We start from the raw sequence: 69,634 nt of genomic DNA, 5'->3' as shown, positions 1-69,634 counted from the left end.
TTAGTTCCTCCTGCTTGGGGAGGGGCTGCTCGATGGAGAGCCTTGTCACTTAGCATCATGTCTGCTCAGACATGATACCCCTGAATCGTGTAATTTACATTTCATGCACAATTGAAGCAGCTAATGGTGTCATTCTCCAAGGGGGGAACAAGTTGTCATAATGTTAATTACATTGCAGGCGTGCTCCCTCTCCTTTGTCCCCAAATGCTCCATGGCAAGTTCCCAGGTAGCAGTCGAGTGGGTGTCCAAGAGAGTGGCTTTGGCTCTCTGCAAGGTGTCAGGGCTGAGGAGTGGTTACAAGGCCAAGAATACTTTCTCTGACTTCGTTGTGGGTGTGTGCACAGTGCGAGTAGAGGTGGCAGCTAAAACAGCCCAGTGATCTCCCCATCCTTTTCTCCCCTGCGCGTGTGAAATCAGGCAGGGCTGGAGGGTGCCTGTTCAATACTCAAGCTAATTTTGCTTGATAGGGGACAGTGGAGATGATGTGTAGGGCAAAGGAGGCAAAATCCAACCACTCTTAGTCCAGATATCAGCAGACGGTAGAGCTAAGCCTGTAGTCTCTGAGGCTGGTCTGCTGGGATTTAAATTCCAGCTCTCCCTTGAATAACCTGGTTACCCCTGGGCCAGATGGCTTCACCTCTCTGTGCATTCGTGTTCTCACCTATAGACAGAAGCTGATGCACTACCAATGGGTCAGTCGATTCCAACTCATAGTGAGCCTGGAGGACAGAGTGGAACCATTCTATAGGCGTTCCCATAGGCTGTGACTGATACTGGAGCAAATTGACGCATCATTCTCATGGGAAGCTGCTGAGGGTTTCGCTATGCTAGTGGTAAATAGTCAAGGGCTTCTCTATTGCCCCGCCAGCGCTCCTCTTAAAGGGGTTGCAAAAGTCACCAAAACCCCACTTCTCTAGAGTTCATTCAGATTCATAGCAACTCAGCAGGATAAAGTAATAACTGTCCCTGCAGACGTCCGACCCTGAAAATCTTTATGAGCTCAGACAGCCCCATCTTGATTCCGAAGAACAGCTGGTGGGTTTGAACCACCAACCTTCTGGTTAGCAGTTCTAATGCTTCACCCACACCACCACCCGTGGGATGAAATGAGTGAATGTACATGCAATGCTTAGAACACTAGTACATAACATGCACTTAGTAATTGTGAGCTATTGTGGTAGGAGGGGAGTCCAAAAACCAAACCAAACTCACTGCCATCGAATCCACTCTGACTCCCCATGACCTGAGTTCTACCCTATAGGACAGGGTCCAACTGCTCCTGTGGGTATTTGAGATTGTAACTTTATAGGATTGGAAAGTTTCATGTTTTTCCCTGAGAGTGGCTGGTGGTATTGAACTGTTGGCTTTGGGCTTAGCAGCCCAATATGTAATCACCCACGCCATTATTAAATGAGAGCTATGAATTTCTGACATTTTCTGTGAGGTGGTAGAAGTATATGTCATTCCTATATTTAAAGAAGGTAAATCTACTGAAAGAGATCAATTGCCATGGCTTTCCAAAGAGAGGAGAGATGTTAGTTTTAAGGATATATAGAGCTGTGAGTCATCCCTGGAGAGTACAAATGGTTAAAACACTTGGCCATTAACAGAAACTGAGGAGGTTCAAGCGCACCCAGAAATACCTTGGAAGAAAAGCCTGGCCATCTGTTTCTGAAAGGTTATGCCCATTGAAAGTCCTATGACTCACCATGAATCGCAATCAACTCAGTGCCAAATGGTCATTTTAAATTTCAGGATGGTTCCTGGGCACAAAGCAAACATTCTAAGTTGTCTATTGAAGAGGAGGTTTGTGAGAGCACCTGGCCCATTCAAACACAACTGATGAGGAACCTCGGTGGGGCCACTGTACACAGACCAGGCCTTGCTTTCTCCACATCTGGTTTTGTTCGATGCTGTCAAGTTGGTTTCAACTCGTGGCGACTCTACATACAACCGAAAGAATTACTTCCTGCTCCTGTGCCAGCCTCACAATTGTTAAGTTTTAGTGTGTTGTTGTAGAAACTTTGTCCATCCATCTTGGTGAGGGTCCTCCCCTTTTGGGCGCCCCTTTACCAAGCATGATGCCCTTTTGCGTGATGTTGCTCCTCATAGCTCCTGATGCCCAAGGATGTGAGATGAAGTCTAGCCATCCTTGCCTCTATGGAGCAATCTGGATACACTTCTTTCAAGACAGATGTTGCTCCTCAACTGAAATTCTTGCAGAGAGAGTGAAAACACACCTGATTTTCCTAGAGTCTCGTTTCCCAAAGTTGGCAACACCACCCACCTACTGGGCACAGAAAAATCCAGAGATCTACAAATCAGATATCTACATTTTATCCTGGATGGTGGGCTATAGTACAAAATTCTTTCATTGCTGGGGGGTCCTGAGTAATTTCTTTTTCTGAAAAGAGGGCAGTAGGCAGAATACGTTTGGGAACCTTTGGTCTGGAGCAGGAGCTGGAAACCTGTTTTTCTGCCAAGGACCATGTGGTGATTTATAACATCATTCATGGGGCCATAGAGGTCAAATATTTAATGAACTCACCCCTAAGGTGATGGCTACAAATGCTTCTCGTTGGTGAGATGTGTGATGCTGGCAGCAATTGATTATTTGGGGGCCCTATACAGCCCTCGGGCCATACGTTGGTCTAAGGTAGTGGATCTCAACCAGTGGGTCACAACACCTTTGGGGGTCCAATGACACTTTCACAGGGGTTGCCTGGTTCATCGCAGTAGCAAAATTACAGTGATGAATGAGCAATGAAATAATTTTTATGATCGGGGTAAACACAACCTGAGGAACTGTATGAAAGAATCATGGCATTCGGACGTTTGAGAAACACTTGTCTAGGGAATGGTTGGGATCTCCATGTAGGCTACACATGAACTTCCTAGGCAGTCAGGCAGCGTATCACTTGGGTTTCATTGGAGAGGAAAGAACTACTGATCATGTTTCAAGGACAAACAAATCTGGAAGGAAATGCTATTGTGGATGAAAACAAAACATAAAAGAAACTCTTGAAATATTTCTGTATGCTAGAGATGAATTGCAATCCAGAAAATTAAATATCTCTGAGGGTTCCAGCAGAAAACAAACCATGCAGAAGGTTTAATTAAAGAGAGTTTTTTTAAAAAAAAGAGAGTTTAATGAAGACTATTCACAGTGGTGGGGATGGGCTTAAGAAAGCCAACAAAAGATAAGGAGGCCTCGAGGGTCTAACAAGAGCATAAAGCTGTTGCCACGTGTCCTATGGAATTTTCTCTTCAGCTCTTTGACTTTGTCATTTCTTCTCATTGTCTTAGCTACTCTATGATATAGAGCAATTCTGACTCATAGGAATTTGATACTACTGTCCTCTCCCAATTTCCTTTATTTTCCAACTTCATGTGTGTTAAAATATGCAGTATTGCATCAGATTTCCTATCCTCTAAAACAGTGGTTCTCAACCTTCCTAATGCCTTGGCACTGTAATGAAGTTCCTGATGTTGTGGTGAACATCCATTCGTAAAAATATTTTCGTTGCTACTTCATAACTGTAATTTTGCTACTATGAAGAAGAGACAGACCCCTGTGAATGGGTATCTCAACCCCCAAAGAGGGCCCGATCCACAGGTTGAGAACCGCTGCTCTAAACTAAGAGGTGTTTCTTTAAGATGTAGTTCAGTATATTGTTAGACGCCCAAGTCCTGTTGTTGTTGTTGTTGTTGTTAGGTGCCGTCGAGTGGATTTTGGCTCACAGCAACTCTATGTACAATGTACTGAAACGCTGCCCCGTCCTGTGCATTCCTCACAGTGGTTCTTTGCTTGCGCTCATTGTTGCAACCACTGAGCTATTCCAAATTGTAGGGGCTGCCTCTCCTTTGCTGCCCTTCTACTCTACCAATATCTGTGTCTTCCTCTAGGACAGTGCTTCTCAACCTTCCTAAATCCACGGCACTTTCATACAGTTTCCTTTGTAGTGGTAGACCCCCAATCATAAAATTATATTCTTTGCTACTTCGTAACTCTCGGTTTGTTACAAGTTATGAATAGTGCAACCCTGTAAAGGGTTCGTCTAAGCCCCAAAGGGGTCACGACACACATGGTGAGAACCGCTGCTCTAAATTGAGAGGAGTTTCTCTTCAGGTCTATTTCACCATACTGTTAGAAGCTCAAGTCCATTGGTTGTTGTTGTTAGGTGCCGTCGAGTGGGTATGTCTCATAGCAACTCTACGCACAATATAATGAAACGCCGCCCTGTCCTGTGACATCCTCACAGTGGTTCTCTGCTTGCGCTCATTGTTGCAGCCACTGTGCTAATGCATCTTGTTGGGGACCGCCTCTCTTTTCCTGCCCTTTCATACCAAGATTTGGGACTTCCTCTAGAGCAGTGGTTCTCAACTTTCCGAATGCCATGATATTTTCATACCGATTCTCATTTAGTGGTGACCCCCCCCCAACCATAAAATGATTTCATTGCAGCTTCATAACTGTAATTTTGTTACTGTTATGAGTCACGACACCCCTGTGAAATTTTCATTCCATATCCACAAAGGGGTTGTGACACACAGGTGAAGATCCCCTGCTCTAAACTAAGAGGAGATTCTCTTAAGATAGAATTCAGCATACTGGTAGATGCACAAGTTCTGTTGTTATTGGTGTTAGGCACCATCGAGTGGGTTTTGGCTCATAGTAACTCTATGTACAATATAAGGAAACGCTTTCCCATCCTATGCCATCCTCACAGTGGTTCTTTTGCTTGTGCGCATTGTTGCAGCCACTGTGCTAATCCAACTTTTGGGTAGCTGCCTCTTTTTTGTGGCCTTTCTACTGTACCAAGACTTGTGTCTTCCTCTAGGGCACTGGTTGTCAAATTTCCTAATGCCATGACCCTTTCATACAGTTCCTCATGTAGTGGTGACCCCCATCATAACATTATTGTTACTTCGTAACTGTAATTTTCCTACATTTATGAATCATTTCATACCTGTGAAAGGGTCATTCGATCGCGAAAAGTGGTCGCGAACCACCGGTTAAAAACCGCTGGTCTAAAGTAAGAGGAGTTTCTCTTAATATCTACTTCATCCTATTGTCAGAAGCACAAATCCTATAGTTATTGTTAGATTCTGTTGTGTAGATTTCGACGCCTAGCAACTCTAAGCACAATATGATGGAAAGGTGTCCTGTCCTGCGCCATCCTCCCAGTGGTTCTTTTGCTTGCGCGGATTGTTGCAGTCACTGTTGTATTCCATCGTGCTGTGGGCTGCCTCTTTTTGCTGCCCTTCTACTGTACCCAGATCTATGTCTCCCTCTAGGGCAGTGGTTCTCAACCTTCCTAATGTCATGACTCTTTCACACCATTCCTCATGTACTAGTGACCCCCCCAGTCATAAAATTATTATCCTTGTTACTCCATAACTATAAATTTGCTATTGTTATGAATCAGGTCACCCATGTGAAATGCTCATTGTTCCCTCCTAAGACGTCGTGACCCACAGTTAGAGAACTGTTACTCTACACTAAGAGTTTCTTTTAAAGTCTTCTTCAGCATATTGTTAGAGGCACAAATCCTGTTGTTTGGTGCCTTCGAATGGGTTTAGGCTCATACCAACTCTATGCACCATGTAATGAAATGCTTTCCCATCCTGTGCCTTCCATACAGTGGTTCTTTTGCTCACACTCATTTTTGCAGCCACTGTGCTAATCCTTCTTGTTGGGCACTGCCTCTCGTTTCCTGCCCTTCTGTACCAAGATATGTGTCTTCCTCTAGAGCAGTGGTTCTCAACTTTCCAAATGCCACAACCACTTCACACCATTCCTCGTTTAGTGGTGACATCCAACCATAAAATATTTGCATTGCTACATCATAATTGTAATTTTGCCTCTGTTATGGATCATAAAATTATATTCATTGATATTTCATAACTGTACTTTTGCTACTGTTATGAATCAGGCCATCACTGTGAAGGGGTGATTCGAAACACCCCCCACCTGAAAGTGTTCACGACCCAATGTTGAGAACCCTGCTGTAAACAAAGAAGAGTTGCTCTTAAGATTTACTTCAGCATATTGTTAAACACACAAGCCCTGTTGTTATTGTTGTTAAGTTCCGCGGAGGGGGTTTTGGCTCATTGCATCTCTATGCACAATATCATGAAATGCTTCCCAGACCTGTGCCATCCTGCCAGTGGTTGTTTGCTAGTGCTCATTGTTGGAGCCATATTTGGGGGGGCTGGCTATTTTTTGTTGCCCTTCTACTCTACCAAGATTTGTGTCTTCCTTTAGGGCAGTGGTTCTCAACCTTCCTAATGCCACAACATTTTCATACCGTTCCTCATATAGTGCTGACTGCCAAATCATAAAATTATTTTCATTGCAACTTTGTAACTCTAATTTTTCTACGGTTATGACTGGGCACCACTATGAAAGGTTCATTCATCCCCCAACAGGGCTCGTGACCCAAAAGTTGAGAACCGCTGCACTAAACTAATAGGAGTTTCTCTTAAGGTCTACTTCAGCACATTATAAGAAACACAAGTCCTGTTGTTTTGTTGTCAGGTGCAGTCGAGTGGGTTTTGACTCATAGCTACTCTATGCTCCATATAATGTAACGCTGCCCCATCTTGTGCCATCCTCACAGTGTTCCCTTAGCTTGAGCTCATTGCTGCAGCCACTATGCTATTCCATCTATTTGGGGGCTGACTCTATATTGCGGCCCTTTAACTGTATCAAGACTTGTGTCTTCCTGTAGGACTGTGGTTATCAGCAATCCTAATGCCACGACCCTTTCATACAGTGCCTCGTCTAGTAATGACCCCCCAACCAAAAAATTATACTGTTGCTACATCATAACTGTAATTTTGCTATTGTTACGTATCTGGCCACGCCTATGGGACGGTCATTCGAACACCCCCAAAGGATTTACCACTCACAAGTTGAGAACGGCTGCTCTAAACTAAGAGCAGTTTCTCTCAAGGTTTAGTTGAGCATACTCTTAGATGTATGATATCTCCTGTTATTGTTGTTCGGGCCGTGGAGAGGGTTTGGGCACATAGCAACCCTGTGCACAATATAATAAAGGCCTGCCCAGTCTTGCATCATCCTCACGGTGGTTCTTTGCTTGCGCTCATTGTTGCAGCCACCGTGCAAATCTGTCTTGTAGGGACTTCCTCTCTTCTGCTGCCCTTCTACTGTATTTGCGTCTTCCTCTAGGACAGTGTTTCTCACCCTTCCTATTTCTACGACCTTTCCATACACTTCCCAATGTGTAGTGGTGGTCCCCAAAGCATAAAGGTTTTTTTCTACTGTTATTCCATAACTGTAATTTTGCAAGTCTTATGAATCTAGTCACCCTGTGAAAGGGTTCTTCAACCAACCAAAGTGGTCACAAATCACAGGTTGAGAACCGCTGTTCTAAATTAAGAGGAGTTTCTCCTGTGGTATAGCTCAGTATATTATTACACGCCGAGTCCTGTTCTTATTGTTGTTAGGGGCTGTCGAGTGGGTTTGGCTCAAAGTTGGCTCATAACAACTCTATGCACAGTATCATGAAACACTGTTCCATCCTCTAACACCCTCACACTTTTCTTTTGTTTTCACTCATTGTTGCAGTCTCTGTGCTAATCCATCTTTTGGGGGACTGACTCTCATTTGCTGACACTCTACTGAACCCAGATTTGTGTCTTCCTCTAGGGCAGTGGTTCTCAAACTTCCTAATGCACGACTCTTTCACACCATTCCTCATGTATTGGTGACCTCCCCCCCCCCAATCATAAAATTACTTTCCTTGTTACTTTATAACTAAAATTATGCTACTGTTATGAATCAGGCCACCATATGATATAGTCCTTCTCCACCCCACCCCCCAAAAGGCATCACGACCCACAGTTTGAGAACTGCTATTCTACACTAAGAGGAGTTTCTTTTTAAGGGATGTTTCAGCATATTGTTAGAAGCACAAAGACTGTTCTTGTTTTTGGCTGCCTTCAAATGGGTTTTGGCTCATACCAACCCTATGCACAATGTAATGAAACGTTGTCCTGCCCTGTGCATCCTCACGGTGGTTCTTCTGTTTGCGCTCATTGTTGCGGCCACTGTGGTAATCCATCTTGTTAGGGACTACCTCTCTTTTCCTGCCCTTCCGTACCAAGATTTGTGTCTTCCTCAAGAATAGTGGTTCTCAACTTTCTGAATGCCACTACTATTTCATACCAGTCCTCATGTAGTGGTGACTCCCCAACCATAAAATATTTTCATTGCTACAGCATAACTGTAATTCCGCTTCTGTTATGGATCAGGACACCCATGTGAAAGGTTCATTAGTCTTCTAAAGGCACTGTGACTCAGTTTGAGAACCACTGGTCTAAACTAAGGGGAGTTTCTCTTAAGGTTTACTTTAGCATATTCATAGACACACAGTCCTGTTGTTATTGTTTGGTGCCTTTGAGTGTGCGCTGGCTCATAGCAACTCTATACACAATATAATGAAACGTGACCCCATCTCGTGCCACCTTCACAGTGGTTATTTTGCTTGTTGTCATTGTTGCAACCATGGGCTAATCCAACTTTTGGGGGGCTGCCTCTCTTTTGCTGCCCCTCTACTGCCCTTTCATTCATTTCCTCATGTAGTGATGAACCCCCAATCATAAAATTATTTTCATTGCTACTTCGTAACTTTAATTTTGCTACAGTCATGAATCAGGCCTCCACTGTGAAAGGGTCATTTGACCCTCCCAAAGGGCTCGCGACCCACAGGTTGAGAACCACTGCTCTAAACTAAGAGGATTTTCTCTTAGGATCTACAGCACCGTATTGTGAAAAGCATGAGTCCTACAGTGATTGTTGTTAGGTGTTGTCCTTTGGGTTTCGATTCTCAGCAACTCCACACACAAGATAATGAAACGCTGCCCCGTCCTGTGCCATCCTCACAGTGGTTTCTTGTCTGCACTCATTGTTGCAGCCACTGCGCTAATCTATCATCTGGGGGTCTGCCTCTCATTTGCTGCCTTTCTGCTCTGCCAAGATTTCTGTCTTGCTCAAAGACAGTGGCTCTCAACCTTCCTCTAATGCCACAGGCCTTTTATACCACTCCTCATGTAGTGGGTACAATCCCAGTCATAAATTTATCGTCATTGCTACTTCATAACTGTAATGTAGCTACTGCTATGAATTGGGCCACCCCTGTGCAAGGGTAGTTCATCACCCTAATGGAGTCATGACCCACAGGTTGAGAATCTCTGCTCCAAACTATGAAGAATGTCTCTTAAGATATATTTCAGCACATTGTTAGAAGCAAAAGTCCTGTTGTTATTGTATTTAGGTGCCTTCAAGTGGGTTTTGGCTCATAGCAACTCCATGCAAAATATAACGAAACGCTCCCCCATCTGTGCATTCCTCACAGTGGTTCTTTGCTTGCGCTGGTTGTTGCAGCCACTGAGCTATTCCAACTTGGAGGGGCTGCCTCTCCTTTGCTGCCCTTCTACTCTACCAACATGTGTGTCTTCCTCTCAGACAGTGGTTCTCAATCTTCCTAAATCCACGACCCTTTCATGCAGTTCCCAAAATAGTGGTGGACCCCCAGTCATACAAAATTTTCGCTGATATTTCATAACTGTAATTTTGCTAATCTTATGAATCAGGCAACCCTTGTGAAAGGGTCATTCAACCCACTCACTCCCCAAAAGGGTTCGTGATTCATAGGCTGAGAAGCCTACACTAAACTAAGAGGCGTTTCTCTTAAGATCTACGTCAGCATATTGTTAGAAGCTCAAGTTCTTTTTGTGTTGCTGTTAGTTGCCGTCGAGTGGGTTTTGACTCTCAGCAACTCTACGCACAATATAATGAAACGCTACCCCGTCCTGTGCCGTCGTCACAGTGGTTCGTTGATGGCATTCATTGTTGCAGCCACTGAGCTATTCCATCTTGTATGGTCTGCCTCTCACTTGCTGCCCTTCTGCAGTACCACGTTTTGTGTATTCCTCTCAGGCAGTGTTTCTGAACCTTCTTAATGGCATGGCTCCTTTATACAATTCTTAATGTTGTGGTGATCCTGCAACAGTAAATTTTTTTCATTGTTACTCCATTACTGTGATTTCACTACTGTTATGAATTGGGCAACACCTGTGAGAGGCTCGTCTGAAACCCCATAGGGGTCACGACCCACAAGTTAAGGACCACTGCTCTAAATTTAGAGGAGTTTCTCTTAAGATCTAGTTCAGCATATTGTTAGAAGTACACGTCCTGTAGTTATTGTCGTTAAGTTCCGTCGAGTGGGTTTTGACTCTTAGCAACTCTATGCACAATATAATGAAACGCTGCCCTGCCCTGTGCCACCCTCACCGTGCTTGTGTGCTTGGCCTCAGTGTTGCAGCCACTGTGCTAATCCAACTTGTTGGAGACTGCCGCTCTCTTCCTTCCCTTCTGTACCAAATTTGTGTCTTTCCCTAGAGAAGTGGTTCTTAACCTTCCTAATGCCACTACCCTTTCATATCGATTCTCATTTAGTGGAGACCAGCAACCATAAAATTATTTTCATTGGTACTTTGTCACCCTAATTGAACTACCGTTATGAATCCGACCACCCCCGTGAAAGGGTCATTCTACCCTCCCAAGGGGCGCGACCCACAGGTTGAGAACTGCTGCTCTAAAGTTAAAGGACTTTCTCTGAAGTCCTACTTCACCATATTTTAGAAGCACAAGTCCTGTAGTTATTTTTGTTGAGTGCTGTCGAGTGGGTTTCTGGTCACAGCAACTCTATGCACAATATAATGAAATGCTGCCCAGTCCAATGCCATGCTCAGAGTTGTTCATTTGCCTGTGCTCATTGTTGCAGCCACTGGGCTAATCAATCTTGTAGGGGCTGCCTCTCCTTTGCTGCCCTTCTACTCTACCAAGAATTCTGTCTTCCTCTAGGGAAGTGGTTCTCAACCTTCCTAATGCCACGACTCTTTCATACCATTACTCATGTAGTGGTGACTGCCAAATCATGAAATTATTTTCATTGCTACATCATAACTTTAATTTTTCCACTTTAATGAACGGTCCACTGCCGTGAAAGGGTCATTCATCCCCCAAAAGGGGTCACGACCCTCAGTTTGAGGCCCGCTGCGCTAAACTAATAGGAGATTCACTTAAGGTCTACTTAGGTACAGTGTTAGAAAAACAAGTCCTGTTTTTTTTTCTTGTGGGTTTTGACTCATAGCAACTCTATGTCAATATAATGAAACACTGTCCCGTCTTGTGCCATCCTTGCAGTGTTTCTTTGGCTTGTGTTTATTGTTGCAGCCACTGTGCTATCCCATCTATATTGGGGCTGAGTCTATTTTGTTGCCCTTCAACTGTATCAAGAATTGAGTCTTCCTCTTGGACAGTGGTTTTCAACATTCTTACTCACGACCCTTTCATACAGTTCCTCATGTAGTCGTGACCAACCAACCATAAAATTATTTTTGTTGCTACATCATAGCTATAATTTTGCTTCTGCTATAATTCAGGCCACCCCATGAAAGGGCTGTTTGACCCCCTAAATAGACACGAACCACAGGTCGAGAGCCGCTGCTCTAAACGAAGGGGAGATTCTCTTAAGGTCTTCTTCAGCATATTGTTAGAAGCACAAGTCCTGCTGTTATTGTTGTTGGGTGCAGTCGAGTGAGTTTGGCTTATAGCCACTCTCTGCACAATATAATGAAACTCTGGGGGTCTTAAAGGCTTGAAGGCAAACAGGCTGAAATCTAGCTCGGAAGCAACAAAGCCCACAGAGAAGAAGCACACAAGCCTAAGTGAACACGAGGTGTTGAAGGGATCAGGTAGCAGACACCAAAGAACAAAAACCATCATTGTGTGATCACCTTCCCCACATAAACGCTGAAGATGAATGTGTGCATAAGTAAGTGTGGTGAAGAAGGCTGATGGTGGCTGGCTATCAAGCGATATAGCATCCTGGGTCTTAGAGGCTTGAAAGTAAAAAATCTGGCCCAGAAGCAACAAAGCCCACATGGAAGCATCACACCAACATGTGTGATCATGAAGGGCTGAGGGGACCAGTTTTCAAGCAACAAAGGCGGGAGGGGGATTATATCATCGTGAATGAGGGGAGTGCATGACGGGGGACCAATGCCCACCTGTAGACAACTGGACATCCCTTACGGAGGGGTAGTGGGAAGGAGATGAGTCACTCAGGGTTCAGTGTAGCAATAATGAAACTCACAACCTTCCTCTAGATATTAAACGCTTCCTCCCCCCACCTCTCATGATCCCAATTCTGCCTTGCAAACCTGATTAGACCAGAAGATACACAGCGGTACAGACGGGAACTGGAAACATAGGGAATCCAGGACAGATGAACCCCCCAGGACTAGCGGTGAGAGTGGCGATACTGGGAGGGAAGTGGGTGTAGAAATGGGAAACCGATCACAAGGATCTACATATAACTTCCCCCCTGGGAGATGGGCAACAGAAAATTGGGTGAAGGGAGACGCCGCACAGTGTAAGATAAGAGAAAATAATAATGTATAAATTATTAAGGGTTCATGAGGGAAGAGGAGCAGGGTGAGAGGGGGAGAGGGGAAAGGGCAAATGAGCTGATTCCAGGAACCCAAGCAGAAAGCAAATTTTGAGAATGATGAAGGCAACGAATGTATAAGTGTGCTTTACACAATTGGTGTATGTATGGATTGTGATGAGTTGTATGAGCCCCAATAAAATGATTTTTAAAAAGAAAAGGAAAGAAATGTGTATAAATGAATGAAGGCAACATATGTACAAAAAGCCTGATGCAATCAATATGGATTGAAACAAAAGTTGTAAGAGTCTCCAAGAAAAGATTTTTAATAAAAATGTATATATAATAAATATTTTCCTAACTTATATAAATGATTAATAAGAATAAAATTAAGCAGCCTGGGTTTTTATAGGAAAAATGATAAAAGAACAAATGAGAGATACAGCAGGAAGCAATGGATAGGAAAATATTATAAGGAAAGTTTTCTCTTAATGGAATGTACATTCTCTTACATGACAACAATCAGAATATGCGGTAAGAACCTCAGACCAAATACTAGAATAAAATAGAGGAAAAAATTCCCAACCCTTCAATAAAATGCTATATGCTTTCTATGATTTTCACAAAAGTTCAAATTCTTTAACAAAATATTTTGTTCATTCAAATTTTTAATTATGCGTAAATTTACGTCTACACTCATTACATCTCATAAAAAGGCATAAAAATTGTTTTTGCACTATCTAACACTAAATAGAAGATAGTAAAGGTGAAAAAATAGCTTTTGTGAATGTTGCTTTGAAATACAAATGGCATTGTCCTAAGAAATTTAAATGATTTAATTTTTTAAAATCATTTTATTAGGGGCACATACAACTCTTATCACAATCCATACATACATCAGTTGTGCAAAGCACATCCGTACATTCATTGCCCTCATCATTCTCAAAACATTTGCTCTCCATTTAAGGCCCTGGCATCATGTCCTCATTTTTCTCTTCGCCCTCCCTGTTTCCCCCTCACTCATGAACAATTGATAATTTGTCAGATCTTACATATTTTGTCTCCCTTCACCCACTTTTCTGTTGTCCATCCCCCAGGGAGGAAGTTATATGTAGATCCTTGTAACTGAGGTCTCAGAGCAGCTGGGTGTGATGCAGGGGAGGCTCTGGAAGCAGCTGCAGACACTGCGGGAGTTGGCAGCCCAACAGTGAGGGTCACTGCATCTGTGGGTACCAGAAAACTGGCTGGGGTTGCTTATTCCCCTAGATGCTACCCCTGCCTTGAAGAGAACCGTGACGGAGGCCTGTAGACATGTGTCAGGAATAGATGAGTCCTTCACTGTTTCCTCTTCCCACAAACCTTTGAGGAGAGCCTGCAGGGCAGGGGCTCGGCTCCCTGGATCCAGTCACCTGCCCTTCCCCACAGCCACACCCTCGCCAGCCCCAACTCCCCCTGGCCTGGGTTTGCTTCTTGAATCCAGAGGAGCAGCCTGGGCAAAGACCATGAAGAACCTTGTCTTTCAGGCAGCCCCTTTGATTGGGTCCCTTGTCCTGCAGAGTGTGGACACATGCACACTAACTGTTGGGGGACTCAGGCTGTCACCACAGGGGCCAGGATCTGAAGAGGATGCTGGCAATGCAGGGCTTCCTGAGGGAAGCTGAGGACTTGCAGAGCTGGCTGAGCAGCCAGCAGCAGGTGGCCAGAGGAGAGAGGACTATGAGCACACCCTAGTGAGGAAGGGGCTAGGGGCAAGGAAGGTGCCCTGGAGCCGAATGAAGACGGGTGGTGGAGGGGGGGCTGCATGCACAATGGGCTGATGGGGAACATCAGTCTGGACTGAGGACACCTGTGACTTCCTATTCCCCTCTCTGCGTAGAGGGGCAAGTTCTATGGCTATCCAGTCCTGCCCTGCCCAGTCACTCACTGACGTGTCTCACAGCCCACCAGCCAGGGCCCCCTGTGACCCCTCTCCTCCCTTCTCAGCTCCTCTTAACCAAGTTTGCAATGTTTCTGCACCAAGTGAAGATGGGTGGCCACCAGGGGGCAGCCTGCCCCACTAGCGGAGAGCCTGCTGGAGTGGTGGCCCAGCACTGCCCCCAGGGCCCAGCAGTGGTGACAGGACCTACAGTGAGTACCAGCTGCCTGGAGCAGGGATGAGTTTGGGGGAGGTGCTGGGCATGGGGTGGAGGGGCTTCCAGGGAGACCCTTGCTGTGCTGCGGCTTTGCCAAACCCCTGAGAGGTGAACTGGCTTTCCGTGTGCCCACATTGGGGGCCCGGGCCACGTGTTCCAGGGAGCAACTTGTGCAGCCTGGAGCTTGGGACCCCTTACTTAAGCTGAGAGGCCATGTCGGACGACCTTCAGCAAAGCTCAGCCTTTGAGTTCTGGGCTTCTGGCTTCAGGGCACGGTGAGGGCAGCTGCTGGTTCTGGCCCAGCTGCAAGCAACCTGGCTGTACCTGGCCCTTCTGGGGACTCCAGATAGCACTGGGGAAACTGGGTGCACCGAGAAGCTGGGTTACTTGCTAGAGACCACAGTTAATTAGCAGTGGAGTTGAGACCCGATATGTTCCTCACCATAAAAAGGAAGTGTTTTCTGCCCTGGTGACCCTTGGCCTTCCCTGAGGTCAAGGGTGACCATAGCAGCCACATGAAGAGTGTCAGAAGCAGGGCACAGTGACTGCCTCAACCTCCCCACTCTCCCCCCGCCGGGGCTCTTCCAGTCTTGGCCTAGTGCCTCTATTGCTGGGGAGCAGGCTGGAGAGTCCCCCACCCCTGCAGGGCCCACAACCTTCCTAGCAGTGCCAGCGGATCTGAGGAGGCACAGCCTGGCAGTGTGTGGCCAGGCTCCCTGGAAATGGTCCCATTGAAGATCTGGAGAGCAGACCGATTGTTTTCCTTTGATTGTGTTACAGACACCTTACAGGAGAGAAGGATGTTTATAGATCACTGTCTACAGTTTCTGACCTTCAAAGCACTCAAAACATTGCCATCGAGTCGATTTCTATCATCGAGGCCCTGTAGGACAGCACACGACGGCCCCTGCGGCTCTCTGAGGCTGTCACTACGGGAGCAGACAGCTAAGCCGCGTTTTTCTGATGGGTTTCAGATCACTGACCTTGCCACGAGGAGCAGCCCGGGGCATGCCTTTTTCTGACCTTGGGTTTGACTAATATATATATATACACATATAATGCACATATATATATGAATTTTAATATAGAGGGTTTTTGTTTTAAGTGGAAACATGCAGAGCAGTTTAAAAATAATATAACACAGCACTCTTCTTGCCTCCTCCCTGACCCCTCCTCCCTCCTGATTTTTGAGGGCAAATGTTCCCGTTTGCTCTGGGAAGCACTTGCCTCACAGGTGCCATGCGTTCACTTTATCAGCTCGACTGTTGCTTGGGCAGGGGTGATTCCCGGAGCTGGGCTCTGTTTTGGATTTGAAGGGCCCTGGTCTCGGGGTTCCAGCAGTCCCTGTCAAACTTGCAATGCCCTCTCTTCATGAAGTCAACTTCCATTGGCTTTCAAGCTGTGCACAAGTTGCCAGTTTGAGCTCAACCAGAGCAGTTTGAGGCGGTGGCTAGGCACCATCTAACTCTCCTGCTCTCCAGGACAAGGATGGAGGGCTGTGGTGTTGGTGGTCCGTTAGTCCTGTGGACTGCTTTGCTTCAGTTTTTGATTTTCTTTACTCGTCAACTCCAGATGGGGAGAGAGGGGATCCTAGTTGCTAGAGGTGGCTTTGCAATGGAGACAAACATTTTATACTAAAGTGAGATTCTTACGTGACATTTGCGTGACTGCAGCAGCCCCTGCTCATCTTCCTCCGTGCTCACCCTAGCTGACCACCTTCCTACCTCAGAGGATGGGGCACTCCCTCTGCCCGTCCACCCTCAGGTCCTCACTTTCAGTCCCACAGGATCCTGTGGTATCAATCCCCCTCACCCCGCTATCAGCCCCATCCCCAGCCTACACAAGGATTACAAACCCTCGCTCCACTCAGATTCTCTGTAGCTAGTGTCACCTCCCCTGTGTTCCTCAGAGTGTGCTCTGCACCCATGAGATTATTGATTGGTTTCCACCCATAGTGACCCTCTGTGTCCCACAGGGCTTGCTCTGCGGGCAGCTCTCAGAGGGGGAAACCAGGAGGAGGAGGGGAGGGAGCAGTTGGGCAGAAGAAGCTGTGATGGACCTCACAGAGCCAGACTGCCCATGGAGGACAGGACCCTGCGGCTGTTTCCCCGAATGGGTGCCCCTCAGGGCAGGTCAATGCTCTGGAGACCCCACCGCAGGTGGAGGCCCCTCGACCCATCCTCAGTCCCGCCCTCCACACCCTCACCTACATTTGGAGCTGGGTTTGCTTCACCTCCTGGGCTGCCAGCTGCCTTTCCAAGTCCTGGTGCCAGGCATGTGGCCCTCTAAGGGGCGGATCCCTGCTCACCCCAAAGTCAGGATCTAGCAGGAGGTCCTCTCAGGAGGCCAGCCAGACCTCAGCCTGACCCAGCATGCCCCGCAGCTCCTCCTGGTCCTGGCTCACCTGGCAGTGCTCCTGGTGAAGGGCCCAGGCCGTCCAGAGCTCCTGCAGCTGCCTGTCCAGCTCCCGGAGACACTGTGACCTGGGGGGCAGAGGGCTGTTGGGTGGGGCTCAGGGTGTCGCCTGGGTGGGGCAGGGCTGGATTACCATGGAGCAGGGAGAAGCAGGAAAGGGAGCTCTGGCCACGCACCACCCTGGCCCTAGCCCTCAGCGCGCACATCTCTGGGACCATGACGTGGCTGGTGTCCAGCAGCTGCTACCCCGCCGGCCGCACTGCCTGGGCTCTCAGGCAGAGCTCCTGCCCCAGTGTCTCCTTGGCCCCAGCTGGCCTTTCTGAGGATATAGACTAGCGCCTGCTTCTCTTGAGCCCGAGTGCTGGGTGGGGGACAGGGCATGGGAACAGGTCTCAGGGCCAGAGGGCAGAACATGGAGTAGGCAGGGAAGAGCTGGGTGCCCCCACCCGCATGGAACAGAGCGAGCCCCCATCCAGGTGGGGTGGCACATACAGCAGTTCCTGGCAGTGCCTGAGTAAGGCGTGGCCATGGGCTACCCACTCCAGTTGCTGGCCCTGCTCCCAGGCCTTCATGTTCAGGTGGCCCAGGCCTCCTGCACCTCAGCCAGCTGCCCGGCCAGGCCCTCCTGGACCGCAGGGTGTACCTGGAAGGACTCCATCCCCATCTGAACCACCACCTTGTCCACAGCCAACAACTCCCTCTGCAGCTGGCAGAGAGCAGGCTGAATGCTCCTCCACCTAGGACTCTGCAGGCCATCCTGGCTGTACCCCAGCCAAGTCAAGCCCAGGCCCGTCACCCCCCATCCCAGAGGGGGCAGGGGCAGGCTGCAGTCCTGCCTGGGGTCAGCTGGGGGTGAGGGCTCCTCATCCATCCATTGCCTACAAAGAGGGGTTCTTGCGGTGGGGAGGGACTGGGGCCCTCCCCTGCAGGAGGCGGTGCTGGCGCTGCAGGACCTCCACAGACGCCAGGTCTTGGCCAAGGACAGCACCCTCCACCAGGACCACCTTCTGCATGTGGCCCCACAGCTCTAGCGCCGCCTGGTGGAAATCGAGGGCACAGCGGGAAGGAAGGCCAGCAACTTTCTCCCTGAGAACAGGGCCACCTCCTTTTGAGCAAAGACTGTGGCTTGGGGATTTGTGGGGCGTTAACACGGAGGGAAATAGGACGAAGACTCTATTCCCTAACTTATAACAGGGAGAATCTGGAAAGCTAGTATTCCACGGTAGGAAAGCCTCTACTTTGGTAAGTTAGAGGTAAAGTCCAAGTACATTATCCTGCTTTAAAAATCATTCCCACGGATTCTCCGTTAACAGCTAGGCTGCCTTAATGTGAGCACATGACTGATTGTATCTCTGTGTAGAAGCAGATATGATCCTTTTGCCCTCTCTTCCCACCGTGACACCCAGCCCCCCTTGTAGCTTCCCCCAATGCAGGTATTAGCTTTCCTCACCTTGGTGAGCTCAAGTACAGGGGCCTTATGATAGATACCGCCCACCTTGTGACCCATGTCACTACTGAAGAAGTGTGTCTCCATGCTCCCTATACACGTCCCAAGATAGCAAAGGTTCCACTTCTCCCAGTTCCACGTGGTCCATCAAGAGGAGCTGAAGTGAGCATGCCTAATAAAACATGTCTGACTCTTTATTGTATTCTCTCGACCCTGTCTTTCCTGTCCTCTATGACTTTACCATGACCTTTACCTATTATAATCGCTGTACATTCGCGCCTTCTTGCCCTTCGGTGGTTAGAAGATGGATGGTTTCCTCTGATCACAGCAGGTTCCTGATGAGGCCTGGGGCCCACAGGCAGGGCCCGAGGGAGGAAAGGGTCTTGACACGCATGTTGGGAGGAAGGCAAAAAGATGGGGAGTCCTGAGCACATGAGGATTGAGGCTCAGGGAGTGAGTGGGCTGCCTGTCAGGGGGTCTGCCTGTAGCAACTCCAACAGTCAGTGAGGAAAGGGCTGGCCCCGGAGCCACCCAGCTCCAGGATTTCGGTTGCAGGACCTGTCAGGTGCTCAGTGCACTGAGACACCAGATCCCGAGAAAGGAGGGTGTGGGGAGGGGAGGCAGGGAGCTCTAAGAGTGGCGGTCAGCAAGAAGACCAGCAGGGCCTGTGCCCCAAACGAAACTGTGGACCGTGCTCAGGGAGCATTGGGAGAGCACACTTCGTGCTCCTGCCACAAGGAGTGACCTGCGCTGAAGGACTCCAAACTGGGGGCAGGAAGGAGCATGTTTGGACGGGGAAGGCTGATTGATGCTGGGAGCTGGAGTCAGCCATGCCCCATCATACACACATGCGCACACGAGAATACACACAGAAGTACGCATGCACACACCCACATGCCCACCCCTACACATGAGCACACACACACACGCACACACACGCACACACATCTGGGGTAGGCCCCTGTGTCCCGAGCCCTTTGGCTGTCGCTGGCCTGTCCCTCTGGGCACCCACCTCTGTGCGGGCTTTCATTGCCTTGTCCAGCCTCACCCATGCGTCCTCTACGCAGCTCCTGTGGACTTGACTCTGGGCCATGGAGCTGGGGGAGGCGAGTTCCAGGGCACCTGCCAGCTCCCTCAGGGCCTGAACCCTGGCAGCCCCACACTCTGCCCTTTCTCCTGGAAGACCTTGAACTTCTCTGCCAGCATCTGCCAAAGGTGGGGCTGGAGAGGGTCAATGTGGATGGGGTTCAGGCAGCTCCTAAAACTCACGAAAGGGCCAGCTGGCCCCAACAGCTCCCACATCCCTCAGCCCTGGTTCTAGAACTCTGCAGGGCATCTCCTGCCCCCTCAGCCCACCCAGCATCTACCCTACCCTCCGTTCCTCCATCCACTTTCCCAGCACGACTCACTTCCACACCCTCCAGGTCCTGCCCACACTGTCTCTGGAGAGGGCCCGAGTTCAGGGAACCCAGGGCAGCCCCTGCTGTCTGCGGCCTGTGGAGGAGGCAAAGCTGGGTCGGTGGATCAGGGAGCCTGGTCACAAAGCCCACTTAGCAGGATCACTTTCCCAAGCCAGGGGCTCCCTGCGTCTGCAGGGGCGTTCTGGGAAGAGTTGAGCTGGGCTGAGGATGCCCTGCACAGCCCCAGACTGACCCAGGTCACAGTACAAGCTACTGCGTTTCCAGCCCAGATGGAGCTTAGGCGAGATAACGATTTGCCCATGATCCTAGCCCAGAGGCGGGCCCGGAGTCTCAGGGGCCCTGCATTTGCTGCATGCAAGAACCATGGAGGGGTGCAGCTTCTACCTTTGAAGGGTGTGCAGTCTCCTCCAAACACACAGCATGCCTGGGTGGCACACAACGTGGCTACCTGTGGAGTGCCGGGCTTTAGAATGACCCCACTTGCTGACTCATGGGGATCCTCCAGAGGGTTTGAAAGCCAGTAAATCTTTCCAGGAGCAGGGAACCTCTTCTATCTCCTGAGGAGCAGTTAGTGGGACTGAACCAGGCAACAGCCCAACACTTCCCAAGCAGGCCTCCTGGAGCATCGTTAGAGCAAGGGGTAAACTGCTAGTAATACTGGGCTCCTGGGAGGAGAGTTTGCAGAAAGGCCTGAAGCGCTGAGCAAGATCTCAGGACGGTGGCCCTCAGGGAGCTTAGAACAAGTTCTAAACCCAGCCAGGAAGCTGAAGGGCTGACCAGAGAGAAGCTGAGGGGGAGGAAAGAGCATGCTGGGATAACTGCTGACCCCCGCCTGGGGCAGGGCTTCCAGGTTGGAGCTGTGGGAGCTGACTCAGGCCAGACCCCACCTGCTCTGAGACGCTGAGGCCACCATCAAAGTTCACAGCCAACTGTCTCAAGTGCTCGTCCATAACCAGGTGGGTGCCTGGGGGAGGGGGTGGCTTCTGCAAGTGCTGCCACCCCAGGCCCAGAGTCCCACCCTCAATGCCCGGTCCCTTGGCCACCATGCTGTCTCAGGAGAAAGCCACAAGTATCCCAGATGCTGTGTCCCACTGGGTGGAGGCCCCCCTGAGGAGACATGGATCACACCAATGAATCACACAATCTGCCTCTGACCCCTTGAGGCCTCCTCACCCCCCAATATCATCACCCCAGTGCCGCTACCCACTCTGGACTAGACTGCATAGGTATTAACAAGAGATAAAACTCACAACACATGGAACCCAGGAACAGGAATGGGAATAGAGATACCAAAAGGGTAGGGGGAAGGAGGGTAGAGGATGGAAGGAAGGGGAACCGATAGCAATGAATGACATATAACCACACACCCCTCGCAGGGAGAGGAGCAACAGAAAGCTGAGGATAAAAGAGACAATGGTCGATGTGAGATATGAAAATAATAACAATCTATAATCTCTCAAGGAACCACGAGTGGGGGAGGAGGAACGAAAGGGGAGCTGATCCCAAGGGCTCAATAGAAAGTAAATGTCTAGAAAAGAATGATGGCAATATACGTATGACTATGTCAGATACAATTGGTGTATGGATTGTAACAAGAGTTGTAAGAGCCCCCAATAAGGACACACTGAGGATGACGAAATACACCACTGAAAACCTTATGCTAATCATTGATACACTGTCAGGTAGTGGAGGACTAGTAAAACTAGGCAGAACCTTCTCAGGAAGAGGACCAAAATACGAACACTTTTGGTCAGATTAAAGGGGAGGATCAGTGACAAAGAGCCAGGCCGTTTGAAGAATGCATGGTCAAGGGAGCTGCAACGATGGGTTCAAACATCAGAAAGAAATGAGGGTGGCCCAGGACTGGCAAGCCTTTCCTTGTCCTGTACATTGAGGTTGCTTTGAAGCAGACCAACTGGACAGCACCTACCAACAAGACCAACCGAGGAAGAGGAAGCCACTATGATCCCAGAAACAGACATCACTAGGAAGTGTCAGGAGACTTCTATAAAGGTAACCAATGGCCTGGCCCTTCATCCCAGAAAGCTGGGGAAGCACCATTGTCATGGTTTACCAGACGTTCCCCAGATAAATTACTGTCCAGCTGCCCATAGGAAGGAGAAATACCTATAGACATAACGGAAGGGAGGTTCACTCCGCTATGGGAATATGCTAATCTGTGCACTTAAATGTTAAAATCCACAGACACACGTATATAAAAGAGAGTTGTAAATAAATATTAAATGCACATCAAGAAAACTTCGCTACAAGATTTTTTTAACCTCATAAGCCCACCATTATGCCATAGCCCCCCCAGAATCCACACCCATCTACAAAAGAGATGGAATGAGGCTGAATGCTAGTAAGAGCCAAGTCAGAGAAAGCAAAATAATCTCATGTTTGGTGGGCATCTGCATATAGCTGGGGAGCACCCAAAGCTGTTTCACGTAGATAATGTGGCTTCTGCTCAGATATGTCTGAGTGTACGTGAGGTTTGGAAGGAGTAGCATTTAACTGGCTAAGGCATCATCTCCCTTTACTGAATTTCAAAATCAAGATGCTCATGAACTTGCAATGCTAAAGTGACCAATGCATGAATCATTCCGCTCTTCAATTAACACCACCTGTGCATCTTGGACATTTGGCGTGATAAGCTAACAATATGAGTGAGCATAACCTGTTGTGAAAAACAGGAAGATACAGAAAGCTCCATTGTTTAATGTAATTATTGTATACAGGAACCTGCAGGATGTAAAATTTCCCATCAACAACTGATGATGGAAAATGATAATGCTCCTTAACCAACCCCCCCAAAAAAAACTCATGTTGAGGCACTCTAGAAATGAAAAACGTAAATCTGGGTGAGGCAACACTGAAGACAGCCTATGAAATGCGGCATGTTAAGATTTCCTTCACATTCAAATAGTTGAAAATCTAAGGCATGAACTGAGAATAGTAAAACTCTTTGAGACTCCATAATCGTTGCAGGGGAAACACCAGAATAATTGCATCTTCCTTAATATACTTGAATTTGCTGGAGTTACATTTGGAGGTGAGATATGGGAAACTGTTTGAATTACAATAGTATGAAAGTAAAAGCAATTTTACACTGTGAGAAGCTCAAGTGTACTCATTGGAATCGGTTGTCTGAATGACCCCCACCTGGAGCTTTTTTTTTTTTTTTCAGTTGTAGCTTTTGATTCTGTGTCTTCTCTTCTGCAGGCTAGGTTTTCAAGGTATGACTGCTCTTTCTAGACTTATGACAAACCTTTAGTCTGCAGGTTTAATGTCTGGTGCTGGCTGCAGTTTTGTCTATGGGAAGGAGAAGGACACAGAATCAAAGGGTTTACTCAGATGGTCTATGTGTCCTAAAGTGGAAGTCAGGAAGAACAGGCTCAGGCTAGGGCATCTGTAGGCTTAGGCTAGGGCACCCCTAGGCTTAGGCTAAGGCTACGGCTCGCCTAGCCTAAGGCTAGGGCACCCCTAGGCTTAGGCTAGGGCACCCCTAGGCTTATGCTAGGGAACCCCTACGCTTAGGCTAGGGCACCCCTAGGCTTTGGCTAGGGCACCCCTAGGCTTAGGCTAGGGGACCCCTAGGCGTGAGATAAGGCTAGGGCTCCCCTAGCCTAAGGCTAGGGCACCCCTAGGCTTAGGCTAGGGCACCCCTTGGCTTAGGCTAGGGCACCCCTAGGCTTAGGCTAAGGCTAGGGCTCCCCTAGCCTAAGGCTAGGGCACCCCTAGGCTTAGGCTCGGCCACCCCTAGGCTTAGGCTAGGGCACACCTAGGCTTAGGCTAAGGCACCCCTAGGCTTAGGCTAGGGCACCCCTAGGCTTAGGCTAGGGCACCCCTAGGCTTAGGCTAGGGGACCCCTAGGCTTAGGCTAAGGCTAGGTCACCCCTAGGCTTAGGCTATGGCACCACTAGGCTTAGGCTAGGGCACCGTATGCTTAGGCTAGGGCACCCCTAGGCGTAGGCTAAGGCTAGGGCTCCCCTAGCCTAAGGCTAGGGCACCCCTAGGCTTAGGCAAGGGCACCGCTAGGCTTAGGCTAGGGCACCCCTAGGCTTAAGCTAGGGCACCCCTAGGCTTAGGCTTAGGCTAGGGATCCCCTAGCCTAAGGATAGGGCACTCCTAGGCTTAGGCCAGGGCACCCCTAGGCTTAGGTTAGGGCAGCCTTAGGCTTACGCTATTGTTAGGGCTCCCCTAGCCTAAGGCGAGGGCACCTCTGGCTTAGGCTAGGGCACCTTTGGCTTAGGCTAGGGCACCCTTAGGCTTAGGTTAGGGCACCCCTAGGCTTAGGCTAGGGCACCCCTAGGCTTAGGCTAAGGCTAGGGCTCTCCTAGCCTAAGGCTAGTGCACCCCTATGCTTAGGCTAGGGCACCCCTAGGCTTAGGCTAGGGCAAGCCTAGGCTTAGAATAGTTCACCCGTAGGCTTAGGCTAAGTCTAGGGCTCCCCTAGCCTAAGGCTAGGGCACCCATATGCTTAGGTTAAAGCTAGGGCTCCCAGCCGAAGGCTAGTGCACCCCTAGGCTTAGGCTATGGAACCCCTAGGCTTAGGCTAGGGAACTCCTTGGCTTAGGCAAGGGAACCCCTAAGCTTAGGCTAAGGCTAGGGCTCCCCTAGCCTAAGGCTAGGGAAATACAAGGCTTAGGCTAGGGCACCCCTAGGCTTAATCTTGGGCACCCGTAGGCTTAGGCTAAGGCTAGGGCTCCCCTAGCCTAAGGCTAGGGCACCACTAGGCTTTGGCTAGGGAACCCCTAGGCTTAGGATAGGGAACCCCTAGGCTTAGGCTAGGGCACCCTAGGCTTAGGCTAGGGCACCCTAGGCTTAGGCTAGGGCACCCCTAGGCATAGGCTAGGGCTCCCGGAGGCTTAGGCTAGGACACCCCTAGACTTAGGCTATGGCACCACTAGGCTTAGGCTAGGGTGCACCAAGGCTTAGGCTAAGGCTCCACTAAGCTTACGCTATTTTTAGGGCTCCCCAAGCCTAAGGGGAAGGCACCTCTAGGCTTAGGTTAGGGCACCCCTAGGCTTTGGCTAGGGCACCCCTAGGCTTAGGCTAAGGATAGGGCTCACCTAGCCTAAGGCTAGGGCACCCCTAGGCTTAGGCTAGGTCACCCCTAATCTTAGGCTAGGTCAGCCCTAGGCTTAGGCTAGGGCAGCCCTAGGCTTAGGCTAGGGCACCCCTAGGCTTAGGCTAAGGCTAGGGCTCCCCTAGCCTAAGGCTAGGGCACCCCTATGCTTAGGCTAGGGCACCCCTAGGCTTAGGCTAGGGCAAGCCTAGGCTTAGGCTAGGTCACCCCTAGGCTTAGGCTAAGTCTAGGGCTCCCCTAGCCTAAGGCTAGGGCACCCATAGGCTTAGGCTAGGGCACCCCTAGGCTTAGGCTATGGCACCCCTAGGCTTAGGCTAGGGAAGTCCTAGGCTTAGGCTAGGGAACCCCTAGGCTTAGGCTAAGGCTAGGGCTCCCCTAGCCTAAGACTAGGGCAACACAAGGCTTAGGCTAGGGCACCCCTAGGCTTAAGCTTGGGCACCCGTAGGATTAGGCTAAGGCTAGGGCTCCCCTAGCCTAAGGCTAGGGCACCCCTAGGCTTTGGCTAGGGAACCAATAGGCTTAGGATAGGGAACCCCTAGGCTTAGGCTAGGGCACCCTAGGCTTAGGCTAGGGCACCCCAAGGCATAGGCTAGGGCACCCGGAGGCTTAGGCTAGGACACCCCTAGACTTAGGCTATGGCACCCCTAGGCTTAGGCTAGGGCACACCAAGGCTTAGGCTAAGGCTCCCCTAGGCTTACGCTATTTTTAGGGCTCCCCAAGCCTAAGGGGAAGGCACCTCTAGGCTTAGGTTAGGGCACCCCTAGGCTTTGGCTAGGGCACCCCTAGGCTTAGGCTAAGGATAGGGCTCACCTAGCCTAAGGCTAGGGCACCCCTAGGCTTAGGCTAGGGCACCCCTAAGCTTAGGCTAGGTCAGCCCTAGGCTTAGGCTAGGGCACCCCTAGGCTTAGGCTAGGGCACCCCAAGGCTTAGGCTAAGGCTAGGGCTCCCCTAGCCTAAGGCTAGGGCACCCCTATGCTTAGGCTAGGGCACCCCTAGGCTTACGCTAGGGCAAGCCTAGGCTTAGGCTAGTTCACCCCTAGGCTTAGGCTAAATCTAGGGCTCCCCTAGTCTAAGGCTAGGGCACCCCTAGGCTTCGGCTAGGGCACCCTTAGGCTTAGGCTCAGGCTAGGAATCCCATAGCCTAAGGATAGGGCACTCCTAGGCTTAGGCTAGGGCACCCGTAGGCTTAGGCTAGGACACCCCTAGACTTAGGCTAGAGCACCCCTAGGATTAGGCTAAGGGTAGGGCTCCCCTAGCCTAAGGCTAGGGCACCCCTAGGTTTAGGCTAGGGCACCCCTAGGCTTAGGCTAGGGTACCCCTAAGCTTAGGCTAGGGCAGCCCTAGGCTTAGGCTAGGGCACCCCTAGGCTTAGGCTAAGGCACCCCTAGGCTTAGGCAAGGGCACCCCTAGGCTTATGCTAGTGCACCCCTAGGCTTAGGCTAAGGCTAGGGCTCCCCAACCTAATTTTAGGGCACCCCTATCCTTAGGCTAGGGCACCCCTAGGTTTTGGCTAGGGAACCCCTAGCCTAAGGCTAGGGCCCCCTAGGCTTTGGATAGGGCACCCCTAGGCTTAGGATAGGGAACCCCTAGGCTTAGGCTAGGGCACCCCTAGGCTTAGACTAGGGCACCCCTAGGCTTAAGCTAGGGCACCCCTAGACTTAGGCTTAGGCTAGGAATCCCATAGCCTAAGGATAGGGCACTCTTAGGCTTAAGCTAGGGCACCCGTAGGCTTAGGCTAGGACACCGCTAGACTAAGGCTAGGGCACCCCTAGGATTAGGCTAAGGCTAGGGCTCCCCTAGCCTAAGGCTAGGGCACCCCTAGGTTTAGGCTAGGGCACCCCTAGGCTTAGGCTAGGACACCCCTAAGCTTAGGCTAGGGCAGCCCTAGGCTTAGGCTAAGGCTAGGGCTCCCCTAGCCTAAGGCTAGGGCACCCCTATGTTTAGGCTAGGTCACCCCTAAGCTTAGCTAAGTTTAGGGCTCCCCTAGCCTAAGGCTAGGGCACCCATAGGCTTAGGCTAGGGCACCCCTAGGCTTAGTCTAGGGCACCCCTAGGATTAGGCTAAGGCTAGGTATCCCCTAGCCTAAGGCTAGGGCAACCCTAGGCTTAGTCTGGGGCACCCATAGGCTTAGGCTAGGTCACCCCAAAGCTTAGGCTAAGGCTAGGGCTCCCCGAGCCTAAGGCTAGGGCACCCTATGTTTAGACAAGGGCACCCCAAGGATTTGGCTAGGGCACCCCTAGCCTAAAGCTAGGGCACCCCTAGGCTTAGTTTAGGGCAACCCTAGGCTTATGCTAGTGCACCTCTTGGATTAGGCTAAGGCTAGGGCTCCCCAACCTAATGCTAGTGAACCCCTATCCTTAGGCTAGGCCACCCCTAGGTTTTGGCTAGGGAACCCCTAGCCTAAGGCTAGGGCACCCCTAGGCTTAGGCTAGGGCACCCCTACGCTTTGGCTATGGCACCCGAGGCTTAGGCTAGGGCACACCTAGGCATAGGCTAAGGCTAGGGCTCCCCTAGCCTAAGGCTAGGGCACCCCTATGTTTAGGCTAGGGCACCCCTAGGCTTAGGCTAGGGCATCCCTAGGCTTAGGCTAAGGCAACCCTAGGCTTACGCTATTGTTAGGGCTCCCCAAGCCTAAGGCGAGGGCACCTCTAGGCTTAGGCTAGGGCACCCCTAGGATTTGGCTAGGGCACCCCTAGGCTTATGCTAAGGCTAGGGCTCACCTAGCCTAAGGCTAGGGCACCCCTAGACTTAGGCTAGAGCACCCTTAAGCTTAGACTAGGGCAGCCCAAGGCTTAGGCTAGGGCACCCCTAGGCTTAGGGTAGGGCACCCCTAGGCTTAGGCTAAGGCTAGGGCTCCCCAAGCCTAAGGCTAAGGCACCCCTATGCTTAGGCTAGGGCACCCCTAGGCTTAGGCTAGGGCAAGCCTAGGCTTAGGTTAAGGCAAGGGCTCAGCTAGCGTAAGGCTAAAGAACCCCTAGGCTTAGGCTAGGGCACCCCTAGGCTTAGAGTAGTGCACCCCTAGGCTTAGTCTAGGGCACCCCTAGGCTTAGGCTAGGTCATCCCGAGGCTTACGCTAGGGCACCCCTAAGCTTAGGCTAGGGCACACCTAGGGTTAGGCTAAGGCTAGGGCTCCCCTAGCCTAAGGCTAGGGCACCCCTAGGCATAGGTTAGGGCACCACTTGGCTTAGGCTAGGGCACCCCTAAGCTTAGGCTAGGGCACCCCTAGGCTTCGGCTACGGCACCCCTAGGCTTAGGCTAAGTCTAGGGCTCAGCTAGCCTAAGTCTAGGGCACCCCTAGGCTTAGGCTAGGGCACCCCTAGGCTTAGGCTAGGGCACAACTAGACTTAGGTTATGGCACGCCTAGGCTTGGGCTAGGGCACCCCTAGTCTTAGGCTAAGGGTAGGGCTCCCCTAGCCTAAGGCTAGGGCACCCCTAAGCTTAGGCTAGGGCACCCCTAAGCTTAGGCTAGGGTACCCCTAGGCTTAGGCTAAGGCAAGGGCTCCCCTAGCCTAAGGCTAAGGCACCCATAGGCTTAGACTAGGGCACCCCTAGGCTTAGGCTAGGGCACCCCTAGGCTTAGGCTAGGGCACCCCTAGGCTTAGGCTAAGACTAGGGCTACCCTAGCCTAACACTAGGGCACCCCTAGGCTTAGGATAGGGCTCCCCAAGGCTTAGGCGGGGGCACCTCTAAGCTTAGGATAGGACACCCCTAGTCTTAGGCTAGCGCACCCCTAGGCTTAGGCTAAGGCTAGGGCTACTCTAGCCTAAGGCTATGGCACCCCTAGATTTAGGCTAGGGCACCCCAAGGCTTAGGCTAGGGCACCCCTAGGCTTAGGCTAGGACACCCCTAGGCTTAGGCTAGGACACCCATAGGCTTAGGCTAAGGCTAGGGCTCCCCTAGCCTAAGGCTATGGCACCCCTAGGCTTAGGCTAGGGCACCCCTAGGCTTAGGCTAGGGCACCCCTAGGCTTAGGCTAGGGCACCCCTAGGCTTAGGCTAGGGCACCCCTAGGCTTAGGCTTAGGCTAGGGCTCAGCTAGCCTAAAGCTAGGGCAAGCCTAGGCTTAGGCTAGGGCACCCCTAGGCTTAGGGTAGGGCACCCCTAGGCTTCGGCTAGGACACCCATAGGCTTAGGCTAGGACACCCATAGGCTTAGGCTAAGGCTAGGGCTCCCCTAGCCTAAGGCTATGGCACCCCAAGGCTTAGGCTAGGGCACCCCTAGGCTTAGGCTAGGGCACCCCTAGGCTTAGGCTAGGGCACCCCTAGGCTTAGGCTAGGGCACCCCTAGGCTTAGGCTTAGGCTAGGGCTCAGCTAGCCTAAGACTAGGGCAAGCCTAGGCTTAGGCTAGGGCACCCCTAGGCTTAGGGTAGGGCACCCCTAGGCTTAGGGTAGGGTACCCCTAGGCTTAGGCTAGGGCACGCCTAGGCTTAGGCTAGGGCACCCCTAGGCTTAGGCAAAGCTAGTGCTCCCCTAGCGTAAGGCTAGGGCACCCCTAGGATTAGGCTAGGGCACCCCTAGGATTAGGCTAGGGCACCCCTAGGCTTAGGCTAGGGCAGCCATAGGCTTAGGCTAAGGCTAGGGCTCCTCTATCCTAAGGCCTGGGCACCCCTAGGCTTAGGCTAGGGCACCCCTAGGCTTAGGCTAGGACACCTCAAGGCTTAGGCTAGGGCACGCCTAGGCTTAGGCTAGGGCACCCCTAGGCTAACGCTAAGGCTAGGGGACCCCTAGGCTTAGGCTAAGGCACCCCTAGGCTTCGGCTAAGGCTAGGTCACCCTTAGGCTTAGGCTAAGGCACCACTAGGCTTAGGCTAGGGCAAGCCTAGGCTTAGGTTAAGGCAAGGGCTCAGCTAGCGTAAGGCTAAAGAACCCCTAGGCTTAGGCTAGGGCACCCCTAGGCTTAGAGTAGTGCACCCCTAGGCTTAGTCTAGGGCACCCCTAGGCTTAGGCTAGGTCATCCCGAGGCTTACGCTAGGGCACCCCTAAGCTTAGGCTAGGGCACACCTAGGGTTAGGCTAAGGCTAGGGCTCCCCTAGCCTAAGGCTAGGGCACCCCTAGGCATAGGTTAGGGCACCACTTGGCTTAGGCTAGGGCACCCCTAAGCTTAGGCTAGGGCACCCCTAGGCTTCGGCTACGGCACCCCTAGGCTTAGGCTAAGTCTAGGGCTCAGCTAGCCTAAGTCTAGGGCACCCCTAGGCTTAGGCTAGGGCACCCCTAGGCTTAGGCTAGGGCACAACTAGACTTAGGTTATGGCACGCCTAGGCTTGGGCTAGGGCACCCCTAGTCTTAGGCTAAGGGTAGGGCTCCCCTAGCCTAAGGCTAGGGCACCCCTAAGCTTAGGCTAGGGCACCCCTAAGCTTAGGCTAGGGTACCCCTAGGCTTAGGCTAAGGCAAGGGCTCCCCTAGCCTAAGGCTAAGGCACCCATAGGCTTAGACTAGGGCACCCCTAGGCTTAGGCTAGGGCACCCCTAGGCTTAGGCTAGGGCACCCCTAGGCTTAGGCTAAGACTAGGGCTACCCTAGCCTAACACTAGGGCACCCCTAGGCTTAGGATAGGGCTCCCCAAGGCTTAGGCGGGGGCACCTCTAAGCTTAGGATAGGACACCCCTAGTCTTAGGCTAGCGCACCCCTAGGCTTAGGCTAAGGCTAGGGCTACTCTAGCCTAAGGCTATGGCACCCCTAGATTTAGGCTAGGGCACCCCAAGGCTTAGGCTAGGGCACCCCTAGGCTTAGGCTAGGACACCCCTAGGCTTAGGCTAGGACACCCATAGGCTTAGGCTAAGGCTAGGGCTCCCCTAGCCTAAGGCTATGGCACCCCTAGGCTTAGGCTAGGGCACCCCTAGGCTTAGGCTAGGGCACCCCTAGGCTTAGGCTAGGGCACCCCTAGGCTTAGGCTAGGGCACCCCTAGGCTTAGGCTTAGGCTAGGGCTCAGCTAGCCTAAAGCTAGGGCAAGCCTAGGCTTAGGCTAGGGCACCCCTAGGCTTAGGGTAGGGCACCCCTAGGCTTCGGCTAGGACACCCATAGGCTTAGGCTAGGACACCCATAGGCTTAGGCTAAGGCTAGGGCTCCCCTAGCCTAAGGCTATGGCACCCCAAGGCTTAGGCTAGGGCACCCCTAGGCTTAGGCTAGGGCACCCCTAGGCTTAGGCTAGGGCACCCCTAGGCTTAGGCTAGGGCACCCCTAGGCTTAGGCTTAGGCTAGGGCTCAGCTAGCCTAAGACTAGGGCAAGCCTAGGCTTAGGCTAGGGCACCCCTAGGCTTAGGGTAGGGCACCCCTAGGCTTAGGGTAGGGTACCCCTAGGCTTAGGCTAGGGCACGCCTAGGCTTAGGCTAGGGCACCCCTAGGCTTAGGCAAAGCTAGTGCTCCCCTAGCGTAAGGCTAGGGCACCCCTAGGATTAGGCTAGGGCACCCCTAGGATTAGGCTAGGGCACCCCTAGGCTTAGGCTAGGGCAGCCATAGGCTTAGGCTAAGGCTAGGGCTCCTCTATCCTAAGGCCTGGGCACCCCTAGGCTTAGGCTAGGGCACCCCTAGGCTTAGGCTAGGACACCTCAAGGCTTAGGCTAGGGCACGCCTAGGCTTAGGCTAGGGCACCCCTAGGCTAACGCTAAGGCTAGGGGACCCCTAGGCTTAGGCTAAGGCACCCCTAGGCTTCGGCTAAGGCTAGGTCACCCTTAGGCTTAGGCTAAGGCACCACTAGGCTTAGGCTAGGGCACCACTAGGCTTAGGCTAAGGCTAGGTCAACCCTAGGCTTAGGTTAAGGCACCACTAGGCTTAGGCTAGGGCACCCATAGGCTTAGGCTAGGGCACTCCTAGGCTTAGGCTAGGGCACCCCTAAGCTGAGGCTAGGGCACCCATAGGCTTAGGCTAAGGCTAGTGCTCCCCTAGCCTAAGGCTAGGGCACCCCTAGGGTTAGGCTAGGGCACCCCTAGGCTTAGGCTAGGGCACCCCTAGGCTTAGGCTAGGGCACCCCTAGGCTTAGGCTAGGGCAGCCATAGGCTTAGGCTAAGGCTACGGCTCCTCTAGCCTAAGGCCTTGGCACCCCTAGGCTTAGGCTAGGGCACCCGTAGGCTTAGGCTAGGGCAACCCTAGGCTTAGGGTAGGGCACCCCTAAGCTTAGGCTAGGACACCCCTAGGCTTAGGCTAAGGCTAGGGCTCCCCTAGCCTAAGGCTAGGGCACCCCTAGGCTTAGGCTAAGGCTAGGGCTCAGCTAGCCTAAGGCTAGGCCAAGCCTAGACTTAGGCTTGGCCCCCCTAGGCTTAGGGTAGGGCACCCCGAGGCTTAGGGTAGGGCACCCCTAGGCATAGGCTAGGGCACGCCTAGGCTTAGGCTAGGGCACCCCTAGGCTTAGGCTAAGGGTAGTGCTCCCCTAGCCTAAGGCTAGGGCACCCCTAGTGTTAGGCTAGGGCACCCCTTGGCTTAGGCTAAGGCTAGGGCTCCGCTAGCCTAAGGCCTGGGCACCCCTAGGCTTAGGCTAGGGAACCCCTAGGTTTAGGTTAGGGTACCCCTAGGCTTAGGCCAGGGACCCCTAGGCTTAGGCTAGGGCAGCCATAGGCTTAGCCTAAGGCTAGGGCTCCTCTATCCTAAGGCCTGGGCACCCCTAGGCTTAGGCTAGTGCACCCCTAGGCTTAGGCTAGGACACCTCAAGGCTTAGGCTAGGGCACGCCTAGGCTTAGGCTAGGGCACCCGTAGGCTTACGCTAAGGCTAGGGGACCCCTAGGCTTAGGCTAAGGCACCCCTAGGCTTCGGCTAAGGCTAGGTCACCCTTAGGCTTAGGCTAAGGCACCACTAGGCTTAGGCTAGGGCACCTCTAGGCTTAGGCTAGGGCACCACTAGGCTTAGGCTAAGGCTAGGTCAACCCTAGGCTTAGGTTAAGGCACCACTAGGCTTAGGCTAGGGCACTCCTAGGCTCAGGCTAGGGCACCCCTAAGCTGAGGCTAGGGCACCCATAGGCTTAAGCTAAGGCTAGGGCTCCACTAGCCTAAGGCTAGGGCACCCCTAGGCTTAGGCTAGGGCACCCCTAGGCATAAGCTAAGGCACCCGTAGACTTAGGTTAAGGCTAGGGCTCCCCTAGCCTAAGGCTAGGGCACCACTAGGCTTAGGCTAGGGCACCCGTAGGCTTAGGCTTGGGCACCCCTAAGCTTAGGCTAGGGCACCCCTAGGCTTAGGCTAGGGCACCCCAAAGCTTAGGCTACGGCACCCCTAGGCTTAGGCTAGGGCACCCCTAGGCTTAGGCTAGGGCACCCTTAGGCTTAGGCTAGGGCACCCCTAGGCTTAGGCTAGGGCACGCCTAGGCTTAGGCTAGGGCACCCCTAGGCTTAGGCTAAGGCTAGTGCTCCCCTAGCCTAAGGCTAGGGCACCCCTAGGGTTAGGCTAGGGCACCCCTAGGCTTAGGATAGGGCACCCTAGGCTTAGGCTAGGGCAGCCATAGGGTTAGGCTAAGGCTACGGCTCCTCTAGCCTAAGGCCTTGGCACCCTTAGGCTTAGGCTAGGGCACCCCTAGGCTTAGGCTAGGGCAACCCTAGGCTTAGGGTAGGGCACCACTAAGCTTAGGCTAGGGCACCCCTAGGCTTAGGCTAGGGCACCCTAGGCTTAGGCTAGGGCAGCCATAGGGTGAGGCTAAGGCTAGGGCTCCTCTAGCCTAAGGCCTGGGCACCCCTAGGCTTAGGCTAGGGCACCCCTAGGCTTAGGCTAAGGCTAGGGGACCCCTAGGCTTAGGCTAAGGCACCCCTAGGCTTAGGCAAGGGCACCATAGGCTTAGGTTAGGGCACCCTTAGGCTTAGGCTAGGGCACCCCAAGGCTTAGTCTAAGGCACCACTAGGCTTAGGCTAGGGCACCCCTAGGCTTAGGCTAGGGCACCCCTAGGCTTATGCTAGTGCACCCCTTGGCTTAGGCTAAGACTAGGGCTCCCCAACCTAATGCTAGGTCACCCCTATCCTTAGGCTAGGGCACCCCTAGGTTTTGGCTAGGGAACCCCTAGCCTAAGGCTAGGGCACCACTAGGCTTAGGCTACGGCACCCCTACGCTTTGGCTAGGGCACCCGAGGCTTAGGCTAGGGCACCCCTAGGCATAGGCTAAGGTTAGGGCTCCCCTAGCCTAAGGCTAGGGCACCCCGAGGCTTAGGCTAGTGCACCCCTAGGCTTAGGCTATGGCACCCCTAGGCTTAAGCTAGGGCACCCCTAGGCTTAGGCTTAGGCTACGGATCCCCTAGCCTATGGATAGGGCACTCCTAGGCTTAGGGTAGGGCACCCGTAGGCTTAGGCTAGGACACCCCTAGACTTAGGTTAGGGCACCCCTAGGATTAGGCTAAGGCTAGGGCTCCCCTAGCCTAAGGCTAGGGCACCCCTATGTTTAGGCTAGGGCACCCCTAGGCTTAGGCTAGGGCACCCCTAGGCTTAGGCTAAGGAACCCCTAGGCTTACGCTATTGTTAGGGCTCCCCAAGCCTAAGTCGAGGGCACCTCTAGGCTTAGGCTAGGGCACCCCTAGGATTTGGCTAGGGCACCCCTAGGCTTATGCTAAGGCTAGGGCTCACATAGCCTAAGGCTAGGGCACCCCTAGACTTAGGCTAGAGCACCCCTAAGCTTAGGCTAGGGCAGCCCAAGGCTTAGGCTAGGGCACCCCTAGGCTTAGGGTAGGGCACCCCTAGGCTTAGGCTAAGGCTAGGACTCCCCTAGCCTAAGGCTAGGGCACCCCTATGCTTACGCTAGGGCACCCCTAGGCTTAGGCTAGGGCAAGCCTAGGCTTAGTCTAAGGCAAGGGCTCAGCTAGCGTAAGGCTAAAGAACCCCTAGGGCACCCCTAGGCTTAGGGTAGTGCACCCCTAGGCTTAGGCTAGGGCACCCCTAGGCTTAGGCTAGGGCATCCCGAGGCTTACGCTAGGGCACCCCTAAGCTTAGGCTAGGGCACCTCTAGTCTTAGGCTAGGGCACACCTAGGGTTAGGCTAAGGCTAGGGCTCCCCTAGCCTAAGGCTAGGGCACCCCTAGGCATAGGTTAGGGCACCCCTTGGCTTAGGCTAGGGCACCCCTAAGCTTAGGCTAGGGCACCCCTAGGCTTCGGCTACGGCACCCCTAGGCTTAGGCTAAGACTAGGGCTCAGCTAGCCTAAGTCTAGGGCACCCCTATGCTTAGGCTAGGGCACCCCTAGGCTTAGGCTAAGGGTAGGGCTCTCCTAGCCTAAGGCTAGGGCACCCCTAAGCTTAGGCTAGGGCACCCCTAGGCTTAGGCTAGGGCACCCCTAGGCTTAGGCTAAGGCTAGGGCTCCACTAGCCTAAGGCTATGGCACCCATAGGCTTAGACTAGGGCACCCCTAGGCTTAGGCTAGGGCACCCCTATGCTTAGGCTAGGGCACCCCTAGGCTTAGGCTAAGGCTAGGGCTACCCTAGCCTAACCCTAGGGCACCCCTAGGCTTAGGATAGGGCACCCCAAGGCTTAGGCGGGGGCACCTCTAAGCTTAGGATAGGGCACCCCTAGTCTTAGGCTAGCGCACCCCTAGGCTTAGGCTAAGGCTAGGGCTACTCTAGCCTAAGGCTATGGCACCCCTAGGCTTAGGCTAGGGCACCCCAAGGCTTAGGCTAGGGCACCCCTAGGCTTAGGCTAGGGCACCCCTTGGCTTAGGCTAGGGCACCCCTAGGCTTAGGTTTTGGCTAGGGCTCAGCTAGCCTAAGGCTAGGGCAAGCCTAGGCTTAGGCTAGGGCACCCCTAGGCTTAGGGTAGGGCACCCCTAGGCTTAGGCTAGGACACCCCTAGGCTTAGGCTAGGACACCCCTAGGCTTAGGCTAAGGCTAGGGCTCCCCTAGCCTAAGGCTAGGGCACCCCTAGGCTTAGGCTAGGGCACCCCTAAGCTTAGGCTAGGGCACCCCTAGGCTTAGGCTAGGGCACCCCTAGGCTTAGGCTAGGGCACCCCTAGACTTAGGCTTAGGCTAGGGCTCAGCTAGCCTAAGACTAGGGCAAGCCTAGGCTTAGGCTAGGGCACCCCTAGGCTTAGGGTAGGGCACCCCTAGGCTTAGGGTAGGGTACCCCTAGGCTTAGGCTAGGGCACGCCTAGGCTTAAGCTAGGGCACCCCTAGGCTTAGGAAAAGCTAGTGCTCCCCTAGCGTAAGGCTAGGGCACCCCTAGGGTTAGGCTAGGGCACCCCTAGGCTTAGGCTAGGGCACCCCTAGGCTTAGGCTAGGGCAGCCATAGGCTTAGGCTAAGGCTAGGGCTCCTCTATCCTAAGGCCTGGGCACCCCTAGGTTTAGGCTAGGGCACCCCTAGGCTTAGGCTAGGACACCTCAAGGCTTAGGCTAGGGCACGCCTAGGCTTAGGCTAGGGCACCCCTAGGCTTACGCTAAGGCTAGGGGACCCCTAGGCTTAGGCTAAGGCACCCCTAGGCTTCGGCTAAGGCTAGGTCACCCTTAGGCTTAGGCTAAGGCACCACTAGGCTTAGGCTAGGGCACCCCTAGGCTTAGTCTAGGGCACCACTAGGCTTAGGCTAAGGCTAGGTCAACCCTAGGCTTAGGTTAAGGCACCACTAGGCTTAGGCTAGGGCACCCATAGGCTTAGGCTAGGGCACTCCTATGCTTAGGCTAGGGCACCCCTAAGCTGAGGCTAGGGCACCCATAGGCTTAAGCTAAGGCTAGGGCTCCACTAGCCTAAGGCTAGGGCACCCCTAGGCTTAGGCTAGGGCACCCCTAGGCATAAGCTAGGGCACCCGTAGGCTTAGGTTAAGGCTACGGCTCCCCTAGCCTAAGGCTAGGGCACCCCTAGGCTTAGGCTAGGGCACCCGTAGGCTTAGGCTTGGCCACCCCTAAGCTTAGGCTAGGGCACCCCTAGGCTTAGGCTAGGGCACCCCAAAGCTTAGGTTACAGCACCCCTAGGCTTAGGCTAGGGCACCCCTAGGCTTAGGCTAGGGCACCCCAAGGCTTAGGCTAGGGCATCCCTAGGCTTAGGCTAGAGCACGCCTAGGCTTAGGCTAGGGCAGCCATAGGCTTAGGCCAAGGCTACGGCTCCTCTAGCCTAAGGCCTTGGCACCCCTAGGCTTAGGCTAGGGCACCCCTAGGCTTAGGCTAGGGCAACCCTAGGCTTAGGGTAGGGCACCACTAAGCTTAGGCTAGGACACCCCTAGGCTTAGGCTAAGTCTAGGGCTCCCCTAGCCTAAGGCTAGGGCACCCCTAGGCTTAGGCATAGGCTAGGGCTCAGCTAGCCTAAGGCTAGGGCAAGCCTAGACTTAGGCTTGGCCCCCCTAGGCTTAGGGTAGGGCACCCCTAGGCTTAGGGTAGGGCACCCCTAGGCTTAGGCTAGGGCACGCCTAGGCTTAGGCTAGGGCACCCCTAGGCTTAGGCTAAGGGTAGTGCTCCCCTAGCCTAAGGCTAGGGCACCCCTAGTGTTAGGCTAGGGCACCCCTTGGCTTAGGCTAAGGCTAGGGCTCCTCTAGCCTAAGGCTTGGGCACCCCTAGGCTTAGGCTAGGGCACCCCTAGGCTTAGGTTAGGGTACTCCTAGGCTTAGGCCAGTGTACCCCTAGGCTTAGGCTAAGGCTAGGGGACCCCTAGGCTTAGGCTAAGACACCCCTAGGCTTAGGCAAGGGCACCATAGGCTTAGGTTAGGGCACCCTTAGGCTTAGGCTAGGGCACCCCAAGGCTTAACCTAAGGCTAGGTCACCCCTAGGCTTAGTCTAACGCACCACTAGGCTTAGGCTAGGGCACCCCTAGGCTTATGCTAGTGCACCCCTTGGCTTAGGCTAAGGCTAGGGCTCCCCAACCTAATGCTAGGGCACCCCTATCCTTAGGCTAGGGCACCCCTAGGTTTTGGCTAGGGAACCCCTAGACTAAGGCTAGGGAACCCCTAGGCTTAGGCTAGGGCACCCCTACGCTTTGGCTAGGGCACCCGAGGCTTAGGCTAGGGCACCCCTAGGCATAGGCTAAGGCTAGGGCTCCCCTAGCCTAAGGCTAGGGCACCCCGAGGCTTAGGCTAGTGCACCCCTAGGCTTAGGCTATGGCACCCCTAGGCTTAAGCTAGGGCACCCCTAGGCTTAGGCTTATGCTACGGATCCCCTAGCCTATGGATAGGGCACTCCAAGCTTAGGCTAGGGCACCCGTAGGCTTAGGCTAGGACACCCCTAGACTTAGGTTAGGGCACCCCTAGGATTAGCCTAAGGCTAGGGCTCCCCTAGCCTAAGGCTAGGGCACCCCTATGTTTAGGCTAGGGCACCCCTAGGCTTAGGCTAGGGCACCCCTAGGCTTAGGCTAAGGAACCCCTAGGCTTACGCTATTGTTAGGGCTCCCCAAGCCTAAGGCGAGGGCACCTCTAGGCTTAGGCTAGGGCACCCCTAGGATTTGGCTAGGGCACCCCAAGGCTTATGCTAAGGCTAGGGCTCACCTAGCCTAAGGCTAGGGCACCCCTAGACTTAGTCTAGAGCACCCCTAAGCTTAGGCTAGGGCAGCCCAAGGCTTAGGCTAGGGCACCCCTAGGCTTAGGGTAGGGCACCCCTAGGCTTAGGCTAAGGCTAGGACTCCCCTAGCCTAAGGCTAGGGCACCCCTATGCTTAGGCTAGGGCACCCCTAGGCTTAGGCTAGGGCAAGCCTAAGCTTAGTCTAAGGCAAGGGCTCAGCTAGCGTAAGGCTAAAGAACCCCTAGGCTTAGGCTAGGGAACCCCTAGGCTTAGGGTAGTGCACCCCTAGGCTTAGGCTAGGGCACCGTTAGGCTTAGGCTAGGGCATCCCGAGGCTTACGCTAGGGCACCCCTAAGCTTAGGCTAGGGCACCCCTAGGCTTCGGCTACGGCACCCCTAGGCTTAGGCTAAGACTAGGGCTCAGCTAGCCTAAGTCTAGGGCACCCCTAGGCTTAGGCTAGGGCACCCCTAGGCTTAGGCTAGGGCACAACTAGGCTTAGGTTATGGCACCCCTAGGCTTGGGCTAGGGCACCCCTAGGCTTAGGCTAAGGGTAGGGATCCCCTAGCCTAAGGCTAGGGCACCCCTAAGCTTAGGCTATGGCACCCCTAGGCTTAGGCTAGGGCACCCGTAGGCTTAGGCTAAGGCTAGGGCTCCCCTAGCCTAAGGCTAGGGCACCCATAGGCTTAGACTAGGGCACCCCTAGGCTTAGGCTAGGGCACCCCTATGCTTAGGCTAGGGCACCCCTAGGCTTAGGCTAAGGCTAGGGCTACCCTAGCCTAACCCTAGGGCACCCCTAGGCTTAGGATATGGCACCCCAAGGCTTAGGCGGGGGCACCTCTAAGCTTAGGATAGGGCACCCCTAGTCTTAGGCTAGCGAACCCCTAAGCTTAGGCTAAGGCTAGGGCTACTCTAGCCTAAGGCTATGGCACACCTAGGCTTAGGCTAGGGCACCCCTAAGCTTAGGCTAGGGCACCCCTAGGCTTAGGCTAGGGCACCCCTAGGCTTAGGCTAGGGCACCCCTAGGCTTAGGCTTAGGCTAGGGCTCAGCTAGCCTAAGACTAGGGCAAGCCTAGGCTTAGGCTAGGGCACCCCTAGGCTTAGGGTAGGGCACCCCTAGACTTAGGGTAGGGTACCCCTAGGCTTAGGCTAGGGCACGCCTAGGCTTAGGCTAGGGCACCCCTAGGCTAAGGCAAAGCTAGTGCTCCCCTAGCGTAAGGCTAGGGCACCCCTAGGGTTAGGCTAGGGCACCCCTAGGCTTAGGCTAGGGCACCCCTAGGCTTAGGCTAGGGCAGCCATAGGCTTAGGCTAAGGCTAGGGCTCCTCTATCCTAAGGCCTGGGCACCCCTAGGCTTAGGCTAGGGCACCCCTAGGCTTAGGCTAGGACACCTCAAGGCTTAGGCTAGGGCACGCCTAGGCTTAGGCTAGGGCACCCCTAGGCTTAGGCTAAGGCTAGGTCACCCCTAGGCTTAGGCTAAGGCACCCCTAGGCTTAGGGTAAGGCTAGGTCACCCCTAGGCTTAGGCTAAGGCACCACTAGGCTTAGGGTAGGGCACATCTAGGCTTAGGCTAGGGCACCCCTAGGCTTAGGCTAGGGCACCCCTAGGCTTACACTTATGCTAGGGATCAGCTAGACTAAGGCTAGGGCAAGCCTAGGCTTAGGCTTGGGCACCCCTAGGCTTAGGCTAGGGCACCCCTAGGCTTAGGCTAAGGTTAGGGCTCCCCTAGCCTAAGGCAAGGGCACCCCTAGGCTTAGGCTAGGGCACCCCTAGGCTTAGGCTAGGGCACCACTAGGCTTAGGCTAGGGCACCCCTAGGCTTAGGCTAAGGCTAGGGCTCCCCTAGACTAAGTCTAGGGCACCCCTAGTCTTAGGCTAGGGCACCCCTAGGCTTAGGCTAGGGCACCCCTAGGCTTAGGCTAGGGCACCCCAAGGCTTAGGCTAGGGCACCCCTAGGCTTAGGCTAGGGAACCCCTAGGCTTAGGCTAAGGCTAGGGCTCTTTTATCCTATGGCCTGGGCACCCCTAGGCTTAGGCTAGGGCACCCCTAGGCTTAGGCTGGGGCACCCCTAGGCTTATGCTAGGGCACCCATAGGCTAGGCGAGGACACCCCTAGGCTTAGGCTAGGGCACCCCTAGGCTTAGGCTAAGGCTAGGGGACCCCTAGGCTTAGGCTAATGCACCCCTAGGCTTAGGCTAAGGCTAGGTCACCCCTAGGCTTAGGCTAAGGCACCACGAGGCTTAGGCTAGGGCACCCTTAGGCTTAGGCTAGGGCACCCCTAGGCTTAGGCTAAGGCTAGGTCAACCCTAGGCTTAGGTTAAGGCACCACTAGGCTTAGGCTAGGGCACCCCTAGGCTTAGAATATGGCACTCCTAGGCTTAGGCTAGGGCACCCCTAGGCTGAGGCTAGGGCACCCATAGGCTTAGGCTAAGGCTAGGGCTCCCCTAGCCTAAGGCTAGGGAACCCCTAGGCTTAGGCTAGGGCACCCCTAGGCTTAAGCTAGGGCACCCGTAGGCTTAGGTTAAGGCTAGGGCTCCCCTATCCTAAGGCTAGGGCACCCCTAGGCTTTGGCTAAGGCACTCCTAGGCTTAGGCTAGGGCACCCCTAGGATTAGGCTAAGGCTATGGCTCCCCTAGCCTAAACCTAGGGCACCCCTAGGCTTAGGCTAGGGGACCCCTAGGCTTAGGCTAGGGCACCCCTAGGCTTAGGCTATGGCTAGGGCTCCCCTAGCCTAAGGCTAGGACACCCCTAGGCTTAGGCTAGGGCACCACTAGGCTTAAGCTAGGGCACCCGTAGGCTTAGGCTAAGGCTAGGTCTCCCCTATCCTAAGACTAGGGCACCCCTAGGCTTAGGCTAGGGCACCCCTAAGCTTAGGCTAGGGCACCCTTAGGCTTAGGATAGGGCACCCCTAAGCTTAGGCTACGGCACCCCTAGGTTTAGGCTAGGGCACCCCTAGGCTTAGGCTAGGGCACGCCTAGGCTAAGGCTAGGGCACCCCTAGGCTTGGGCTACGGCACGCCTAGGCTTAGGCTAGGGCACCCCTAGGCTTAGGCTAAGGCTAGTGCTCCCCTAGCCTAAGGCTAGGGCACCCCAAGGATTAGGCTAGGGCACCCCTAGGCTTAGGCTAGGGCACCCCTAGGATTAGGCTAGGGCAGCCATAGGCTTAGGCTAAGGCTAGGGCTCCCCTAGTCTAAGGCTAGGGCACACCTAGGCTTAGGCTAGGGCACCCTTAGGCTTAGGCTAGGACACCACTAGACTTAGGCTAGGTCACCCCTAGGCTTAGGCTAAGGCTAGGGCCCACTAGCCTAAGGCTAGGGCACCCCTAGGCTTAGGCTAGGGCACCCGTAGGCTTAGGCTAGGGTACCCCTAAGCATAGGCTAGGGCACCCCTAGGCTTAGGGTAGGGCATCCCTAAGCTTAGGCTAGGGCACCCCTAGGCTTAGGCTAGGGCTCCCCTAAGCTTAGGCTAGGGCACCCTTAGGCTTAGGCTAGGGCCCCCCTAGGCTTAGGCTAGGGCACTCCTAGGCTTAGGCTAAGGCAAGGGCTCAGCTAGCAAGCTTAGGCTAGGGCACCCCTAGGCTTAGGATAAGGCTAGGGCTCCCCTAGCCTAAGGCTAGGGCACCCCTATGCTTAGACTAGGGCACCCCTAGGCTTAGGGTAGGGCACCCCTAGGCTTAGGCTAGGGCACATCTAGGCTTAGGCTAGGGCACCCCTAGGCTTAGGCTAAGGCTAGGGCTCCATTAGACTAAGGCTAGGGCACCCCTAGGCTTAGGCTAGGGCACCCCGAAGCTTAGGCTAGGGCACCCTTGGCTTAGGCTAGGGCACCCCTAGGCTTGGGCTAGGGCACCCATAGGCTTAGGCTAAGGTTAGGGCTCCCCTAGTCTAAGGTTAGGGCACCACTACGCTTAGGGGAGGTTACCCCTAGGCTTAGGATAGGGCACCCCAAGGTTTAGGCTAGGGCACCCCTAAGCTTAGGCTAGGTCACCCCTAGTCTTAGGCTAGGGCACCCCTAGGCTTAGGGTAGGGCACCCCAAAGCTTAGGGTAGGGCACCCCTCGGCTTAGGGTAGGGCACGCCTAGGCTTAGGCTAGGGCACCCCTAGGCTTAGGCTAAGGCTAGTGTTCCCCTAGCCTAAGGCTAGGGCTCCAGTAGACTAAGGCTAGGGCTCCCCTAGCCATAGGCTAGGGCACCCCTAGGCTTAGGCTAGGGCACCCCTAGGCTTAGGCTAAGGTTAGGGCTCCCCTAGCCTAAGTCTAGGGCACCCCTAGGCTTAGGATAGGGCATCATTAGGATTAGGCTAGGGCACCCTAGGCTTAGGCTACGGATAGGGCTCCCCTAGCCTAAGGCTAGGGCACCCCTAGGCTTAGGCTAGGGCACCCCTAGGCTACGGCTAGGGCACCCCTAGGCTTACGCTAGGGCACCCCTAAGCTTAGGCTAGGGCAACCCTAGTCTTAGACTAGGGCACCCCTAGGCTTAGGCTAGGACACCCCTAAGCTTAGGCTAGGGCACCCTTAGTCTTATGCTAGGGCACCCCTAGGCTTAGGCTAAGGCTAGGGCTCAGCTAGCCTAAGTCTAGGGCACCCCTAGGCTTAGGCTAGGGCACCCTTAGGCTTAGGGTAGGGCACCCCTAGGCTTAGGCTAGGGCACATCTAGGCTTAGGATAGGGCATCCTTAGGCTTAGGCTAAGGCTAGGGCTCCACTAGACTAAGGCTAGGGCACCCATAGGCTTAGACTAGGGCACCCCTAGGCTTAGGCTAGGGCACCCCTACGCTTAGGCTAGGACTCCCCTAGGCTTAGATTAAGGCTAGGGCTCTTCTATCCTAAGGCCTGGGCACCCCTAGGCTTAGGCTAGGGCACCCCTAGGCTTAGGCTGGGGCACCCCTAGGCTTATGCTAGGGCACCCGTAGGCTTAGGCTAGGGCACCTCTAGGCTTAGGCTAGGGCACCCCTAGGCTTAGGCTAAGGCTAGGGGACCACTAGGCTTAGGATAAGGCACCCCTAGGCTTAGGCTAAGGCTAGGTCACCCCTAGGCTTAGGCTAAGGCAACACTAGGCTTAGGCTAGAGCACCCCTAGGTTTAGGCTAGGGCACCCGTAGGCTTAGGCTAAGGCTAGGTCAACCCTAGGCTTAGGTTAAGGCACCACTAGGCTTAGGCTAGGGCACCCTTCGGCTTAGGCTATGGCACTCCTAGGCTTAGGCTAGGGCACCCCTAGGCTGAGGCTAGGGCACCCATAGGCTTAGGCTAAGGCTAGGGATCCCCTAGCCTAAGGTTAGGGAACCCCTAGGCTTAGGCTAGGGCACCCCTAGGCTTAAGCTAGGGCACCCGTAGGCTTAGGTTAAGGCTAGGGCTGCCCTATCCTAAGGCTAGGGCACCCCTAGGCTTTGGCTAAGGCACTCCTAGGCTTAGGCAAGGGCACCCCTAGGATTAGGCTAAGGCTAGGGCTCCCCTAGCCTAAACCTAGGGCACCCCTAGGCTTAGGCTAGGGGACCCCTAGGCTTAGGCTAGGGCACCCCTAGGCTTAGGCTAAGGCTAGGGCACCCCTAGCCTAAGGCTAGGGGACCACTAGGCTTAGGCTAGGGCACCCTAAGGCTTAGGCTAGGGCACCCCTAAGCTTAGGCTAGGGCACCCTTAGGCTTAGGATAGGGCACCCCTAAGCTAAGGCTACGGCACCCCTAGGTTTAGGCTAGAGCACCCCTAGGCTTAGGCTAGGGCACGCCTAGGCTAAGGCTAGGGCAACCCTAGGCTTAGGCTACGGCACGCCTAGGCTTAGGCTAGGGCACCCCTAGGTTTAGGCTAAGGCTAGTGCTCCCCTACTCTAAGGCTAGGGCACCCCTAGGGTTAGGCTAGGGCACCCCTAGGCTTAGGCTAGGGCAACCCTAGGATTAGGCTAGGGCAGCCATAGGCTTAGGCTAAGGCTAGGGCTCCCCTAGTCTAAGGCTAGGGCACACCTAGGCTTAGGCTAGGGCACCCTTAGGCTTAGGCTAAGGCACCACTAGGCTTAGGCTAGGGCACCCGTAGGCTTAGGGTAGGGCACCCCTAAGCGTAGGCTAGGGCACCCCTAGGCTTAGGGTAGGGCACCCCTAAGCTTAGGCTAGGGCACTCCTAGGCTTAGGCTAGGGCACCCCTCGGCTTAGGCTAAGGCTAGGGCTCAACTAGGCTAAGGCTAGGGCACCCCTAGGCTTAGGCTAGGGCACCCCTAAGCTTAGGCTAGGGCACCCCTAGGCTTAGGACAGGGCACCCCTAGGCTTAGGCTAGGGCACTCCTAGGCTTAGGCTAAGGCAAGGGCTCAGCTAGCCTAAGGCTAGAGCACCCCTAGGCTTAGGCTAGGGCACCCCTAGGTTTAGGGTGGGGCACCCCTAAGCTTAGGCTGGGGCACCCCTAGGCTTAGGATAAGGCTAGGGCTCCCCTAGCCTAAGGCTAGGGCATCCCTAGGCTTAGGCTAGGGCACCCCTAGGCTTAGGGTAGGGCACCCCTAGGCTTAGGCTAGGGCACATCTAGGCTTAGGCGAGGGCACCCCTAGGCTTAGGCTAAGGCTAGGGCTCCACTAGACTAAGGTTAGGGCACCCCTAGGCTTAGGCTAGGGCACCCCTAGGCTTAGGCTAGGGCACCCCTAGGCTTAGGCTAGGGCACCCCTAGGCTTGGGCTAGGGCACCCCTAGGCTTAGGCTAAGGTTAGGGCTCCCCTAGTCTAAGGTTAGGGCACCCCTAGGCTTAGGCTAGGGTACCCCTAGGGTTAGGATAGGGCTCCCCAAGGCTTAGGCTAGGGCACCCCTAAGCTTAGGCTAGGGCACCCCTAGTCTTAGGCTACGGCACCCCTAGGCTTAGGCTAAGGCAAGGCCTCCTCTAGCCTAAGGCTATGGCACCCCTAGCCTTAAGCTAGGGCATCCCTAAGCTTAGGCTAGGGCACCCCTAGGCTTAGGCTTAGGCTAGGGCTCAGCTAGCCTAAGGCTAGGGTAAGCCTAGGCTTAAGCTAGGGCACACCTAGGCTTAGGGTAGGGCACCCCTAGGCTTAGGGTAGGGCACCCCTCGGCTTAGGCTAGGGCACGCCTAGGCTTAGGCTAGGGCACCCCTAGGCTTAGGCTAGGGTACCCCTAGGCTTAGGCAAGGGCACCCCTAGGCTTGGGCTAGGGCACCCCTAGGCTTAGGCTAAGGCTAGGGCTCCCCTAGCATAAGGCTAGGGCACCCCTAGGCTTAGGCTAGGGCACCCTTAGGCTTAGGCTAGGGCACCCCTAGGCTTAAGCTAGGGCCCCCCCCAGGCTTACGATAGGGCACCCCTAAGCTTAGGCTGGAGCACCCCTAAGCTTAGGCTAGGGCACCCCTAATCTTATGCTAGGGCACCCCTACGCTTAGGCTAAGGCTAGGGCTCCCCTAGTCTAAGGCTAGGGCACCCCTATGCATAGGCTAGGGCACCCCTTGGCTTAGGCTAGGGCACCCCTAGGCTTAGGCTATGGCACCCCTAGGCTTAGGATAGGGCACCCCTAATCTTAGGCTAAGGCTAGGGCTCAGCTAGCCTAAGGCTAGGGCACCCCTAGGCTTAGGCTAGGGCACCCCTAGGCTTAGGGTAGGGCACCCCTAGGCTTAGTCTAGGGCACATCTAGGCTTAGGCTAGGGCATCCTTAGGCTTAGGCTAAGGCTAGGGCTCCACTAGACTAAGGCTAGGGCACCCCTAGGCTTAGGCTAGGGCACCCCTAGTCTTAGGCTAGGGCACCCCTAGGCTTGGGCTAGGGCACCCCTAGGCTTAGGCTAAGGTTAAGGCTCCCCTAATCTAAGGTTAGGGCACCCCTAGGCTTAGGCTAGGGTACCCCTAGGCTTAGGATAGGGCACCCCAAGGCTTAGGCTAGGGCACCCATAAGCTTAGGCTAGGGCACCCCTAAGCTTAGGCTAGGGCACCCCTAGTCTTAGGCTAAGCACTCCTAGGCTTAGGCTAAGGCTAGGCCTCCTCTAGCCTAAGGCTATTGCACCCCTAGGCTTAGGCTAGGGCACCCCTAGCCTTAGGCTAGGGCATCCCTAAGCTTAGGCTAGGGCACCCCTAGGCTTAGGCTTAGGCTAGGGCTAAGCTAGCCTAAGGCTAGGGTAAGCCTAGGCTTAAGCTAGGGCACCCCTAGGCTTATGGTAGGGCACTCCTAGGCTTAGGGTAGGGCACCCCTCGGCTTAGGCTAGGGCACGCCTAGGCTTAGGCTAGGGCACCCCTAGGCTTAGGCCAAGGCTAGTGTTCCCCTAGCCTAAGGATAGGGCTCCACTAGACTAAGACTAGGGCACCCCTAGCCTTAGGCTAGGGCTCCCTTAGGCTTAGGCTAGGGCACACCTAGGCTTAGGCTAGGGCACCACTAGGCTTAGGCTAGGGCACCCCTCGGCTTAGGCTAGGGCATGCCTAGGCTTAGGCTAGGGCACCCCTAGGTTTAGGCTATGGCTAGGGCCCCCTAGTCTAAGGCTAGGGCACCCCTATGCATAGGCTAGGGCACCCCTTGGCTTAGGCTAGGGCACCCCTAGGCTTAGGCTAGGGCACCCCTAGGCTTAGGATAGGGCACCCCTAGGCTTAGGCTAAGGCTAGTGCTCAGCTAGCCTAAGGCTAGGGCACCCCTAGGCTTAGGTTAGGGCACCCCTAGGCTTAGGGTAGGGCACCCCTAGGCTTAGGCGTAAAGCACATCTAGGCTTAGGCTAGGGCATCCTAGGCTTAGGCTAAGGCTATGGCTCCAATAGGCTTAGGCTAGGGCACCCCTAGTCTTACGCTAGGGCACCCCTAGGCTTGGGCTAGGGCACCCCTAGGCTTAGGCTAAGGTTAGGGCTCCCCTAATCTAAGGTTAGGGCACCCCTAGGCTTAGGCTAGGGTACCCCTAGGCTTAGGATAGTGCACCCCAAGGCTTAGGCTAGGGCACCCCTAAGCTTAGGCTAGGGCACCCTTAGTCTTAGGCTAAGCACCCCTAGGCTTAAGCTAAGGCTAGGGCTCCTCTAGCCTAAGGCTATGGCACCCATACCCTTAGGCTAGGGCACCCCTAGCCTTAGGCTAGGGCATCCCTAAGCTTAGTCTAGGGCACCCCTAGGCTTAGGCTTAGGCTAGGGCTCAGCTAGCCTAAGGCTAGCGTAAGCCTAGGCTTAAGCTAGGTCACGCCTAGGCTTAGGGTAGGGCACTCCTAGGATTAGGGTAGGGCACCCCTCGGCTTAGGCTAGGGCACGCCTAGGCTTAGGCTAGGGCACCCCTAGGCTTAGGCTAAGGCTAGTGTTCCCCTAGCCTAAGGCTAGGGCTCCAGTAGACTAAGGCTAGGGCACCCCTAGCCATAGGCTAGGGCACCCCTAGGCTTAGGCTAGGGTACCCCTAGGCTTAGGCAAGGGCACCCCTAGGCTTCGGCTAGGGCACCCCTAGGCTTAGGCTAAGGTTAGGGATCCCCTAGCCTAAGGCTAGGGCACCCCTAGGCTTAGGCTAGGGCACCCCTAGGCTTAGGATATGGCACCACTATGATTAGGCTAGGGCACCCCTAGGCTTAGGCTAAGGCTAGGGCTCCCCTAGACTAAGGCTAGGGCACCCCTAGGCTTAGGCTAGGGCACCCCTAGGCTTAGGCTAGGGTACCCCTAGGCTTAGGCTAGGGCACCCCTAGGCTTACGATAGGGCACCCCTAAGCTTAGGCTGGAGCACCCCTAAGCTTAGGCTAGGGCACCCCTAATCTTATGCTAGGGCACCCCTACGCTTAGGCTTAGGCTAGGGCACCCCTAGGCTTAGGATAGGGCACCCCTAAGCTTAGGCTAAGGCTAGGGCTCGGCTAGCCTAAGGCTAGGGCACCCCTAGGCTTAGGCTAGTGCACCCCTAGGCTTAGGGTAGGGCACCCCTAGGCTTAGGCTAGGGCACCCCTAGGCTTAGGCTAAGGCTAGGCACCCCTAGCCTAAGGCTAGGGGACCACTAGGCTTAGGCTAGGGCACCCTTAGGCTTAGGCTAGGGCACCCCTAAGCTTAGGCTAGGGCACCCTTAGGCTTAGGATAGGGCACCCCTAAGCTAAGGCTACGGCACCCCTAGGTTTAGGCTAGAGCACCCCTAGGCTTAGGCTAGGGCTCCCCTAGTCTAAGGCTAGGGCACACCTAGGCTTAGGCTAGGGCACCCTTAGGCTTAGGCTAAGGCACCACTAGGCTTAGGCTAGGGCACCCGTAGGCTTAGGCTAGGGCACCCCTAAGCATAGGCTAGGGCACCCCTAGGCTTAGGGTAGGGCACCCCTAAGCTTAGGCTAGGGCACTCCTAGGCTTAGGCTAGGGCACCCCTCGGCTTAGGCTAAGGCTAGGGCTCAACTAGGCTAAGGCTAGGGCACCCCTAGGCTTAGGCTAGGGCACCCCTAAGCTTAGGCTAGGGCACCCCTAGGCTTAGGACAGGGCACCCCTAGGCTTAGGCTAGGGCACTCCTAGGCTTAGGCTAAGGCAAGGGCTCAGCTAGCCTAAGGCTAGAGCACCCCTAGGCTTAGGCTAGGGCACCCCTAGGCTTAGGGTGGGGCACCCCTAAGCTTAGGCTGGGGCACCCCTAGGCTTAGGATAAGGCTAGGGCTCCCCTAGCCTAAGGCTAGGGCATCCCTAGGCTTAGGCTAGGGCACCCCTAGGCTTAGGGTAGGGCACCCCTAGGCTTAGGCTAGGGCACATCTAGGCTTAGGCGAGGGCACCCCTAGGCTTAGGCTAAGGCTAGGGCTCCACTAGACTAAGGTTAGGGCACCCCTAGGCTTAGGCTAGGGCACCCCTAGGCTTAGGCTAGGGCACCCCTAGGCTTAGGCTAGGGCACCCCTAGGCTTGGGCTAGGGCACCCCTAGGCTTAGGCTAAGGTTAGGGCTCCCCTAGTCTAAGGTTAGGGCACCCCTAGGCTTAGGCTAGGGTACCCCTAGGGTTAGGATAGGGCTCCCCAAGGCTTAGGCTAGGGCACCCCTAAGCTTAGGCTAGGGCACCCCTAGTCTTAGGCTACGGCACCCCTAGGCTTAGGCTAAGGCAAGGCCTCCTCTAGCCTAAGGCTATGGCACCCCTAGGCTTAGACTAGGGCACCCCTAGCCTTAAGCTAGGGCATCCCTAAGCTTAGGCTAGGGCACCCCTAGGCTTAGGCTTAGGCTAGGGCTCAGCTAGCCTAAGGCTAGGGTAAGCCTAGGCTTAAGCTAGGGCACACCTAGGCTTAGGGTAGGGCACCCCTAGGCTTAGGGTAGGGCACCCCTCGGCTTAGGCTAGGGCACGCCTAGGCTTAGGCTAGGGCACCCCTAGGCTTAGGCTAGGGTACCCCTAGGCTTAGGCAAGGGCACCCCTAGGCTTGGGCTAGGGCACCCCTAGGCTTAGGCTAAGGCTAGGGCTCCCCTAGCATAAGGCTAGGGCACCCCTAGGCTTAGGCTAGGGCACCCTTAGGCTTAGGTTAGGGCACCCCTAGGCTTAGGCTAGGGCCCCCCCCAGGCTTATGATAGGGCACCCCTAAGCTTAGGCTGGAGCACCCCTAAGCTTAGGCTAGGGCACCCCTAATCTTATGCTAGGGCACCCCTACGCTTAGGCTAAGGCTAGGGCTCCCCTAGTCTAAGGCTAGGGCACCCCTATGCATAGGCTAGGGCACCCCTTGGCTTAGGCTAGGGCACCCCTAGGCTTAGGCTATGGCACCCCTAGGCTTAGGATAGGGCACCCCTAATCTTAGGCTAAGGCTAGGGCTCAGCTAGCCTAAGGCTAGGGCACCCCTAGGCTTAGGCTAGGGCACCCCTAGGCTTAGGGTAGGGCACCCCTAGGCTTAGTCTAGGGCACATCTAGGCTTAGGCTAGGGCATCCTTAGGCTTAGGCTAAGGCTAGGGCTCCACTAGACTAAGGCTAGGGCACCCCTAGGCTTAGGCTAGGGCACCCCTAGTCTTAGGCTAGGGCACCCCTAGGCTTGGGCTAGGGCACCCCTAGGCTTAGTCTAAGGTTAAGGCTCCCCTAATCTAAGGTTAGGGCACCCCTAGGCTTAGGCTAGGGTACCCCTAGGCTTAGGATAGGGCACCCCAAGGCTTAGGCTAGGGCACCCATGAGCTTAGGCTAGGGCACCCCTAAGCTTAGGCTAGGGCACCCCTAGTCTTAGGCTAAGCACTCCTAGGCTTAGGCTAAGGCTAGGCCTCCTCTAGCCTAAGGCTATTGCACCCCTAGGCTTAGGCTAGGGCATCCCTAAGCTTAGGCTAGGGCACCCCTAGGCTTAGGCTTAGGCTAGGGCTAAGCTAGCCTAAGGCTAGGGTAAGCCTAGGCTTAAGCTAGGGCACCCCTAGGCTTATGGTAGGGCACTCCTAGGCTTAGGGTAGGGCACCCCTCGGCTTAGACTAGGGCAAGCCTAGGCTTAGGCTAGGGCACCCCTAGGCTTAGGCCAAGGCTAGTGTTCCCCTAGCCTAAGGATAGGGCTCCACTAGACTAAGGCTAGGGCACCCCTAGCCTTAGGCTAGGGCTCCCTTAGGCTTAGGCTAGGGCACCCCTAGGCTTAGGCTAGGGCACCACTAGGCTTAGGCTAGGGCACCCCTCGGCTTAGGCTAGGGCATGCCTAGGCTTAGGCTAGGGCACCCCTAGGTTTAGGCTATGGCTAGGGCCCCCTAGTCTAAGGCTAGGGCACCCCTATGCATAGGCTAGGGCACCCCTTGGCTTAGGCTAGGGCACCCCTAGGCTTAGGCTAGGGCACCCCTAGGCTTAGGATAGGGCACCCCTAGGCTTAGGCTAAGGCTAGTGCTCAGCTAGCCTAAGGCTAGGGCACCCCTAGGCTTAGGTTAGGGCACCCCTAGGCTTAGGGTAGGGCACCCCTAGGCTTAGGCGTAAAGCACATCTAGGCTTAGGCTAGGGCATCCTAGGCTTAGGCTAAGGCTATGGCTCCAATAGGCTTAGGCTAGGGCACCCCTAGTCTTACGCTAGGGCACCCCTAGGCTTGGGCTAGGGCACCCCTAGGCTTAGGCTAAGGTTAGGGCTCCCCTAATCTAAGGTTAGGGCACCCCTAGGCTTAGGCTAGGGTACCCCTAGGCTTAGGATAGTGCACCCCAAGGCTTAGGCTAGGGCACCCCTAAGCTTAGGCTAGGGCACCCTTAGTCTTAGGCTAAGCACCCCTAGGCTTAAGCTAAGGCTAGGGCTCCTCTAGCCTAAGGCTATGGCACCCCTAGGCTTAGGCTAAGGCACCCCTAGCCTTAGGCTAAGGCATCCCTAAGCTTAGTCTAGGGCACCCCTAGGCTTAGGCTTAGGCTAGGGCTCAGCTAGCCTAAGGCTAGGGTAAGCCTAGGCTTAAGCTAGGTCACGCCTAGGCTTAGGGTAGGGCACTCCTAGGATTAGGGTAGGGCACCCCTCGGCTTAGGCTAGGGCACGCCTAGGCTTAGGCTAGGGCACCCCTAGGCTTAGGCTAAGGCTAGTGTTCCCCTAGCCTAAGGCTAGGGCTCCAGTAGACTAAGGCTAGGGCACCCCTAGCCATAGGCTAGGGCACCCCTAGGCTTAGGCTAGGGTACCCCTAGGCTTAGGCAAGGGCACCCCTAGGCTTCGGCTAGGGCACCCCTAGGCTTAGGCTAAGGTTAGGGATCCCCTAGCCTAAGGCTAGGGCACCCCTAGGCTTAGGCTAGGGCACCCCTAGGCTTAGGATATGGCACCACTATGATTAGGCTAGGGCACCCCTAGGCTTAGGCTAAGGCTAGGGCTCCCCTAGCCTAAGGCTAGGGCACCCCTAGGCTTAGGCTAGGGAACCCCTAGGCTTAGGCTAGGGTACCCCTAGGCTTAGGCTAGGGCACCCCTAGGCTTACGATAGGGCACCCCTAAGCTTAGGCTGGAGCACCCCTAAGCTTAGGCTAGGGCACCCCTAATCTTATGCTAGGGCACCCCTACGCTTAGGCTTAGGCTAGGGCACCCCTAGGCTTAGGATAGGGCACCCCTAAGCTTAGGCTAAGGCTAGGGCTCGGCTAGCCTAAGGCTAGGGCACCCCTAGGCTTAGGCTAGTGCACCCCTAGGCTTAGGGTAGGGCACCCCTAGGCTTAGGCTAGGGCACATCTAGGCTTAGGCTAGGGCATCCCTAGGCTTAGGCTAAGGCTTGGGCTCCACTAGACTAAGGCTAGGGCACCCCTAGGCTTAGGCTAGAGCACCCCTAGTCTTAGACTAGGGCACCCCTAGGCTTGGGCTAGGGCACCCCTAGGCTTAGGCTAAGGTTAGGGCTCCCCTAATCTAACGTTAGGGCACCCCTAGGCTTAGGCTAGGGTACCCCTAGGCTTAGGATAGGGCACCCCAAGGCTTAGGCTAGGGCACCCGTAAGCTTAGGCTAGGGCACCCCTAGTCTTAGGCTAAGCACTCTTAGGCTTAGGCTAAGCCTAGGCCTCCTCTGGCCTAAGGCTATGGCACCCCTAGGCGTAGGCTAGGGCACCCCTAGCCTTAGGCTAGGGCATCCCTAAGCTTAGGTTAGGGCACCCCTAGGCTTAGGCTTAGGCTAGGGCTCCCCTAGTCTAAGGTTAGGGCACCACTAGGCTTAGGCTAAGGCTAGGCCTCCTCTAGCCTAAGGCTATGGCACCCCTAGGCTTAGGCTAGGGCACCCCTAGCCTTAGGCTAGGGCATCCCTAAGCTTAGGCTAGTGCACCCCTAGGCTTGGGCTAGGGCACCCCTAGGCTTAGGGTAAGGTTAGGGCTAAGCTAGCCTAAGGCTAGGGTAAGCCTAGGCTTAATCTAGGGCACCCCTAGGCTTAGGGTAGGGCACCCCTAGGCTTAGGGTAGGGCACCCCTCGGCTTAGGCTAGGGCATGCCTAGGCTTAGGCTAGGGCACCCCTAGGCTTAGGCTAAGGCTAGTGTTCCCCTAGCCTAAGGCTAGGGCTCCACTAGACTAAGGCTAGGGCACCCCTAGCCTTAGGCTAGGGCACCCCTCGGCTTAGGCTAGGGCACCCCTAGGCTTAGGCTAGGGTACCCCTACGCTTAGGCTTGGGCACCCCTAGGCTTGGGCTAGGGCACCCCTAGGCTTAGGGTAAGGTTAGGGTTCCCCTAGCCTACGGCTAGGTAACCCCTAGGCTTAGGCTAGGGCACCCCTAGGCCTAGGATAGGGCACCACTAGTCTTATGCTAGGGCACCCCTAGGTTTAGGCTAAGGCTAGGGCCCCCTAGTCTAAGGCTAGGGCACCCCTATGCATAGGCTAGGGCACCTCTTGGCTTAGGCTAGGGCACCCCTAGGCTTAGGCTAGGGCACCCCTAGGCTTAGGCTAGGGCACCCCTAGGCTTAGGATAGGGCACCCCAAGGCTTAGGCTAAGACTAGGGCTCAGCTAGCCTAAGGCTAGGGTAAGCCTAGGCTTAAGCTAGGGCACCCCTAGGCTTAGGGTAGGGCACTCCTAGGCTTAGGGTAGGGCACCCCTCGGCTTAGGCTAGGGCACGCCTAGGCTTAGGCTAGGGCACCCCTAGGCTTAGGCTAAGGCTAGTGTTCCCCTAGCCTAAGGCTAGGGCTCCACTAGACTAAGGCTAGGGCACCCCTAGCCTTAGGCTAGGGCTCCCCTAGGCTTAGGCTAGGGCACCCCTAGGCTTAGGCTAGGGTACCCCTAGGCTTAGACTAGGGCACCCCTGAGCTTGGGCTAGGGCACCCCTAGGCTTAGGCTAAGGTTAGGGCTCCCCTAGCCTAAGGCTAGGGCACCCCTTGGCTTAGGCTAGGGCACCCCTAGGCTTAGGATAGGGCACCACTAGGATTAGGCTAGGGCACCCCTAGGCTTAGGATAGGGCACCCCTAGGCTAGGCTAAGGCTAGGGCTCCACCTGCCTTAGGCTAGGGCATCCCTAGGCTTAGGGTAAGGCACCCCTAGGCTTAGGGTAGGGCCCCACTAGGCTTAGGCTAGGGCACCCCTAGGCTTAGGCTAGGGCACCCATAGGCTTAGGCTAGGGCACCCCTAGGCTTGGGCTAGGGCACCCCTAGGCTTAGGCTAAGGTTAGGGCTCCCCTAGTCTAAGGTTAGGGCACCACTAGGCTTAGGCTAAGGCTAGGCCTCCTCTAGCCTAAGGCTATGGCACCCCTAGGCTTAGGCTAGGGCACCCCTAGCCTTAGGCTAGGGCATCCCTAAGCTTAGGCTAGTGCACCCCTAGGCTTGGGCTAGGGCACCCCTAGGCTTAGGGTAAGGTTAGGGCTAAGCTAGCCTAAGGCTAGGGTAAGCCTAGGCTTAAGCTAGGGCACCCCTAGGCTTAGGGTAGGGCACCCCTAGGCTTTGGGTAGGGAACCCATCGGCTTAGGCTAGGGCATGCCTAGGCTTAGGCTAGGGCACCCCTAGGCTTAGCCTAAGGCTAGTGTTCCCCTAGCCTAAGGCTAGGGCTCCACTAGACTAAGGCTAGGGCACCCCTAGCCTTAGGCTAGGGCACCCCTCGGCTTAGGCTAGGGCACCCCTAGGCTTAGGCTAGGGTACCCCTACGCTTAGGCTAGGGCACCCCTAGGCTTGGGCTAGGGCACCCCTAGGCTTAGGGTAAGGTTAGGGTTCCCCTAGCCTAAGGCTAGGTAACCCCTAGGCTTAGGCTAGGGCACCCCTAGGCCTAGGATAGGGCACCACTAGTCTTATGCTAGGGCACCCCTAGGTTTAGGCTAAGGCTAGGGCCCCCTAGTCTAAGGCTAGGGCACCCCTATGCATAGGCTAGGGCACCTCTTGGCTTAGGCTAGGGCACCCCTAGGCTTAGGCTAGGGCACCCCTAGGCTTAGGCTAGGGCACCCCTAGGCTTAGGGTAGGGCACCCCTAGGCTTAGGCTAGGGCACATCTAGGCTTAGGCTAGGGCATCCCTAGGCTTAGGCTAAGTCTATGGCTCCAATAGGCTTAGGCTAGGGCACCCCTAGTCTTAGGCTAGGGCACCCCTAGGCTTGGGCTAGGGCACCCCTAGGCTTAGGCTAAGGTTAGGGCTCCCCTAATCTAAGGTTAGGGCACCCCTAGGCTTAGGCTACGGTACCCCTAGGCTTAGCATAGTGCACCCCAAGGCTTAGGCTAGGGCACCCCTAAGCTTAGGCTAGGGCACCCTTAGTCTTAGGCTAAGCACCCCTAGGCTTAGGCTAAGGCTAGGGCTCCTCTAGCCTAAGGCTATGGCACCCCTAGGCTTAGGCTAAGGCACCCCTAGCCTTAGGCTAGGGCATCCCTAAGCTTAGTCTAGGGCACCCCTAGGCTTAGGCTTAGGCTAGGGCTCAGCTAGCCTAAGGCTAGGGTAAGCCTAGGCTTAAGCTAGGTCACCCCTAGGCTTAGGTAGGGCACTACTAGGATTAGGGTAGGGCACCCCTCGGCTTAGGCTAGGGCACGCCTAGGCTTTGGCTAGGGCACCCCTAAGCTTAGGCTAAGGCTAGTGTTCCCCTAGCCTAAGGCTAGGGATCCACTAGACTAAGGCTGGGGCACCCCTAGGCTTAGGCTAGGGCACCCCTAGGCTTAGGCTAGGGCACCCCTAGGCTTAGGCTAGGGTACCCCAAGGCTTAGGCTAGGGCACCCCTAGGCTTGGGCTAGGGCACCCCTAGGCTTAGGCTAAGTTTAGGGCTCCCCTAGCCTAAGGATAGGGAACCCCTAGGCTTAGGAAAGGGCACCACTAGGATTAGGCTAGGGCACCCCTAGGCTTAGGCTAAGGCTAGGGCTCCCCTAGCCTAAGGCTAGGGCACCCCTAGGCTTAGGCTAGGGTACCCCTAGGCTTAGGCTATGGCACCCCTAGGCTTACGCTAGGGCACCCCTAAGCTTAGGCTAGGGCACCCCTATTCTTAGGCTAGGGCACCCCTAGGCTTAGGCTAAGGCTAGGGCTCCCCTCACCTAAGGTTAGGGCACCCCTAGGCTTAGCCTAGGGCACCTCTACGCTTAGGCTAGGGCACCCCTTGGCTTAGGCTAGGGCACCCCTAGGGTTAGGCTAAGGCTAGGGTTCCCCTAGCCTAACCCTAGGGCAGCCCTAAGCTTTGGATAGGGCACCCCAAGGCTTAGGCTAGGGCACCCCAAAGCTTAGGCTAGGGCACCCCTAGTCTTAGGCTAGGGCACCCCTAGGCTTAGGGTAAGGCTAGGGCTCCTCTAGCCTAAGGCTATGGCACCCCTAGGCTTAGTCTAGGGCACCCCTAGGCTTAGGCTAGGGCATCCCTAGGCTTAGGCTAGGGCACCCCTAGGCTTAGGCTTAGGCTAGGGCTCAGGTAGCCTAAGGCTAGGGCAAGGAGAGGCTTAGGCTAGGGCACCTCTAGACTTAGGGTAGGGCACCCCTCGGCTTAGGCTAGGACACCCCTAGGCTTAGGCTAAAGCTAGGCTCCCCTAACCTAAGGCTAGGGCACCCCTAGGCTTAGGTTAGGGCACCCCTAGGCTTAGGATAGGGCACCACTAGGATTGGGCTAGGGCACCCCTAGGCTTAGGCTAAGGCTAGGGCTCCTCTAGCCTAAGGCTATGGCACCCCTAGGCTTAGGCTAGGGCACCCCTAGCCTTAGGCTAGGGCATCCCTAAGCTTAGTCTAGGTCACCCCTAGGCTTAGGGTAGGGCACTCCTAGGATTAGGGTAGGGCACCCCTCGGCTTAGGCTAGGGCACGCCTAGGCTTTGGCTAGGGCACCCCTAAGCTTAGGCTAAGGCTAGTGTTCCCCTAGCCTAAGGCTAGGGCTCCACTAGACTAAGGCTAGGGCACCCCTAGCCTTAGGCTAGGGCACCCCTAGGCTTAGGCTAGGGTACCCCAAGGCTTAGGCTAGGGCACCCCTAGGCTTCGGCTAGGGCACCCCTAGGCTTAGGCTAAGTTTAGGGCTCCCCTAGCCTAAGGCTAAGGAACTCCTAGGCTTAGGATAGGTCACCACTAGGATTAGGCTAGGGCACCCCTAGGCTTAGGCTAAGGCTAGGGCTCCCCTAGCCTAAGGCTAGGGCACCCCTAGGCTTAGGCTAGGGCACCCCTAGGCTTAGGCTAGGGCACCCCTAGGCTTACGCTAGAGCACCCCTAAGCTTAGGCTAGGGCACCCCTATTCTTAGGCTAGGGCACCCCTAGGCTTAGGCTAAGGCTAGGGCTCCCCTCGCCTAAGTTAGGGCACCCCTAGGCTTAGCCTAGGGCACCCCTAGGCTTAGGCTAGGGCACCCCTTGGCTTATGCTAGGGCACCCCTAGGGTTAGGCTAAGGCTAGGGTTCCCCTAGCCTAACCCTAGGGCAGCCCTAGGCTTTGGATAGGGCACCCCAAGGCTTAGGCTAGGGCACCCCAAAGCTTAGGCTAGGGCACCCCTATTCTTAGGCTAGGGCACACCTAGGCTTAGGCTAAGGCTAGGGCTCCTCTAGCCTAAGGCTATGGCACCCCTAGGCTTAGTCTAGGGCACCCCTAGGCTTAGGCTAGGGCATCCCTAGGCTTAGGCTAGGGCACCCCTAGGTTTAGGCTTAGGCTAGGGCTCAGCTAGCCTAAGGCTAGGGCAAGGCAAGGCTTAGGCTAGGGCACCTCTAGACTTAGGGTAGGGCACCCCTAGGGTTAGGGTAGGGCACCCCTCGGCTTAGGCTACGACACCCCTAGGCTTAGGCTAAATCTAGGGCTCCCCTAACCTAAGGCTAGGGCACCCCTAGGCTTAGGTTCGGGCACCCCTAGGCTTAGGATAGGGCACCCCTAGGATTAGGCTAGGGCACCACTAGGCTTAGGCTAAGGCCAGGGCTCCCCTAGCGTGAGGCTAGGGCACCCCTAGGCTTAGCCTAGGGCACTCCTAGGCTTAGGCTAGGGCACCCTTAGGCTTAGGCTAGGGCACCCCTAGGGTTAGGCTAAGGCTAGGGCTCCCCTACCCTAACCCTAGGGCACCCCTAGGCTTAGGATAGGGCACCCCAAGGCTTAGGCTAGGGTACCCCTAAGCTTAGGCTAGGGCACCCCTAGTCTTAGGCTAGGGCACCCTTAGGCTTAGGCTAAGGCTAGGCCTCCTCTAGCCTAAGGCTATGGCACCCCTAGGCTTAGGCTAGGGCATCCCTAAGCTTAGGCTATGGCACCCCTATGCTTAGGCTTAGGCTAGGGCTCAGCTAGCCTAAGGCTAGGGTAAGCCTAGGCATAGGCTAGGACACCCCTAGGCTTAGGGTAGGGCACCCCTAGACTTAGGGTCGGGCACCCCTTGGCTTAGGCTAGGGCACACCTAGGCTTAGGCTAGGGCAACCCTAGGCTTAGGCTTAGGCTAGTGTTCCCCTAGCCTAAGGCTAGGGCACCCCTAGGCTTAGGCTAGGGCACCCCTAGGCTTAGGGTAGAGCACCCCTAGGCTTAGGCTAGGGCACATTTAGGCTTAGGCTAGGGCACCCCTTGGCTTAGGCTAAGGCTAGGGCTCCACTAGACTAAGGCTAGGGCACCCCTAGGTTTAGGCTAGGGCACCCCTAGGCTTAGGCTAGGGCACCCCTAGGCTTGGGCTAGGGCACCCCTAGCCTTAGGCTAAGGTTAGGGTTCCCCTAGTCTAAGGTTAGGGCACCCCTAGGCTTAGGCTAGGGTACCCCTAGGCTTAGGATAGGGCACCCCAAGGCTTAGGCTATAGCACCCCTAAGCTTAGGCTAGGGCACCCCTAGTCTTAGGCTAGGGCACCCCTAGGCTTAGGCTAAGGCAAGGCCTCCTCCAGCCTATTGTTATGGCACCCCTAGGCTTATGCTAGGGCACCGCTAGCCTTAGGCTAGGGCATCCCTAACCTTAGGCTAGGGCACCCCTAGGCTTAGGTTTAGGCTAGGGCTCAGCTAGCCTAAGGCTAGGGTAAGCCTAGGCTTAAGCTAGGGCACCCCTAGGCTTAGGCTAAGGCTAGTGTTCCCCTAGCCTAAGGCTAGGGCTCCAATAGACTAAGGCTAGGGCACCCCTAGCCTTAGGCTAGGGAACCCCTAGGCTTAGGCTAGGGCACCCCTAGGCTTAGGCTAGGGTATCCCTAGGCTTAGGCTAGGGCACCCCTAGGCTTGGGCTAGGGCGCCCCTAGGCTTAGGCTAAGGTTAGGGCTCCCCAAGCCTAAGGCTTGGGCACCCCTAGGCTTAGGCTAGGGCACCTTAGTCTTAGGATAGGGCACCACTAGGATTATGCTAGGGCACCCCTAGGCTTAGGCTAATGCTAGGGCTCCCCTAGCCTAAGGCTAGGGCACCCCTAGGCTTAGGCTAGGGCACCCCGAGGCTTAGCCTAGGGCACACCTAGGCTTAGGCTAGGGCACCCCTTGGCTTAGGCCAGGGCACCCCTAGGGTTAGGCTAAGGCTAGGGCTCCCCTAGCCCAACCCTAGGGCAGCCCTAGGCTTTGGATAGGGCACCCCAAGGCTTAGGCTAGGGCACCCCTAAGCTTACGCTATGGCACCCCTAGTCTTAGGCTAGGGCACCCCTAGGCTTAGGCTAAGGCTAGGGCTCCTCAAGCCTAAGGCTATGGCACCCCAAGGCTTAGTCTAGGGCACCCCTAGGCTTAGGCTAGGGCATCCCTAGGCTTAGGCTAGGGCACCCAAAGGCTTAGGCTTAGGCTAGGACTCAGCTAGCCTAAGGCTAGGCAAGGCTAGGCTTAGGCTAGGGCACCCCCAGGCTTAGGGTAGGGCACCCCTAGGCTTAGCGTAGTGCACCCCTCGGCTTAGGCTAGGGCACGCCTAGGCTTAGGCTAGGGCAACCCTAGGCTTAGGCTTAGGCTAGTGTTCCCCTAGCCTAAGGATAGGGCACCACTAGGGTTAGGCTAGGGCACCCTTTATGCTTAGGCTAGGGCACCCCTAGGCTTAGGCTAGGGCACCCCTAGGCTTAGGCTAGGACACCCCTAGGCTTAGGCTAGGACACCAGTAGGCTTAGGCTAAGGCTAGGGCTCCCCTAGCCTAAGACTAGGGCACTCGTAGGCTTAGGCTAGGGCACCCCAAGGCTTAGGCTAGGGCACCCCTAGGCTTACACTTAGGCTAGGGCTCAGCTAGCCTAAGGCTAGGCAAGCCTAGGCTTAGACTAGGGCACCCCTAGGCTTAGGGTAGGGCACCCCTAGGCTTAGGGTAGGTCACCCATAGGCTTAGGCTAGGGCACGCCTAGGCTTAGGCTAGGGCACCCCTAGTCTTAGGCTGGGGCACCCCTAGGCTTATGCTAGGGCATCCGTAGGCTTAGGCTAGGGCACCCCTAGGCTTAGGCTAGGGCACCCCTAGGCTTAGGCTAAGGCTAGGGCTCCCCTAGCCTATGGCTAGGGCACCCCTAGGCTTAGGCTAGGGCACCCCTAGGCTTAGGATAGGGCACCACTAGGATTAGGCTAGGGCACCCCTAGGCTTAGGCTAAGGCTAGGGCTCCCCTAGCCTAAACCTAGGGCACCCCTAGGCTTAGGATAGGGCACCCCAAGGCTTAGGCCAGGGCACCCCTAAGCTTAGGCTAGGGCACCCCTAGTCTTAGGCTACGGCACCCCTAGGCTTAGGCTAAGGCTAGGCCTTTACTAGCCTAAGGCTATGGCACCCCTAGGCTTAGGCTCGGACATCCCTAAGCTTAGGCTATGGCACCCCTAGGCTTAGGCTTAGGCTAGGGCTCAGCTAGCCTAAGGCTAGGGTAAGCCTAGGCTTAGGCTAGGGCACCCCTAGGCTTAGGGTAGGGCACCCCTAGGCTTAGCGTAGCGCACCCCTCGGCTTAGGCTAGGGCACGCCTAGGCTTAGGCTAGGGCAACCCTAGGCTTAGGCTTAGGCTAGTGTTCCCCTAGCCTAAGGATAGGGCACCACTAGGGTTAGGCTAGGGCACCCTTTATGCTTAGGCTAGGGCACCCCTAGGCTTAGGCTAGGGCACCCCTAGGCTTAGGCTAGGACACCCCTAGGCTTAGGCTAGGACACCAGTAGGCTTAGGCTAAGGCTAGGGCTCCCCTAGCCTAAGACTAGGGCACTCGTAGGCTTAGGCTAGGGCACCCCAAGGCTTAGGCTAGGGCACCCCTAGGCTTACACTTAGGCTAGGGCTCAGCTAGCCTAAGGCTAGGCAAGCCTAGGCTTAGACTAGGGCACCCCTAGGCTTAGGGTAGGGCACCCCTAGGCTTAGGGTAGGTCACCCATAGGCTTAGGCTAGGGCACGCCTAGGCTTAGGCTAGGGCACCCCTAGTCTTAGGCTGGGGCACCCCTAGGCTTATGCTAGGGCATCCGTAGGCTTAGGCTAGGGCACCCCTAGGCTTAGGCTAGGGCACCCCTAGGCTTAGGCTAAGGCTAGGGGACCACTAGGCTTAGGCTAAGGCACACCTAGGCTTAGGCTAAGGCTAGGTCACCCCTAGGCTTAGGCTACGGCACCACTAGGCTTAGGCTAGGGCACCCCTAGGCTTAGGCTAGGGCACCCCTAGGCTTATGCTAAGGGTAGGTCAACACTAGGCTTAGGTTAAGGCACCACTAGGCTTAGGCTAGGGCACCCTTAGGCTTAGGCTATGGCACTCCTAGGCTTAGGCTAGGGCACCCCTAGGCTGAGGCTAGGGCACCCATAGGCTTAGGCTAAGGCTAGGGCTCCCCTAGCCTAAGGTTAGGGAACCCCTAGGCTTAGGCTAGGGCACCCCTAGGCTTAAGCTAGGGCACCCGTAGGCTTACGTTAAGGCTAGGGCTCCCCTATCCTAAGGCTAGGGCACCCCTAGGCTTTGGCTAAGGCACTCCTAGGCTTAGGCTAGGGCACCCCTTGGATTAGGCTAAGGCTAGGGCTCCCCTAGCCTAAACCTAGGGCACACCTAGGCTTAGGCGAGGGGACCCCTAGGCTTAGGCTAGGGCACCCCTAGGCTTAGGCTAAGGCTAGGGCTCCCCTAGCCTAAGGCTAGAGGACCACTAGGCTTAGGCTAGGGCACCCTTAGGCTTAGGCTAGGGCAACCCTAAGCTTAGGCTAGGGCACCCTTAGGCTTAGGATAGGGCACCCCTAAGCTTAGGCTACGGCACCCCTAGGTTTAGGCTAGAGCACCCCTAGGCTTAGGCTAGGGCACGCCTAGGCTAAGGCTAGGGCACCCCTAGGCTTAGGCTAAGGCTAGTGCTCCCCTAGCCTAAGGCTAGGGCACCCCTAGGGTTAGGCTAGGGCACCCCTAGGCTTAGGCTAGGGCACTCCTAGGATTAGGCTAGGGCAGCCATAGGCTTAGGCTAAGGCTAGGGCTCCCCTAGTCTAAGGCTAGTGCACACTTAGGCTTAGGATAGGGCACTATTAGGCTTAGGCTAGGACACCACTAGGCTTAGGCTAGGTCAGCCCTAGGCTTAGGCTAAGGCTAGGGCCCCCTAGCCTAAGGCTAGGGCACCCCTAGGCTTAGGCTAAGGCACCCATAGGCTTAGGCTAGGGCACCCCTAAGCATAGGCTAGGGCACCCCAAGGCTTAGGGTAGGGCACCCCTAAGCTTAGGCTAGGGCACCCCTAGGCTTAGGCTAGGGCACCACTAGGCTTAGGCTAAGGCTAGGGCTCAGCTAGGCTAAGGCTAGGGCACCCCTAGGCTTAGGCTAGGGCACCCCTAAGCTTAGGCTAGGGCACCCCTAGGCTTAGGCTAGGGCACCCCTAGGCTTAGGCTAGGGCACTCCTAGGCTTAGGCTAAGGCAAGGGCTCAGCTAGCCTAAGGCTAGAGCACCCCTAGGCTTAGGCTAGGGCACCCCTAGGCTTAGGGTAGGGCACCCATAAGCTTAGGCTAGGGTACCCCTAGGCTTAGGATAAGGCTAGGGCTCACCTAGCCTAAGTCTAGGGCATCCCTAGGCTTAGGATAGGGCACCCCTAGGCTTAGGGTAGGGCACCCCTAGGCTTAGGCTAGGGCACATCTAGGCTTAGGCGAGGGCACCCCTAGGCTTAGGCTAAGGCTAGGGCTCCACTAGACTAAGGCTAGGGAACCCCTAAGCATAGGCTAGGGCACCCCTAGGCTTAGGCTAGGGCACCCCTAGGCTTAGGCTAGGGCACCCCTAGGCTTGGGCTAGGGCACCCCTAGGCTTAGGCTAAGATTAGGGCTCCCCTAGTCTAATGTTAGGGCACCCCTAGGCTTAGGCTAGGGTACCCCTAGGCTTAGGATAGGGCTCCCCAAGGCTTAGGTTAGGGCACCCCTAAGCTTAGGATAGGGCACCCCTAGTCTTAGGCTACGGCACCCCTAGGCTTAGGCTAAGGCAAAGCCTCCTTTAGCCTAAGGCTATGGCACGCCTAGGCTTAGGCTAGGGCACCCCTAGCCTTAGGCTATGGCATCCCTAAGCTTAGGCTAGGGCACCCCTAGGCTTAGGCTTAGGCTTGGGCTCAGCTAGCCTAAGGCTAGGGTAAGCCAAGGCTTAAGCTAGGGCACCCCTAGGCTTAGGGTAGGGCACCCCTAAGCTTAGGGTAGGGCACCCCTCGGCTTAGGCTAGGGCACCCCTAGGCTTAGGCTAAGGCTAGTGTTCCCCTAGCCTAAGGCTAGGGCTCTAGTAGACTAAGGCTAGGGCACCCCTAGCCATAGGCTAGGGCACCCCTAGGCTTAGGCTAGGGAACCCCTAGGCTTAGGCAAGGGTACCCCTAGGCTTAGGCAAGGGCACCCCTAGGCTTGGGCTAGGGCACCCCTAGGCTTAGGCTAGGGCACCCATATGCTTAGGCTAAGGCTAGGGCTCCCCTAGCCTAAGGCTAGGGCACCCCTAGGCTTAGGCTAAGGCTAGGGCTCGCCTAGCCTAAGGCTAGGGCACCCCTAGGCTTAGGCTAGGGCACCCCTAGGCTTAGGCTAGGGCACCCCTAGGCTTAGGCTAGGGCACCCCTAGGCTTATGATAGGGCACCCCTAAGCTTAGGCTGGAGCACCCCTAAGCTTAGGCTAAGGCTAGGGCTCCCCTAGTCTAAGGCTAGGGCACTCCTATGCATAGTCTAGGGCACCCCTTGGCTTAGGCTATGGCACCCCTAGGCTTAGGCTAGGGCACCCCTAGGCTTAGGATAGGGCACCCCTAAGCTTAGTCTAAGGCTAGGGCTCAGCTAGCCTAAGGCTAGTGCACCCCTAGGCTTAGGCTAGGGCACCCCTAGGCTTAGGCTAGGGCAACCCTAGTCTTAGGCTAGGGCACCCCTAGGCTTGGGCTAGGGCACCCCTAGGCTTAGGCTAAGGTTAGGGTTCCCCTAATCTAAGGTTAGGGCACCCCTAGGCTTAGGCTAGGGTACCCCTAGGCTTAGGATAGGGCACCCCAAGGCTTAGGCTAGGGCACCCCTAAGCTAAGGCTAGGGCACCCCTAGTCTTAGGCTAAGCACTCCTAGGCTTAGGGTAAGGCTAGGCCTCCTCTAGCCTAAGGCTATGGCACCCCTAGGCTTAGGCTAGGGCACCCCTAGCCTTAGGCTAGGGCATCCCTAAGCTTAGGCTAGGGCACCCCTAGGCTTAGGCTAAGGCTAGGGCTTAGCTAGCCTAAGGCTAGGGTAAGCCTAGGCTTAAGCTAAGGCACCCCTAGGCTTAGGGTAGGGCACTCCTAGGCTTAGGGTAGGGCACCCCTGGGCTTAGGCTAGGGCACGCCTAGGCTTAGGCTAGGGCACCCCTAGGCTTAGGCTAAGGCTAGTGTTCCCCTAGCCTAAGGCTAGGGCTCCACTAGACTAAGGCTAGGGCACCCCTAGCCTTAGGCTAGGGCACCCCTAGGCTTAGGCTAGGGCACCCCTAAGCTTGGGCTAGGGCACCCCTAGGCTTAGGCTAAGGTTAGGGCTCCCCTAGCCTAAGGTTAAGGCGCCCCTTGGCTTAGGCTAGGGCACCCCTAGGCTTAGGCTAAGGCTAGGGCTCCCCTAGCCTAAGGCTAGGGTACCCCTAGGCTTAGGCTAGGGCACCCCTAGGCTTAGGCTAGGGCACCCCTAGGCTTACGCTAGGGAACCCCTAAGCTTAGGCTAGGGCACCCCTATTCTTAGGCTAGGGCACCCCTATTCTTAGGCTAGGGCACCCCTAGGCTTAGTCTAGGGCACCCCTAAGCTTAGGCTAGGGCACCCCTAGTCTTAGGCTAGGGAACCCCTAGGATTAGGCTAAGTTTAGGGCTCCCCTAGCCTAAGGCTAGGGAACCCCTAGGCTTAGGATAGGGCACCACTAGGATTAGGCTAGGGCACCCCTAGGCTTAGGCTAAGGCTAGGGCTCCCCTAGCCTAAGGCTAGGGCACCCCTAGGCATAGGTTGGGCACCCCTAGGCTTAGGCTAGGGCACCCCTAGGCTTACGCTAGGGCACCCCTAAGCTTAGGCTAGGGCACCCTTATTCTTAGGCTAGGGCACCCCTAGGCTTAGGCTAAGGCTAGGGCTCCCGTCGCCTAAGGTTAGGGCACCCCTAGGCTTAGCCTAGGGCACCCCTAGGCTTAGGCTAGGGCACCCCTTGGCTTAGGCTAGGGCACCCCTAGGGTTACGCTAAGGCTAGGGTTCCCCTAGCCTAACCCTAGGGCAGCCCTAGGCTTTGGATAAGGCACCCCAAGGCTTAGGCTAGGGCACCCCTCAGCTTAGGCTAGGGCACCCCTAGTCTTAGGCTAGGGCACACCTAGGCTTAGGCTTAGGCTAGGGCTCAGCTAGCCTAAGGCTAGGGCAAGGCTAGGCTTAGGCTAGGGCACCTCTAGACTTAGGGTAGGGCACCCCTAGGGTTAGGGTAGGACACCCCTCGGCTTAGGCTAGGACACCCCTAGGCTTAGGCTAATGCTAGGGCTCCCCTAACCTAAGGCTAGGGCAACCCTAGGCTTAGGTTAGGGCACCCCTAGGCTTAGGATAGGGCACCACTAGGATTAGGCTAGGGCACCCCTAGGCTTAGGTTAAGGCCAGGGCTCCCCTAGCCTGAGGCTAGGGCACCCCTAGGCTTAGCCTAGTGCACCCCTAGGCTTAGGCTAGGGCACCCCTAGGCTTAGGCTAGGGCAACCCTAGGGTTAGGCTAAGGCTAGGGCTCCCCTACCCTAACCCTAGGGCACCCCTAGGCTTAGGCTAGGGCACCCATAGGCTTAGGCTAAGGCTAGGCCTCCTCTAGCCTAAGGCTAGGGCACCCCTAGGCTTAGGCTAGGGCACCCCTAGCCTTAAGCTAGGGCATCCCTAAGCTTAGGCTAGGGCACGCCTAGGTTTAGGCTTAGGCTAGGGCTCAGCTAGCCTAAGGCTAGGGTAAGCATAGGCTTAAGCTAGGGCACCCCTAGGCTTAGGGTAGGGCACCCCTCGGCTTAGGCTAGGGTAGGCCTAGGCTTAGGCTAGGGTACCCCTAGGCTTAGGCTAGGGCACCCCTAGGCTTGGGCTAGGGCACTCCTAGGCTTAGGCTAAGGTTAGGGCTCCCCTAGCCTAAGGCTGGGCACCCCTAGGCTTAGGCTAAGGCTAGGGCTCAGCTAGCCTAAGGCTAGGGCACCCATAGGCTTAGGCTAGGGCACCCCTAGGCTTAGGGTAGGGCATCCCAAGGCTTAGGCTAGGGCACCCCTAGGCTTAGGCTAGGGCACCCCTAAACTTAGGCTAGGGCACCCCTAGTCTTATGCTAGGGCACCCCTAGGCTTAGGCTAAGGCTAGGGCTCCCAGTGTCTAAGGCTAGGGTACCACTATGCATAGGCTAGGGCACCCCTTGGCTTAGGCTAGGGCACCCCTAGGCTTAGGCTAGGGCACCCCTAGGCTTAGGATAGGGCACCCGTAGGCTTAGGCTAGGGCACATCTAGGCTTAGGCTAGGGCATCCCTAGGCTTAGGCTAAGGCTAGGGCTCCACTAGACTAAGGCTGGGGCACCCCTAGGCTTAGGCTAGGGCACCCCTAGTCTTAGGCTAGGGCACCCCTAGGCTTGGGCTAGGGCACCCCTAGGTTAGGCTAAGGTTAGGGCTCCCCTAATTTAAGGTTAGGGCACCCCTAAGCTTAGGCTAGGGTACCCTTAGGCTTAGGATAGGGCACCCCAAGGTTTAGGCTAGGGCACCCCTAAGCTTGGGCTAGGGCACCCATAGTCTTACGATAAGCACCCCTAGGCTTAGGCTAAGGCTAGGCCTCCTCTAGCCTAAGGCTATGGCACCCCTAGCCTTAGGCTAGGGCACCCCTAGCCTTAGGCTAGCGCATCCCTAAGCTAAGGCTAGGGCACCCCTAGGCTTAGGCTTAGGCTAGGGCTCAGCTAGCCTAAGGCTAGGGTAAGTCTAGGCTTAAGCTAGGGCACCCCTAGGCTTAGGGTAGGGCACCCCTCGGCTTAGGCTAGGGCACGCATAGGCTTAGGCTAGGGCACCCCTATACTTAGGCTAGGGTACCCCTAGGCTTAGGCTAGGGCACCCCTAGGCTTGGGCTAAGGCACCCCTAGGCTTAGGCTAAGGTTAGGGCTCCCCTAGACTAAGGCTAGGGCACCCCTAGGCTTAGGCTAGGGCACCCCTAGGCTTAGGATAGGGCACCACTAGGATTAGGCTAGGGCACCCCTAGGCTTAGGCTAAGGCTAGGGCTCCCCTAGCCTAAGGCTAGGGCAGCCCTAGGCTTAGGCTAGGGCACCCCTAGGCTTAGGCTAGGGTACCCCTAGGCTTACGCTAGGGCACCCCTAAGCTTAGGCTAGGGCACCCCAATCTTAGGCTAGGGCACCCCTAGGCTTAGGCTAGGGTACCCGTAAGCTTAGACTAGGGCACCCCTAGTCTTATGCTAGGGCACCCCTAGGCTTAGGCTAAGGCTAGGGCTCCCCTAGTCTAAGGCTAGGGCACCCCTATGCATAGGCTAGGGCACCCCTTGGCTTAGGCTAGGGCACCCTAGGCTTAGGCTAGGGCAACCCTAGACTTAGGATAGGGCACCCCTATGCTTAGGCTAAGGCTAGGGCTCAGCTAGCCTAAGGCTAGGGCACCCATAGGCTTAGGCTAGGGCAACCCTAGGCTTAGGGTAGGGCATCCCTAGGCTTAGGCTAAGGCTAGGGCTCCACTAGACTAAGGCTAGGGCACCCCTAGGCTTAGGCTAGGGCACCCCTAGTATTAGGCTAGGGCACCACTAGGCTTGGGCTAGGGCACCCCTAGGCTTAGGCTAAGGTTAGGGCTCCCCTAATCTAAGGTTAGGGCACCCCTAGGCTTAGGCTAGGGTACCCCTAGGCTTAGGATAGGGCACCCCAAGGCTTAGGCTAGGGCACCCCTAAGCTTAGGCTAGGGCACCACTAGTCCTAGGCTAAGCACCCCTAGGCTTAGGCTAAGGCTAGGCCTCCTCTAGCCTAAGGCTATGGCACCCCTAGGCTTAGGCTACGGCACCCCTAGCCTTAGGCTAGGGCATCCCTAATCGTAGGCTAGGGCACCCATAGGCTTAGGCTTAGGCTAGGGCTCAGCTAGCCTAAGGCTAGGGTAAGCCTAGGCTTAAGCTAGGGCACCCCTAGGCTTAGGTTAGGGCACTCCTAGGCTTAAGGTAGGGCACCCCTCGGCTTAGGCTTGGGCACGCCTAGGCTTAGGGTAGGGCACCCCTAGGCTTAGGCTAAGGCTAGTGTTCCCCTAGCCTAAGGCTAGGGCTCCACTAGACTAAGGCTAGGGCACCCCTAGCCTTAGGTTAGGGCACCCCTAGGCTTACGCTAGGGCACCCCTAGGTTTAGGCTAGGGTACCCCTAGGCTTAGGCTAGGGCACCCCTAAGCTTGGGCTAGGGCACCCCTAGGCTTAGGCTAAGGTAAAGGCTCCCCTAGACTAAGGCTAGGGCACCCCTAGGCTTAGGATAGGGCACCCCTAGGCTTAGGCTAGGGCACCCCTAGGCTTAGGCTAGGGCACCCCTAGGCTTAGGCTAGGGCACACCTAGGCTTAGGCTAAGGCTAGGCCTCCTCTAGCCTAAGGCTATGGCACCCCTAGGCTTAGGCTAGGGCACCCCTAGACTTGGGCTAGGGCACGCCTAGGCTTAGGCTAAGGTTAGGGCTCCCCTAGCCTAAGGCTAGGGCACCCCTAGGCTTAGGCTATGGCACCCCTAGTCTTAGGATAGGGCACCACTAGGATTTGGCTAGGGCACCACTAGGCTTAGGCTAAGGCTAGGGCTCCCCTAGCCTAAGGCTAGGGCACCCCTAGGCTTAGGCTAGGGCACCCCTAGGATTAGGCTAAGGCACCCCTAGGCTTACGCTAGGGCACCCCTTAGCTTAGGCTAGGGCACCCCTAATCTTAGGCTAGGGCACCCCTAGGCTTAGGATAGGGCACCCCTAAGCTTAGGCTAGGGCACCCCTAGTCTTATGCTAGGGCACCCCTAGGCTTAGGCTAAGGCTAGGGCTCCCCTAGTCTAAGGCTAGGGTACCCCTATGCATAGGCTAGGGCACCCCTTGGCTTAGGCTAGGGCACCCCTAGGCTTATGCTAGGGCACCCCTAGGCTTAGGATAGGGCACCCCTAGGCTTAGGCTAAGGCTAGGGCTCAGCTAGCCTAGGGCTAGGGCACCCCAAGGCTTAGGCTTGGGCACCCCTAGGCTTAGGGTAGGGCACCCCTAGGCTTAGGCTAGGGCACATCTAGGCTTAGGCTAGGGCATCACTAGGTTTAGGCTAAGGCTAGGACTCCACTAGACTAAGGCTAGGGCACCCCTAGGCTAGGGTTAGGGCACCCCTAGTCTAGTGCTAGGGCACCCCTAGGTTAGGCTAAGGTTAGGGCTCCCCTAATCTAATTTAGGGCACCCCTAGGCTTAGGTTAGGGTACCCGTAGGCTTAGGATAGGGCACCCCAAAGTTTAG

This window comes from Tenrec ecaudatus, chromosome 13 (assembly GCF_050624435.1).
Source record: "Tenrec ecaudatus isolate mTenEca1 chromosome 13, mTenEca1.hap1, whole genome shotgun sequence".
NCBI classification, from domain to species: Eukaryota; Metazoa; Chordata; class Mammalia; order Afrosoricida; family Tenrecidae; genus Tenrec; species Tenrec ecaudatus.
The sequence above is the reverse complement of the archived record's forward strand: the minus strand, read 5'-3'. Positions refer to the sequence as shown.